At 45.8% G+C, this 70,338-nt stretch overlaps 4 protein-coding genes across 5 annotated transcripts; 2 read left to right on the forward strand and 2 right to left on the reverse strand.

Moving 5' to 3' along the window:
- Positions 1 to 8,917: 8,917 nt before the first annotated feature.
- UBE2S (ubiquitin conjugating enzyme E2 S) lies at positions 8,918 to 25,377 on the forward strand. The gene is made up of 4 exons (XM_084805647.1): positions 8,918 to 9,397; positions 15,210 to 15,357; positions 19,484 to 19,674; positions 23,103 to 25,377. The coding sequence occupies exons 1-4, from the start codon at positions 9,395 to 9,397 to the stop codon at positions 23,391 to 23,393; spliced, it is 633 nt and encodes a 210-aa protein (XP_084661773.1). The 5' UTR covers positions 8,918 to 9,394; the 3' UTR covers positions 23,394 to 25,377.
- A 4,406-nt stretch (positions 25,378 to 29,783) lies between these two features.
- On the reverse strand, positions 29,784 to 47,019 carry RCVRN (recoverin). Its single transcript, XM_084808472.1, has 3 exons — positions 46,639 to 47,019; positions 37,330 to 37,441; positions 29,784 to 31,451 (listed from the first exon to the last, which is right to left on the reverse strand). Exons 1-3 carry the CDS (start codon positions 47,017 to 47,019, stop codon positions 31,363 to 31,365), a joined length of 582 nt encoding a protein of 193 aa, XP_084664598.1. The 3' UTR covers positions 29,784 to 31,362.
- Positions 47,020 to 57,551: 10,532 nt separating this feature from the next.
- Positions 57,552 to 57,911, forward strand: LOC146342104 (transmembrane protein 100-like). Its single transcript, XM_084807769.1, has one exon. It carries the CDS (start codon positions 57,552 to 57,554, stop codon positions 57,909 to 57,911), a length of 360 nt encoding a protein of 119 aa, XP_084663895.1.
- Positions 57,912 to 65,437: 7,526 nt separating this feature from the next.
- On the reverse strand, positions 65,438 to 69,763 carry RPL28 (ribosomal protein L28). Of its 2 annotated transcripts, none has more exons than XM_084805651.1 (5): positions 69,727 to 69,763; positions 68,348 to 68,439; positions 67,988 to 68,111; positions 66,441 to 66,559; positions 65,438 to 65,569 (listed from the first exon to the last, which is right to left on the reverse strand). In XM_084805651.1, the coding sequence occupies exons 2-5, from the start codon at positions 68,426 to 68,428 to the stop codon at positions 65,480 to 65,482; spliced, it is 414 nt and encodes a 137-aa protein (XP_084661777.1). In that variant the 5' UTR covers positions 68,429 to 68,439; positions 69,727 to 69,763; the 3' UTR covers positions 65,438 to 65,479. The 2 variants fall into 2 exon arrangements, with proteins under 2 accessions (XP_084661777.1, XP_084661775.1); XM_084805649.1 differs by having other exon boundaries at positions 69,697 to 69,763.
- Positions 69,764 to 70,338: the final 575 nt, after the last annotated feature.

Raw genomic sequence — 70,338 nt, forward strand, 5'->3', positions numbered from 1 at the left:
CACACCTTACAAGCACAGAACTTCCAGACTTCATCACACATTTTGTTTTGAAGGGGTATACAGGAAAATGTAATGCGTGAAGGCAACAAACATGTTTCAGAATGTACGTATCTCATGGGCTCAAGGAAGCTGGGATAGATTATAGCTCTCCTTTGCACATAGATATGGAGATCAAAAGTGATTGGTTGCCAGCATGGTTCTTCATGGATGGCTGATGACAGAATATATTTTCCCTTCTCCCACCAGCTATCCTTTTAGGAAAAATGTCATGTATGATGAAGCAGCCACCACCAATGTGCTTATCCCCAGCTAAGGTATGCTACTGGTCCTGTCTTAAATATAATTACTATCTCAGATTCTGTATTTTTCTTCAAATATGACTAGTTGAGCTAATATCTGTCTCCACACCACATTAACATTCAAGATTATCTCCCTGAGCAAGCAATTTCCATAGATCATCTCATTAGTATTCCTCAGCAGCTAATCTTGGTTCAGGCTGCACTTCAAATCTCTCCCTCCCCGTTAATTTATTAATATTCAAGCTTACTTAGCAGGGCTGTCAAACATAAGACGCCAGGGGGCTGATTAGTCCCCTTAGGGTCTCCAGTGTATCCTGAGGCACCCTTACCACATTCCACTCAATGCAGCCATTTACAAGGTCACAAGTGGAAGCTCTTAGCTGAGCAAAGGAACTGTTGGCAATGGCAGCTACTTCATCCAGGGCATCAGATCCTCATCCATTCCTTTTAAATAGCACTTATGAATGGCAAGTAGTGAAGAGAGCATAGCACAGAGTTCCGTTTGCTGGAATCCACAGCCAAGGCTGATACCGCACCACAACCAAACTTCTGGCTTCATTCCTTTTTATTTCTTTTCCTCCCAATGCCTTCCTGAGCATTCCAGTGCTGCTCTTTGAGTGTTTGCAATCCATGAACACAAAGGGCTGCACAGGAAAGAGTCATTTGTAAGTGCCCCAGTGTGCTGCGTACTTCCGAGATGGATATGATGCAGGTGACTCTCCAGCCTGTGGCAGTGAACCACTTGTGGTGGGAATCACCATGAAGAAGAGTTGGGGGAAATGAGGTGGAATTGAGGTGGAATGGTGTCAAAGAAAAAGGTAAACTTGTTTGTGGGTACAAGAGACGTTACTCTTGGTTAATTGCAGCAAAGGCTGTTGTGGCTAGTAAGGGCATCTTTACACCAGCCTAAAATCCTACATTTAAAACGGGGCTTTCTGCTTCCGTCAGTTTTAAATGCAGGATCACAACTGACTTCCTTTACATGCGCTCCCCCACCCACCCCAGCTGAATCTTCCATTATCTTTCATTGATCTCGCTCCTCTTCTTGCCTCTTTAGCTCTTTTGATGGAGGGAACTGAAGTGGAACACAACAGGGTAATTTGATAGCTCATTATCTGCTATTTATTTAAAAACAGAACAAAAGGCATTTAGTGCAGGAGATGCCTGGGATGATCACTGCGTCATGTAAAGAGCCCGCAAACTTCCATGAAGGAGCAATCCCAATCACAGGATAAAAGCCTGGTGTGAAGGAGCCCCAAGTGTGCTAATGACCAGGGATAGCTCCAGGTTTGAGGGGGCTCTGGGCAAAGTATCTTCTATTGAGCCCCCTGCTCCATCAGAAGGCCTTGGCTAGCTTATTACCTGGCTGTGGTGGCACATGGTCTAGCAAAAGCTACAAAGGAAGAGTACAGGGAGGTAGCACAGGACTGCAGGGATGGCATCAGGAAGGCTAAAGCTGAGAATAAGCTGAGGTTTGCGAAGGATGCTAAAAGAAACTAAAAGGCTTTCTTTAGATACGTGCATAGTAAAAGACAGAGGAAAGAAATGGTGGTTTAACTATTAAATAAGGATAGCAGAATGATTTGTTGTTGTTCAGTCGTTCAGTCGTGTCCGACTCTTCGTGACCCCATGGACCATAGCACGCCAGGCCTTCCTGTCCTTCGCTCTCTCCCGGAGCGTGCTCAAGTTCATATTCATTGCATCGGTGATGCTATCTAGCCATCTCATCCTCTGCCGTCCCCTTCTCCTTTTGCCTTCAGTCTTTCCCAGCATCAAGGTCTTTTCCAGAGAGTTTTCTCTTCGCATTAGGTGGCCAAAATATTTGAGCTTCAGCTTCAGTATCTGTCCTTCCAATGAGCACTCAGGGTTGATTTCCTTTAGGATGGACTGATTTGACCTCCTTGCAGTCGAGAGGACTCGTCAGAGTCTTCTCCAGCACCACAGTTCGAAAGCATCAATTCTTCGGCGCTCAGCCTTCCTTATAGTCCAGCTCTCACAGCCATACATTACTACTGGGAAAACCATAGCTTTGATTAGATGGACCTTTGTCGACAAGGTGATGTCTCTGCTTCTTACTATGCTGTCTAGGTTTGCCATAGCTTTCCTCCCAAGGAGCAAGCGTCTTTTAATTTCATGGCTACAGTCACTGTCTGCGGTGATCTTGGAGCCCAAGAAAGTAAAATCTGTCACTGCTTCCATTTCTTCCCCTTCTATACGCCAGGAAGTGATGGGGCCAGATGCCATGATCTTAGTTTTTTTACTGTTGAGTTTCAAACCAGCTTTTGCACTCTCCTCTTTCACCCTCAACAAGAGGCTCTTGAGATCCTCTTCACTTTCTGCCATTAGGGTGGTATCGTCTGCATATCGGAGGTTGTTGATAATTCTCCCAGCAATCTTAATTCCGACCTGTGATTCATCCAACCCGGCATTTCTCATGATGTACTCTGCATATAAGTTAAATAAGCAGGGTGACAATATGCAGCCTTGTCGTACTCGTTTCCCAATTTTGAACCACTCGGTTGTTCCATGTCTGGTTCTTACTGTTGCTTCTTGACCCTCGTACAGGTTTCTCAGGAGACAGGTAAGGTGGTCTGGTATTCCCATCACTTTCAGAATTTGCCACAGTTTGTTGTGATCCACATAATCAAAGGCTTTAGCGTAGTCAATGAAGAGGAAATAGACGTTTTTCTGGAATTCTCTTGCTTTCTCCATGATCCAGCGAACGTTGGCGATTTGATCTCTAGTTCCTCTGCCTCTTCGAAACCCCGCTTGTACTTCCGGTAGTTCTCGGTTCACATACTGCTGAAGCCTAGCTTGTAGGATTTTGAGCATCACCTTGCTGGCATGTGAAATGAGCGCAATTGTGCGGTAGTTTGAACACTCTTTGGCATTGCCCTTCTTTGGAATTGGAATGTAAACTGACCTTTTGCAGTCTTGCGGCCACTGTTGAGTGTTCCAAATTTGTTGGCATATTGAGTGCAGCACTTTAACAGCATCATCTTTTAGGATTTTAAATAGCTCAGCTGGAATACTGTCATCTCTGCTAGCTTTGTTGTTAGCAATGCTTCCTAAGGCCCACTTGACTTCACTCTCGAGGATGTCTGGCTCCAGTTCAGTGACCGCACTATCATGGCTATCAGGGACATAAAGATCTTTCCTGTATAGTTCTTCTGTGTATTCTTTCCACCTCTTCTTAATCTCATCTGCTTCTGTTAGGTCCCTGCCTTCTTTGTCCTTTATCATGCCCGTCTTTGCACAAAACGTTCCCTTGAGATCTCCAATTTTCTTGAAGAGATCTCTAGTCTTTCCCATTCTGTTGTTTTCCTCGATTTCTTTGCATTGTCCATTTAAGAAGGCCTTCTTGTCTCTGCTTGCTATTCTCTGGAACTCTGCATTCAGTTGGATATATCTTCCCCTTTCTCCCTTGCTTTTCGCTTCCCTTCTTTCCTCAGCTACTTGTAAAGCCTCATCAGACAGCCACTTGGCTTTCTTGCATTTCTTTTTCTTTGGGATGGATTGAGTTGCTGCCTCCTGAACAATGTTACGGACCTCCGTCCATAGTTCCTCAGGCACTCTGTCTATCAGGTCTAATCCCTGAAATCTATTCCTTACCTCTACTGTATATTCATAAGGGATATGATTTAGGTCATACCTGAATGGTTTAGTGGTTTTCCCTACGTTCTTCAATTTAAGCCGAAATTTTGCAAGAAGAAGCTCATGATCTGAGCCACAGTCAGCTCCAGGTCTTGTTTTTACTGACTGTATAGAGCTTCTCCATCTTTGGCTGCAAAGGACATAATCAATCTGATTTCGATATTGACCATCTGGTGATGTCCATGTGTAGAGTCGTCTCTTGTGCTGTTGGAAAAGAGCGTTTGCTATGATCAGCATGTTCTCTTGGCAAAACTCTATTAGCTTTTGTCCTGCTTCATTTTGTACACCAAGGCCATGCTTGCCTGTTATCCCAGTGATTTCTTGACTTCCTACTTTAGCATTCCAATCCCCTATGATGAAGAGGACATTTTTTTTGGTGTTAGTTCTAGAAGGTGTTGTAGGTCTTCATAGAACCGATCAACCTCAGCTTCTTCGGCATCAGTGGTTGGGGCATAGACTTGAATTACTGTGATGTTGAATTGTTTGCCTTGGATTCGTACTGAGATCATTCAATCGTTTTTAAGATTGTACCCCAGTACTGCTTTTCCCACCCTTTTGTTGACTATGAGTGCTACTCCATTTCTTCTAAGGGATTCTTGCCCACAGTAGTAGATATGATGGTCACCTGAATTAAATTCGCCCATGCCTGTCCATTTGAGTTCACTGATTCCCAAGATGTCGATGTTCAGTCTTGCAATCTCATGTTTGACCACCTCCAGCTTACCTTGATTCATTGATCTGACATTCCAGGTTCCTAAACAATATTGTTCTTTACAGCATCGGATTTTCTTTTCACCACCAGACACATCCAGAGCTGAGTGTCCTTTCGACTTTGGCCCAGCCGCTTCACTCTTTCTGGCGCTACTTGGAAATACCCTCTGCTCTTCCCCAGTAGTATATTGGACACCTTCCGACCTGAGGGGCTCATCTTCCGGTGTCATCTCTTTTAGCCTTGTGATACGTTCCATGGGGTTTTCTTGGCAAGAATACTGGAGTGGGTTGCCATTTCCTTCTCCAGTGGACCACATTTTGTCAGAGCTCTCCGCCATGACCTGTCCGTCTTGGGTGGCCCTGCACGGCATAGCTTATGGCTTCACTGAGTTACGCAATCTATCAAATTACCCCATTGTGTTCCACTTCAGTTTCCTCCATGAAATGAGTAGAAGCTGCAGGAAGAGCGAGATCAATGAAATATAGTGGAAGACTCAGACACAGGGAGAAGGAGGGGGAAAGGAAGCGGGGAGGGGGGGAGTAATTGTGATCCTGCATTTAAAATGGACAGAAGCAGAAAGCCATGTTTGAAATGCAGGATTTTAGGCTGGTGTAGAGATGTCCCAAATCTCCAGGGCCAGATGAACTGCATCCTAGAGTAATAAAGGAACTGGCAGAAGAACTCGCAGAACCACTGTCTATTCTCTTTGAGAAATGATGGAGGACGGGTGAAGTGCCAGATAACTGGAGGAGGGCTAATGTCCCTATCAACAAAAAGGGCAAAAGGAGGAACCTGGGAACTACAGACCAGTCAATCCCTGGGAAAAGTCTGCAGCAGATGATAAAGCAATCCATCTGTAAGCAACCTTGAAAACAATGCAGTGATTACTCAAAGCCAACATGGATTTGTCAAGAACAAATCCTGCTAGACCAATCTGATCTCATTTTTTTTTATCAGGTAACCTCTGGTGTGGACTGTAGGAATGCTGTGGACCTAATATACCTCAACTTCAGCAAAGTTTTCAACAGAGTGCCCCATGATATCCTGATGAGCAAACTAGCTCAAAGTAGGCTAGATGAAACAACGATCTGGTGGATCCACAGTTGGCTACAGAATCGGACTCAAAGAGTGCTTATCAATGGGACCTTCTCAAACTGGGGAGAGGTAACGAGTGGGGTACCGCAGGGCTCAGTCCTGGGCCCAGTGCTCTTCAACATTTTGATTAATGACTTGGAGGAGGAGGTGCAGGGAATGCTGATCACATTTGCAGATGACACAAAATTGGGGGGGATAGCTAATACTTTGGAAGACAGAAACAAAATTCAAAGTGATCTGGATAGACTGGAGCGCTGGGCAGAAAACAACAGAATGACATTTAATAGGGACAAATGCCAACTTCTGCACATAGGAAAAAGAAACCAAATGCACAGTTACAAGATGGGGGATACGTGGCTCAACCACACTACAAGCGAGAAGGATCTTGGAATTGTTGTCGATCACAAGCTGAATATGAGCCAACAATGTGATGTGGCTGCAAAAAAGGCCAATGCTATTTTAGGCTGCATTCATAGAAGCATCGCTTCCAAATCCCGGGAAGTACTAGTTCCCCTCTACTCAGATAGCACTCTTCAAGTACTTGAAAGGTTGTCACAGAGAAGAAGGCCAGGATCTCTTCTTGATCATCCCAGAGTGCAGGACACGGAAGAATGGGCTCAAGTTACAGGAAGCCAGATTCCGGCTGAACATCCGGAAAAACAGCTGGCTACAGAATCGGACTCAAAGGGTGCTTATCAATGAAGGAAACGAGTGGGTGCTGCAGGGCTCAGTCCTGGGCCCAGTGCTCTTCAACATTTTTATTAATGACTTGGAGGAGGAGGAGGTGTAGGGAATGCTGATCAAATTTGCTGATGAAACACAATTGGGCGGGAGAGCTAATACTTTGGAAGACAGAAAAAGAATTCAAAGTGATCTTGACAGGCTGGAGCACTGGGCACTGGGCAGAAAACAACATAATGAAATTGAATAGGGATTAATGCCAAGTTCTGCACCTAGGAAAAAGAAACCAAATGCACAGTTACAAGATGGGGGGGTGGTGTACTTGGCTCAACAAGTTGATACTAGTAGCAACAATACTACAAGCAAGAAGGATCTTGGAATTGTTGTAGATCACAAGCTGAATGAGCCAAAAATGTGATGTGGGCTGCAAAAAAGGCAAATGCTATTTTGGGCTGCATTAATAGAAGTATAGCTTCCAAATCCTGGGAAATACTAGTTCCCCTCTACTCAGCACTGGTTAGGCCTCATCTGGAGTACTGTGTCCAGCTCTGGGCACTGCACTTGAAGAAGGATGAAGACAAGCTGGAGAGGGTTCAAAGGAGGGCAACAAAGATGATCAGGGGACTGGAAACAAAGCCCTACAAAGAGAGACTGAAAGAACTGGGCATGTTTAGTCTTGAGAAGAGAAGACTGATGGGAGATATGATAGCACTTTTCATGTACTTGAAAGGTTGTCACAGAGAGGAAGGCCAGGATCTCTTCTCGATCATCCCAGAATGCAGGACACGGAATAATGGGCTCAAGTTACAGGAAGCCAGATTCTGGCTGAACATCAGAAGAAACTTCCTGTTAGAGCAATACGACAGTGGAACCAGTTACCTGGGGAGGTGGTGGGCTCTCCCACACTGGAGGCATTCAAGACGAGGCTGGACAGCCATCTGTCAGGGATGCTCTGACTTGGATTCCTGCATTGAGCAGGGGGTTGGACTCGATGGCCTTGTAGGCCCCTTTGTTGTTGTTCAGTCGTTCAGTCGTCTCCGACTCTTCGTGACCCCATGGACCACAGCACGCCAGGCCTTCCTGTCCTGCGCTCTCTCCCGGAGCGTGCTCAAGTTCATATTCATTGCATCTGTGATGCTATCTAGCCATCTCATCCTCTGCCGTCCCCTTCTCCTTTTGCCTTCAGTCTTTCCCAGCATCAGGGTCTTTTCCAGGGAGTTTTCTCTTCGCAGTAGGCCCCTTCCAACCCTTCCAACAGTTGATGTATATATCTTATTGCGAGGAATGTTGACTGGATAAATACATTGAAATTCATAGAATCATAGAATAGTAGGGTTGTAGGCCCCTTCCAACCCTACTATTCTATGATTCTATGAATTTCAATTTATTTATCCAGTCAACATTCCTCGCAATAAGATATATACATCAACTGTATGCTCTACACTTGTAGGCCAGGGGTGTACAGATTGTGGCCCTCCAGATCTTGTTGGGCTGCAACTCCCATCAGCCCCAGCCAGCATTGTTAATTATCAGGCATTCTGGGAATTGTAGTCCAAAACATTTGGAGGGCCCCAACTTGGGGGAGGCTGGCATATAGGGTTGCAGGCTTAATTATGGACCTCTTCAGAGGGTAGCTGAAATCTAGCTATGTTTCCTCTGGGTAGAAAAAGCTCATCCAAAGCTGTGGCTATTGACAGATGTTGACAGGATTTTTAAAAAAAACTTGCTAAAACTATAAACAATAAAGAGTTGGGGGGAGGAATTAATATTTTTGATGAAAAATTACTAGTAACACCTGCGGACACCTTCTGGGTGGCGAATGTGGCGTTCCAGCGAATTTGACTTTGACACTCTTGATTTATGGCCTCTCTCAACCAGCAGCGACTGACTGACATTCAGCAGCTCTTGCACACTGCTGAGGGCAGGATGGCCTGGGACATCGCTAATTGGCTGCCTGAGAAGTAATTTTTCCTGTTAAATCCCACCCTCTCCCGGTGTATCCCATTATATGCATATTTATTAGACTGAAGGCATTTCTTTTCACTCTCTCAGCTCTAATTAGCTGCTTCCTCTGTCAGTTGGGCGGGTTTACTTTTCTCATCTGGCCAATTAGGAACGTGCCCGCTTTGTTTGAATAAGAAAGAATAAGTGAAAGAGGTTTTCCCTGTCAGTCACTTTTTCGTTTCCCATTGGCTACATCACGACGACAATTTGTCATTTCCCTAACGAGAGTGTCTCGGGAGTGCTCACATTCTATTGGTAAAACGTCGCGTCAATCGAGCATTTTGAAACTCGCCCCGCCCAGTTCCTTCCCACAACCGTTAGGAGATAAACAAACCACCTTCCCTTTAAACGCCGCTTAGCCGAAACGTTAATATTCAAATCCCTCCAATCAGGCTCCATGGCGCCACCCCTTCACTACGCCTCTTCCCATTGGCTGCCGACCGTCGCGGACATTGGTTGTCAACGGCTCTCCGCGAGGAGAGGGCCCGAGAAGGGAGGGGGGAGGAACGGACCCCCTCCGTTCTAACGGGCTTGATTGGGCGGCCGGGGTTCTAAAGGGGTGTGGCCGGCCTTGGCCGAGGGCCATAAAAGCCTTTGCTGGGCATCGGCTACCTTTATTGAAGTGAGTGTGGTAGAAGCGAGTTCTTAGCACCCTGGAGGGGGCAAAGTAAGGGGCGAAGCGAGAGGAGGGTATCTGATATCCGGTTACCCCCGCCCCCGTAAATACATGAACAAGGAGGAACTTCTTAAACGAGGGGGTTTGGCGTCTTCTCAATAGTGATAGAGACTGTCTGCCCCCCCCTCCCCCCATCTAGAGCCCAGGGTGCTAGGTTAGTGCCAGGTGCATGTTCAGAAGTGATTTAAGTATAGATCAAGGCGCATATGTGATCCCTCTAAAAATCAGGGTTAAATTGTGCTACTTTACAAACCTCTGTGCAGACCCAACACAATGGTGAGTGGTTTCTGGATCTGTATATCCCTGTTCACCTGCTTGAAGTTTGTTGCTTCCTTGTGGGACCCACTAGAACTTGGATGGGGTTGGTGGGTTGTGATAATGTTGCTGGTAGCTTTCCTCCAGTAGTCTGATAAAAGCTGAAGGGATGGATAACTTGGAATTGTGTGTGCCTTAGTACAAGGAATTAGGGGTCTTATATTTGTGTGTATGTGCAAGCACACATGTAAGTAAAATCCAGTGGTGAAATGTTTGGCCGTCTGAGCCTGGATCATTCATTGCCTAGGAGCTCTGTACTGAATTGTGGGAGGATCTGGCACTGGTGTCATCTGTAGTATGTGCTTGGGATATGACCCTAGTGTCTAGCATGGCTGATGTATGTTAGTATTAGTATTTATGGGTTGGTAGGTGAAAGACTATTGAGTTCTCACATTGGGGTAGCGTGGAGTCTTGTGATCCTGTATAAGGTATAGTGTAAGATCTAATGTCAGGCTAAGCTAGGATGCCAATGTACAGTCTTCAATAGAGGATCTAGAGACAGGATGCAAGGTGTAGATGGCTTAAGACAGGCAAGGGAGAAAATGCACCACTCTTATCCCCCACAAAGACTGGCACTTAAAATGTAGTGGAAGAGACCCATATTCTCTGGTGTGGACTTCACACATTGGAGAAGCGTTTAAACTGGAATAGATTTACTTGGTCCTTAATCTGTGGCATGGAGAAAGAGGAGCTGAAAGTATTGGACTTCGAGATGTGTCTGAGCGTTTGTTTAAAACTTCAGATGTCATGAGAGTTCAAGGGAGAATGGAATTTGGTTTGGAAGGTATGGGTCTCCTACAAAGTATGTCACCCTTGAAACAACATCTTAAACTCCCTGCTTGTCACACTGTGCCCCAACATTCCTTTGTTACAACTTTGTTATCCCCCCTCTTACTCCTTGGATGCATGACATGTGGTATACCTTATGGACTGTCCTTATGTAAAACACACTTTCTTGAGACTAAGGCAGGTCTTTTTAAAACCATCAAATACTTATATGGGACAGTAGATTCCTTGTTGCTAAGAGAGTAAGTAGCAGCTTCTTAATTAGTAGCCAGCTTAGATTTTCTGGGATGTAATTCTTGGTTAGATGCCTTTTTGGAATCACATTTGTTGAGGAATGTTTTATATCAACTGCATTTATGAATCCAAAAATGTAATTTCCCCTTTCTATGAGGCATCTGTGCCATGCGCACTCACCTCACATTTTCTTTGATATCTGGGTGCAAGGTATTTTCTTTCGGCCTCTTCCTGATTTTATCCTTCCAGCTTCAAACAAAAAATGTCATCACCTTGCAAAGTAATATTTAGTTCATATAGTGTATTCTTTTAAAGACCAATATGGGAAATATATCTTGGTTAGAGATTTTCAAATTAAGGCTGCAGTCCTCTGCACACTTACTAGGGAGTAAGTCCCATTGAACTCAGTGAAATGTATTTCTTAGTAAACATGGTTAGGATTGCATTGTAAGAGGCATTTAGGATTAGTTTTGTATCTGGTCAGCTTTATACTTTCTTAGGGTTAGGATTTAGGAAGATGTAGTTCTCCTTGAATAGTTTTTTGTTTCTTTTCTCCATATTTGTAAAGTATCCCACTTATCATTGCTATTATTGCTAGAGCCAGTATTATTGTTAAAAAGCTTTCTTTTTTGTGTAGGTTTGGGTTGCAGTGAAGGCCATGAAATTGCCCTGTTTAGGAAGAACAGCTTTATGTTCTATAAACCCAGTTGGCCTTTTGTCCTGATTTGATCCAGTTAGGCCTTTGGCTCCCTTAAGTGTGTTTGTTTTGATATGTGCATTGCTGCATCCATCCTTTTCAGGTCTTTTTCTCCGTATTGAGACCTGCATGATCTTTGACTTTTGCATGGATTCAGATGTGTTTAAACTCTTTCTCAGGGGACACATCCTTGGCAAGCGGTTGTGGGGGTGGGGGGATTTTGTAGCAGATGGTTCTGCATATAGGCAGCTGTTGTGTGTAGGGGGGGAGGTAAAAATGAGCTTCAATAGTAACTTCATTTCCAGATAATTCAGAATCCATTGGACACTTCTTAACTCTTGATGTACTTGGGGAACTGGGTTTGGGAAGAAAAATGGGTGAAGGGAGTTCATAATTTTGATTATAACAAATGCAGGATTGATGGCTTTGAAGACTGACTAAGAATATTCCACACAGAAAGCCAGCTGTACATGTCTGTCTGGAGTTCTCTATGCTGTTTTCCTCCTTGTCAGCTTTTGAGTATTGCTGGTACTTCGTTCTTTACTCCTAAGAGATGCTAGAAGGCATCCTCTGATCGAATGTTTACTAGCCAAGACAATGTGTCTTTAGTATTCTCCTTCCTTGCTAATATTTTACTAGTTGTTTACTATTGGGATGATCTTCAGGCAACTCTACAACTGTTGGTGATTTTGTGTTTTAAGTCTCATTAGAATTAGGATGCTCCCAGACAGATGGATCCTAGTGCTAACTATCAGAAAGCATTGTGGAGCTATTTCTTTTATCTTTCCCTCCTTAACACATTCCTTGTAGTAAGAAAAAAAGATGGATGAAATGGTGGGAAAACACGGGAAGAATATAAAACTGAATCCTTGTAAAATTCAGTGAACGAGGCAGGGCGATTGCACAATAAAAGCTTCATCTGGAAGCATCCTTAGTTGGGGATAGAATCTGAGTTCATTTGAAGGCTCCCAAGGAAACAAGTGATAAAGGGACAGTGTACATTGGTCTGGGATCACAAATCATTGAAGTGCCCTTTCAAAATGCAACATCTTCCATATTTATGAGAGAGGAAGCTATTGATGTGCTACCCAGAGTGAATTCCATTGTGGCCAAGTAGACTGGATTTTTTTTTTCTGAGCTAGTAGCTTTTCTGGAAGTGTTTCCAAGACTGGCTTTAAACCTCAGTGCCCTACAGAAGTGAAGTGGTTAACACTTCCAGTTACTACTGGAGCCAAAGAGAGATATGGAAAGGGAGCCCCTGTGAGGTACTAGGCCAGCTTGCTGCTTTTAAATTGGAGGTGGGCAACCCCTCACCGATCTGAGAGACTTGTGTGTGCAGAAAATCAAGGCTCAGAAGGCTACCGCTTCTTTTGATAGTTCAGTTATTATTATTTTGTGCAGAATGGACCTGAAAATGGAGGTTAAAAATATCCACTCTAGAAAATGTAGTTGAGATTACGGGTTCATGGAAATGACTACTAAGTGGTGAAAGTGAACACCCCCAGATATACATTGTGTCAGAGGGAGATACGAAGGCACACATTGCCCACAGACTTTCCATAGCTGGGTCTGCCAAAGTACAAAAGGTTTCCCTCAGTGACAGTTCTGCTTGTATGTCAGTGTTTGCTGGCAATGCAGGTCACGAAATTCCTTCTGAGAGTGCAGATGAGCATTTGCGGTTGACAGGTGTCCAAGAGCTAGTAAATAGCAAACCACGGGGGCTGTTCAGATGTTGTTTTTCCTCCTCAGGGTGAGTGGTGGGGGAGAGAGAGAAGCAGGCCTCCCGTGCCCCTGTTGCAATGAGAAGGGAGCAACTGGACCAAGAGATCCTGTGAATCTCCCAAGATTAAACCCTCTTTAAAGAGCGGATTCAATCTTGTGGAGTCAAATAAGCATGGTTTTGTCTACTGACAGTAGTGAAGTGTGTATGCCAGGCGGGCGGCAGGGGGGATGACAACTGGAAAAACTCAGCCCCTCCAGAATTGCTTTTCAGTTGGTATGTTTAAAAGCCACACTGCAGTGGCAAACAAATAATAGGCCTTATTTTATTCATTAATTTATTTCCTGCCCTTCTTCCAAGGAGCTCAAGGTGATGTATCTATATGGTCCTCCTCCCACTTTATCCTCACAACCACCCTGTAAGGTAGGTTAGTGTGGGGGCGGGGAGAGAGATTGGCCCAAGGGCACTCAGTGGACTTAGTGGTTTAGTGGGAATTTGAATCTGGATCTCCCTGGTCCTAGTCCAGTGCTCTGTCTGCTACACCACACTAGCCTACACCAGGCAGGATTTGGGTAGGATCTGATGCTGTCCCTCCAAATTTGTACTTCTATATGCTTGACATTTTGGGTCTGATTTGCATCCCTTGGTGCACAAGACTCTGTTGTTGACTCTGACTCCTTGTTGACTCAGACTCCAAATGTGGGCAATTGAGAGAGTTTGTGCACAAGGAAGAGCCATCTCTTTTCCCACCCTCAGAAGGAATTGTCCCCACACTTTTGGGATTTTCAGCTAACTAGGAGGAATGTAACATTGCTTTAAAATATGTCTTCTTGGCCATGTGCACAAATGACTGAATTCACCTTTAGATTCACCTCTCCTCCTTTTATTTGGCTCTTTTAGTCCAATCAGATGCTCTTTTGCTATTTGGAATGGTGTGTAAACCCCTCTCTGTGTCACCCTTCTCGTCTCTGCTTTTATTTCTGTGTAACAAAAAAGACTCTATAGACCGTGTACTTGCCCACAAGCTACATTGTTAATTTTAATAAAATGAGCTTTTCCCATTTACAAAACTTCCCTGGTTTTTGCTTGCCATGGGTGAACAGGTGGGTTGCTATTTAGAAATCTGTTTTAAGTTGCACTCTCTGTCTTCCTGGATGTTTGTGTGTATCCTCTCAGGGAGTATGTGCTGTTGCTGAACCTCTTAAAAGCTAGGGCTGCATTATTTTAAGGGGAAAAGCGTGCTTTCTGATGGACTTTAGGCATTGCAATAAATTACTTTGAAAATAAGGTGTTATCATTCTTGGCTCCTGGATATCAGGCATGGTGGTGGGTGAGCGAGTCTCAGGAAAAAAGTGCATTTTGAAATGCACAGGTTGGAAATGGATGGTTTTGTTCTCCCTGTGGTGCTTGGAACAGACAGTGGGGGAAATGTGCATGTAAGTAAACCTACTCAAGGGGGAGGCTTGCTTGTCGGCTGCTTGAATTGGCAAGCTTGGGTGAGAGATGTGTCAGGTGGGGGGGTTACTGGAAAGCAAGCCCTCTAGCTTCTTGTTTCAGGAGGCAAAGTTGCAGAAAAGACTATGTATTCTCGGTAATATATTTTGGGAAATGAGTAGCTATTTGAGGAGGCTTTAACTTTTCTGTGCAAAACTAGGAAGGGGAACCCGAATGGGTGGTGTGAAGGCTGCTCCAACTGCTGGGTACATGCCTCATACTTACCACAGCACAGCACCCTCTACCTCAGGGGTGGAGAACCTTTTTCTGATGAGGGCATTCTCTTTGGGGTCATCTAATGTCGAGGGCCGCATGCTAGTGAAGGGCAGGACCAGTAGTGGCTGAAGTCACCCCCTTTGCTCACTCACTCGCTGCACCCCTTTCTCTCTTCCCCACCCTTTCTCCCCATTTAGTGGATTGCCAAGGGAGGGACAGATCATGCTTGCCAGAGGACTGACCTGATCACTTGCAGAGGGCTTATGAAAATGAACCGAGAGCTGCATGTTGTCTGCTCCTGCTTTACATGCATCCCGCTTTTCTTCCCCATCCCCAAGTAAATCTGAGCCCCAAACAATCCCAGACTCTGTGCTCACAAATGAGCGTTTTTTTGTGCTTGAAGGGGGTCCCTCCCTCTCATCTGTTGCAGAAGGCTCTTGGGCAGATCTGTTGGTCACAGCTGATGGAGCTCTTCCCTTTTCTGGCGCTCGTCCCTCACTCACACTTGTGTCAGCCCCCTTCCTCTTCTAAAGCACTGGCCGTGGGGTCCTGGCTGGTCTAGGCATCTGTTCTTTCATCAAAGAGCCACAATCTTTTTTTTCTTTTCCTTCTCCAATCTCCTGCAGAATTCCAATGTAGAAAATTTGCCTCCCCATGTGATCCGGCTGGTTTACAAGGAAGTCTCCACTCTGACCTCAGACCCACCTGAGGGCATCAAAGTGTTCCCCAATGAGGAGGACATCACAGATGTACAAGTCACCATTGAGGGACCTGGTAAGGAGGGTGCATGGGGGTTTCCTATTGGGAGGGTCTTATACAACAACAACAACAACAACAACAACAACATCAACACTCTCACACCTGCAGTGGCTGTTCTAGCCAGTATAGGGAAATGCTTGCTTGTGGGTTATTGTAAAAACCTGGAATGGGACCAGGTGGCATTGTGCAAGTAGGAATGGAAAAGGGCCTCTTGGTGACTGGCTGCATCTGTTTGGAGCTCTCTTCCACAGGGAATGTAAACCTAGTTTCCCACCAGGCTGGGGAAATGATCACTCAGGTTACTGCTCTGCCAGCTCCTGTGAGGCAAACCAGATACCTTCTCGTTACAAGCAGCATGAAGGTATTTCTGGCTTCCTTGTGGTTAGGAATAGGTAGTGGCAATGGTGAGGTTGGGGTGGGGAGGACTTGCAGGAGTACTGAAGTTCAAGAATTCAGCCACTGTCATGAGGCCTGGCTGGGTAGCCGAGTTACTAACTTGGTGTGGACATCATGTTAAAAGTCGAATGCAAGGGGCCCAGGGACATTGGCTGCATTTGGCCACCATGATAAACTGTGGTTTGCCATGACTGGAGTGAGTCTAGGCAAGCTCGTGCACTCCCCCCTTCCCTCTCCTCCTCTGGCAAGGCCACGAGGAGGCGATCAGAACTGTTTGCTTCCTGTTTCAGTTAACCACAGTTTAGGGTTCCACTGACATAATAAACTGTGGTTAGCCTTAACTATGGTTTGTTTGAAACAGGGCAGCTTTTTAACCCATAGTATGAAGTTGGCTTGTTTAACCAACCCACACCTAAGCTTAAAGATATCGAGGCTCAGGGTGTGTGGGAGGAATGGAAAAATTAAGGGTAATTATTTTTCCCCTCAAGGGCTTTTCATTTTTTCCAATAGAAAAGAATTGAAAATTCGGGGGAACAATGACCTGACTTTATTTTTAACCCCTGGGTTGTTGAGAACAAAGTGGGAGTGGGTGAGTGTGTTCGTTCCCACCACATGATCACTGCCACTGTAAGCGGTATAAGCAAAACAACCATGATTAAATCTTGGGTTACAGCCCTGGGTTGTCTCTCCCCCAGCAACACAGAAATCCTGGTTTGCATGTCACCCTTAACATTGTGTTTCTCCCCAGCAAAAGTGATTGGCCAGTGGGAACCAACTTCAAAATTGGATTGTTTGTCTTGTCAGGGGGCATAATAGGCCAAGTCAAAGGGTTAGCTGGCAGAGTGGGTCTTCTGAGTAAACATGCATAGGATCCTTTTATGTAAGCTTCCTTCAGATGGGTTTTTACCCTGAAAGGTGTCCTAGAAAAATATTTAGACAAATAAAATTGCTCTGTAAATTTCATAAAACTGCCAAATAGTTCAATTTTACATGCCAACTAAGTTATAATCATGTACTTTATGTTAAAGCAATAAAATACATTTAGGGTTCATGAGAATATATTTCACTTTCACCCCAAGTTTAAATTTTTCCCCGGGGAAAAAACAACCAACAACAAACAGGAAGAAGACTATTTTTCCCTGGGTTCAAATTTTCTGGAAATTTACATGCCTGGAAATTAACTACCGTTTTGACATGCTTTGCCCGACACAACAAGCTGTGGTTAATGAAAAATGGATGTGAGAACTTCCAGCCTCCTCCTCATGACCACACTGGAGAGGGAAGTGCACCAGCCCAAGATGTAGCTTGGTGTGTTCACATCATGATGGACCATGGTATATTATGATGTCCAAACACAGCCATTATGTCTGCACTGAGCCAGTGTCACCGCTTCTTCGGCAACATAAGGGTATCCATGTCTTCTCCAAGCTTGGAATAAATTGCCAGTACACAAATCAGCATCCTAAGAAACTGCAGCTTTCACTTGCACTTTAAAAAAAAAAAAAAATTCTTGTCTCTTTGGCTTCGGAGATGAGAATGTGCATGGAGTTGCAGAATTTCTTTTTAGCAGTAACTGAATAAATTGGAGCAGACTAAACAAATACCTGCAAATGTAAAGTGATTTATACTGGCTACAGAGTTCTGATTTTGGATGTTGAATAGTCACATTGCACTGGCCATAGGAAAAGAGCCAGTTTCCCACCTTTGTAGCTGCTGTAGTATAAGATTGCTTAGCCCCAGTACTTTTTACTCCAGCTGGCAGCAACTCTCCCAGGTCTTGAACAAGAGTCTTTTCCAGCTTTGATACCCGAGGCCCTCTTATTGGTGATAGAGGGAATCGAACTTCAGACTTTCTGCATGCGAAGCGTGTGCTCCATTACGGAGCTAGCTTCTCCGAAGACTAAGCCCCGGGATTTTTTTTATTATTTACAATATTTCAAGGACAAAAAGTGTTCCCGAAGAATATAATTATTAAAATGTTTGTTTAATAAATTATTAAGTGATCATTCCCACTGCAAGCAGGATGAGCAAAAAACCATGATTAAGGGTGCAATCCTATTGAGATAGTTGGCAGACTCCGAAGTCAGAGGCTGCCAAGTACCCAACGCAGGGGAGTTGTAGCATGGAGGGGATCCTCGCTTGTGTGCTCTGGCTGCCCTGCATTTTTGGCTAGATGGCTGATTTCGGCTGTCTGGCTGCAGCTTTGGGGACGGGGGGAAGGAGGCTGTGTGGCACATAGGAAGCTGCATAAAGTAGCTTCTGCAGTCCCCTCCCCAGGACTTCCCCCTTTCCCCGACTCTGCGCTCTGTTTTTGAGCAGGTTCTCTACCCGCTGTGAGGGGGAGGGGGTGGGGAGTGCAGTTTCTGGGAACCACGTTCAGAGCCCTGGCTCCGACCTCTGTTCCCAGAAACTGAAAAAAAACTGTGGCCCTCTAGGCAGTGTCTAGTGGCCATAAGCTTGATCCCTAAGTTGTATAAAACAACACTGCATTCGAAACAATGGTTTAGGACCTCCAATTAATTTCTAAAGGTGTAGCAAAATAAGAACCTCTTCACCTGCCTCCAAACTCAAGAGGCCAGGGAAGAAAATGCACTGACTTCCTGGGGGAGCCTGTTCTATCACTCCAGGGCCGCCACAAAAAAAGCCCTGCTTCTGCCAGATGATGATCTTACCTTTCTAGAGCAGCCCTAGAGCTGTTACCCTCCAGATGTGTTGAACTACAGCTCCTGTCATCTCCAGCCAGCATGGCCATCTGGGGAGTACCAGGATGGGGGAAGGCTGTGCTAGAGCTTAGACTGGTTGGACAGCTATGACCAGTCCTAGACAGGGCTAGCCTGGCCACAGTGATCCACACCTTGGTAACCTCAAGACTGGATGGTTGTAATACGTTTTATGTAGGGCTGCCCTTGGGATTGGTTCAGTAGCTGCAGCTAGTGCTGAAGGCGGCAACTAGACTGCTCAGTGGAGGTTTTTATTGCACATATATGACATCTGTGCTGGCCGCCAGTTAGCTACCAAGCCATGTTCAAGGTGTTGTTTCTGGTTTCTAAGGCCCTAGACAGCTCAGGAACAGGCTATCTGAGAGAATGCCTTCTCCCACATAGGCCACTCTGGGCTGCCTGCTCCCTATGTTCTGAGGTGGAGGGCTTGCTTGACCATATTGCTGAGGTTCATTTGGCCATGATGTGGAGGAGTTGTGGCGCCCACCATGTGAAATGATCTCACCATTGCGATCTTGCAGGGTCCTAGTGTGGAGTGTTTCTGCCAACAAATCAAGACACACTTGTTTGCTCAGGCGTTTCTCTGACCACTAGCATTGTCAACTACACCTGGTTATTTTTATTGTTTTTATCATTGTTTTATTCTTTTAATGATTGGTTTTATTCTATTTTTTCATGATTTTATTTTGTAAACCACTCTGGGATTAGTTTTTTTTTTTTTTTTTTTTTTAAGAAAAGCAGTACAGAGATTTCCTGAAATTTAAAAAAAAAATAGAGGATGGAGCATAGGGAGATATTGGCAGATCTCCCCCAAAACCAAAAACAACATGAAAACAAAACTAAGGGGTATTTCAGAAGAAGGCCACGCTCCTTGGGAATGGGCAGTCTTAAAACCCCCCAAAATTGGAGATCTTAAGTCATGGTTCAAACCCTTGTCCTGCCCATGTTGGGCTGGCTGAGGAAGGGGACATTCTGCGTTGCCCTACTGTTGAGGCTTCTTCCCTCTCCTCTTGTTCCCACTTCAGAGGGTACGCCATACTCAGGTGGCCTCTTCCGCATGAAGCTGATCCTCGGCAAAGACTTCCCAGCCAGCCCACCCAAAGGCTACTTCCTGACCAAAATCTTCCACCCAAACGTGGGCGCCAATGGGGAGATCTGTGTCAACGTCCTCAAGAAGGACTGGAAAGCGGAACTGGGCATCCGGCATGTCCTGCTGGTGAGTGGCGGTTTTAATGAGGAGGGGGCCCAGAACGGCAGCTTTGGGAACCAAATTGGGTTGCTACTCTCCTTAGGAAGAACCTAGGAAGCTGCCTTACATTCCATCAAACCATTTGCCCAATTTGTCTATTCCAGGGGTGGGCAGGAAGTAGATCTCCAGATGTTTTGGACTTCAGCTCTTAACGTTCCTGACCACTGGCCATGCCGGCAGGGACGTCTGGGAGCTGAAGTCCATAACATTTGGAGATCTGCCTTCTGTCCAGCCCTAGTCTACTCCAGCCTTCCCCAACCTGGCGTCCTTCAGATGTTTTGGAATTCAACTCCCATCAGCCTGAGCTAAGATGGCTTGTGATCAGGAATGCTGGGAATTATAGCCCCAAACATCTGGAGGGCACCAGGTTGGAGAAGTATGGTCCACTCCAACTGGTAGTGGCTCTCTAGGGTCTCAGGCAGAGGTGTTTTCCATTGGCTGAGATCCTGTTAATTGGACATGGTGGAGATTGAACCTGAGAACTTCTGTGGTTCCTTTCTGTCCTGAAGGACTCCATAATGGGCTTCTTTGTGGCAGTTGGGGGAAATGTTTAAAGCTACAGCACAATCCACCATGATGATCTAAAGCCATCCAGTGAGTTCATTCATGGTGGCAGAGAATTGAACTAGAAGCTTCTCAGCTCTTGGCTTCATTGCATAAATCTAGAAGTGTGGATTTCTTAATTATTACTCTTTTGGGTGGGGAGGTGTCGTCCTCCGTACCCTTTCTGAACTGACCTGCTGACAAGCGTTACCTGACTTGGCTTATTCCATTCTTCCTGGGCTGCCTTCTTCATTTTCTTGGATGTCAAATACCATTGTTAGCTTTGGTTGTAAATATGGGCTGTGGCAGCAACTTGGAACACGAAGGGGTCTGGTGATTTATGTGTGAGCCTGGCTGTTTTGGGCTAAGCTGCTTCCAAGCAGGCTCTGTGCTTGCCTTTTGTCACACTGCCCGGCCAATTTGGCCTGTTTGATGTAGTTATTTAAAAGATTATTTCCACTGATGCTTCCCAAGCAGCTTACGAAGCAATACATACGTGCATGCACACCCCAACACAACAGATGAACATTCAGTTAAATGCCACATTTAAAATGGCCACTAAAAACAAAAGCAGCCATACATTAGAAATGGCAAACATAAAATTATCTGTTAAAAGCCTGGGAGAATGAAAATTTCTTCACCTAGTGCAGGAAAGAGCACGAAGTTGGCACTATCCAACGTGTCTCCAGGGAAAGCATTCCACGACCAGGGCACCACCACAGAGAAGGCCCTGTTTCCACCCACCCTTTGAAGGCAACATTGTCACTTGGAGCAGGGCTTCTGAGCTGGATTGTATGTGGGTTTGTAGGTTAGTGGGTTAGATGCCTGTGGGCAGGTTTCAAGTTGATAAGCTACTTCTGAGGGAAAGAAATGTCCTATCTTGACGCTGCAGCAAATGTAGCTAGTGCAATCCTCAGGTGTCTGAACAGGGAGCCAGAAACTGATGTGATCCATCATATTGGGAATAAAAAGGTCTGTTCTTTAAGTTGGCATGTGGAGAAACCAGGTATGCATCAAAGACTTGCAAGCTGGGAAACAGGCCTCCGGTATGCCACAGTCTAAAATTCCAGGACCAGAAGAGCTAAATTTTGAATGTCACAGTGAGGGGAACAGAAAGTGTCTGGACACTTTTTTAAACTTTAAACTTTTAAACTTTTAATTCATCAGTTGCATGCTAGTAAATTTTTGAGGTCCTTCTGGTGTGCTCTTGTCATTGACAATGAAAACGAACGCTGAAGATGGCCTTTTCTTCTGGATGCTTAAAACATTTTTTTTGGGTACATCATCTTACAAATACTGATCTAAAAATGGCACCTCTGAGGTTTTGGTAATATATGGAAGTGTTTACATTTTCTTGATCAGTTAAAAGGAGATGAATACTCAATTAGAATTGTGTTGGTCAATGAACTAATTTTGAATTAACCACAGCTAGCTGCTTTCTCAATTTTCCTATGGTCCGTACACAGCTACAGCCCCACCCTTGTCTGTATTTTTCTCCTTTCCAGTCTTCAAGTTACGTAAGTTATGAAACAGAGATAAAACTTAGACACAAGAGCATGGGATGGCACCACCGTATTTATTTATTATTATTACATTTATGTCCTGCCTTTTTTCCTCCTGCAAGGAACCCGAGGTGGCTTACATGGTGGTCCTCTTCTGAGTCCCAGTCCAACACTGTAACCACTACACCACACTGTCTCCATCTCTGTATTTGGTCCATACACAGAGAATGCATACCTTTCCAGCTTTACTAGAAATAAAGTCATATTTTCTAGCATTGAGATGTATTCTCTCTCTGTGGATCTGTGGTACATGCTTTCCAATTTGCCTGTCGTCATTGCTGCTGTATTTGGGGAATTCCATAGTTGCACAGTATAAGCTCTGACCTGGATTTGAATCCTAGCTCATTTGGATTAAGAAACAGCCAATTCAGATGCGCAGACAGCAGTGCACTATAATTCCTGGTGACCGTACCACCTCCAAATGTATTGCAGGTTTTGGTGGGAGTTAATTGGAAAGCATCCACATTTCAAAATCTCCCTGTCTGTAGAAAGTTTGCACACCAGGAAGGTGGCTTGTGGTCTTCTCCCTGCTGCAGTAGCAGTGACCAATGAGCTTTTGCTGCAGAGACACTTTCAAATCAAGATAACACTCCCTCCTCACAAGCACATGTGCATTCTGGGGTGAGAACAGGCCTGTGATGTTACGGTACCTTGTTTCTGGCTGCAGTTCTTAATCTAAATCTGGTGTCATGCTGGGAGCAAAAGACATTTAGAGCCATAATTCTGAATTCTGCTTCTTTTATCTATTCCTTCATTCATTTTTTTTAAGATTTAAACCCCATCTATTTGAATAAATGATTGCCAAAGCAGCTTTCAACATGGGAAACCAATACTCAAGCTTATCCAGCATCCCTTGGTCCTCTGGACAGTGACAGAGGAACAGTGTATCTTTTCCCTCACTTTTAACAGTCCAAGGGAGCTTTTTTGGAGCAGACTCTTTTCTGGGAGGAAGGGAGGAAACAGGATCTCTGTAGCAGGCCAGTGGCTGAAGCCCATTTGGTCTCATTCTTGCCCTTGTTCCCCTGGCTGGCGGCGGAGGCCAGAGTGTTCTTCTCCTTGCATCGAGCAGTGGAGGCTGGTGGCTCCGATGTCAGTGGGGCGGTGAATCCGCTCTGGGTTTCAGTCTGCACCTTGGATAGCTCCTTTAGAGTTCTGACTGAAATTTGGAGAGGATTCACCGCCCCACTGACATCAGAGCCACCAGCCTCCACTGGCCTTGAGTGTCCTGGCTGTTTTCTCCTCCCTCCCCCCAGTTCTAACTCTGCCCCCACCTCCTTGTTTCTGCTCCAGACCATCAAGTGTTTGCTCATCCACCCCAATCCAGAATCAGCCCTGAATGAGGAAGCAGGGCGCCTCCTGCTGGAGAACTATGAGGAGTACGCCTCCCGGGCTCGCCTCCTGACAGAGATCCATGCCCAGCCTTCCTCCGGCCTGCGCACCAAGGACCCCGCCGAGCCTTGCTCCTCTTCGGCCGGTGCCTCTGGGGAGGGCCCCATGGCCAAGAAACACGCAGGCGACAGGGACAAGAAACTGGCCTCCAAGAAGAAGACTGACAAGAAGCGAGCTCTCCGGCGGCTTTAGGGGATTGGGGCGGGGTGGGTTCTGTCACTCAGGGTGGGTGATGGGCAGTGGGGTTCTACAGTACATTCTCAATTTCTCTTCTTTTTTCCTCTCCCACCTTCACTTTGAGACTGCAGTCCAACTCTTGTCTCACCCTTGTCAGATTTTTCTTCTTTTCAGTCTTTAAGTTATTTAAATTATAAAAGCAGAAAAATCTATTAAATGCCTTTTTTTTTCTAAGGAAGGCTCTCAATGTATGGTTGTGCCACCCTATCAATCCGTGGCGGGGCCACCTTGAGAATGCCCTGCCCCTGTCTTTTAAAAAGTATGTTGTCAGAGCCAGAGAAGGTGCAGAATTAAGGTGATCAAAGGGGGTGGGGGGAGACAGCAATCTTCCCTTTTGAAGAAGGATCTGAAGAGGTTGCTGCTTTTTGGTTTACGGGGGATGGGGGAGGGAGATCTCAAAGAAGGCATTTGATAGGGGTTTATAGAACTGTGGAGCAGGCGGGCAGAGATGATTCTTTTAGAATTGGGGTTCTTCTGTGAAATTGGTTTGTACAGGACAAAGAAAATGTTACTTTCCACCTAATTGAGGGAGCTCATTGCCTCAAAATGTGTTGATGGCGACCAGCTTAAATGGTTTTGAAAAGGTGTTTGGCACCCTTGTAGTAGACACGTTCTGTCTGCGTGTCTTCACTGTGAGAAATGGGATCTCCCATATTTTAGAGGCAGGGTACCTGTTGACCAGATACAGGGGCCCATGTGCGTGTGGGGTGGGTGGGGCTGGCCATTAGCTTCACACTTTATTTGCAGCTGTTTCTAGGAATGTCTGCTTGGCTGCATTTGAGCCCTTTGGTCTGGTCCAGCAAGGCTGTTTTTAAAGGCAATTCAGCAGAACAGATCGATCCCAGTCTGCATCCAGATTTAAGATGCTAGCATCTGTCACCACTGCAGTGGGCCAGACAAAATGATTGATCCGTGTCACTTCCCAGTATTGGAGGTGGGACGAGGCAAGGATCTGGTGGGACTTGTGGAGAGATGAGGGGGACAGCAGCAGTTTCACACATTGTAACCACCAGCTTGCAATTACGTCAGTCAGGGTTGTTGAACCTCTTTCAGCCTGAGCCCATTCAATTTTGGAGAAGCTCTTGGGGCCAAATTCCAGTAGTGAATGAGGCTGAAAGCAAAAGGGAATGGGGCCAAAATACTAAAAATCCCAGCATATTTTAGCCTAAAGCTCTTACTTCAAGTAACTAAGCCTTACAAGAGGCGTTTCAACCTTTTAGAATGGGGGAAAAACATGCAAAAGCTAGGAAACAAGCAAGTAATGGGTGGGGGTGGGGACAGAAGAAGGGGTGGGGCTATTTGGGGAACCTGGGGGGCTGGATTTGGCCTGGGGTCTAACACCCTTGGTTTCAATGATGAATGTGATGTGTGAACTTGCTCTCTCTCCCCCTCTGCCCATGTGTGAGTGTATTTCTAGGTCATAAACCTTTAGAGGCATGTTAGAATAGTACTAGCAGACTGATCCAGTTCTGCAGCTTGGCGGAGGCCTTGTGTCCACCCCATGAGCAGGGTGGAACGTACGAGCTGTGTAGTCCACAAGGGGTTTTATTAAGCACCTGGTACCGCATGGCTAGCTGGTGTGTTACATGCAGCCAAGGGGCTGTTCAGCTGACAAGCCTAATATCAAGTGTATCCACGTGCGTGTACCATGGGCAGCGTCATATTTGTGTCTTCTTTTTTGAACACACAGCCAGAACTATAATAACTGCCCTTCCTTCCCCAATTGCTACCACAAGACTCAAGAGCCTCTTGTCCTGAGGGGAAGAGAGATGTGGCTTTTAAAGTATTCTCTCTACTCCCATGGCTTATCTTTCCCAGTTTATTATATACTTTCTATTGATGTTGATTTTATCTATTTTTATGTAAACACTTTGTGAGGTTTGTCTGAAAAGCGGTATATGAATGTTAAATAAATATTTTTGAATATGCCGCTTTTTTGAAAGAAATCGTACAGAGCAGTGTGTAACATTCAAAATAGATCAGTCAATTTGCAATTCAGTTACAGCTCAACAATCTAAAAATGCAACAAACCAAGTACAAGCCTCATGCAGTTTCAAAGTAGGAACTATAAAACCTTTAAAAGCTGCAGCTTAAAAACCACATGCCCAAAGCCCATTGAAACGGAAAAGTCATCGAAAGACGTCTGAAGACCAACAACGACGAGAACCCAGTGGATCTCCCAAGGGAAAGGCATTCCGCTGTATTCACCCCGCCACTGGGAAGGCCCTGTCTTTTGCACTTGTCCTTCTGACTTGGTGTGACAACAGGACAGTGAGCAGGCCTTCAAGCTTCATCTTTGAGTTTCATCATGTTCCGCTTGTGGGTTTCCCAGAGTCATCTGGTTGGCCACTGTGGGGAAACAGGATAGGTTGGTCTGGTCCAGCCATCGCCAAGCGGGTGCTCTCCAAATGTTTTGAATTTCAGCTCCGGCCAGTGGTCAGGAATCCTGGGAGTTGTAGTCCAAAACATCTGGAGTGGAGGGCACCAGGTGGTGGAAAGCTGGATTGGCCCAATGGGCTGCTCTTGCATTCTTAATGCATGTTGGAGTACTTGAGGCCTAGGGACAATGTAGCAATATGCAGGGGCAGCAGGGCCTGTCATTCTTGTCTTGTTCTTGTGTGGTTTTAGCCCAATGCCTTGTGATGGTAACACACAGTTCTGCAGGGCATGGTTGATATCCTAGAAGTGTAGGCCTCTCCAAATGCGTATGAGCAGTAGAAATGGTGTGCTCATCCCCAACAGAGTGCCCTTCATGCGGGGTTCCCCGTTTCCTCATCACACTAGGGGAATGTGGCTTTGAAAAGCACTTGCTTTATGTACAGCTTCTCACGTGGGCCGTACTGGCAGGGGTGGATAAAGGCTGGAGTCTCCACTGTGATGCCCATGGGCACCTCTCTTGGCACCCACTGGGCTCACTGCCTCTCCTGATTTTTATTTTATTTTTTAAGATTTTAAAAATATTTACTTGTTAACTGGGAGGCTGGCTTGCTGGGGTTCAAAAGGTTGCTTTGGCATTTTGGAAGTCAGACCCCACCTCTGCTTTGTACTCAGGTTCTTGGGTAGGTTACTTTTCATCTCACCAGTTTGCCTCTTGGGAAATTAGTGTTTTGTGATTCTCCATGCCCACTGTGACAGCCATTTTATGAATGGGCAAGCCGCTGCCCCCCAGCTGCCATTTTATGAGAGTGTTCACAACACTCCCAAAATTCAAGTGTGCCCACCAGCCCAAAAAGGTTGGGCCCCCCTGGGTAAAGGTGTTCGCTTAGCACCAAGAGATTGGTGACAGAACCAAAGGCAGCGTAAGACGCATTATTTCTGTTTTGCAGATTGAGAGCCGGGGCACAGAGAGCAAGAGCCACTTCAGCAGCTGTTGGGCAAGGAGTTCAGGGGGGATTTGAAAGTGGCTTGCCTGGATCAAAGTCTGACCCTAAGAGTGGGCCCATGACTGTCTCCTGGTAGAGTTGTGAGATTCAAAGCTAGGGAATATCCACACATTTTTAAAAAATGCCCTGATGTAGCAGGAGATAAAACAGCTGAGGCTTCCTGGCCTGTCTCTGGTCCTATCATATGCCCCCACACACACTCTTGCTCCCCCCACTCCTGGAACCGTTCAGGGTTCTTGCTGCGACACAAAAGCAGTGGAGCCAAGAGGACATGATGATGATGGCTGGGGAGGGAGTGGGAAAAGAGGCCACGCTGGGCAATTTCAAGGTATAACTCGGGTTGGGAAACATTTTCTGTCAAGGGCTGTGATCCTCTGGGTGTAATCTGTTGGGGGCTGCATACCAGTCAGTGGTTGGTAGGGCCAGAGCCAAAAGAGGATGAGGCACCCCCTTTCTCTCGCTTTCTGACACACACCCTTTCACTCTCTGACACACACCCCTTTTCTCTCGCGCTCTGACACACGCCTTGTGGGCTGTGGGAGTTGCCCACCCCTAGTGTAAATGTTCTCCAGCTTTGAAGCTGGCAACACTAACCTCACATCTCCATTATCCCACTAATTTGCCTGCCATAGCAAAGAACCCCCAAGGCTTATGTTCTGGCTCTCAGCCTCTCTCAGCTGCACCCTATCCATTTTCCCTTAAATTTCTCTCCTAGATAAATGAGGACATCTGAACCTCATTGCTTTTATCTCCCTCTTAACATTTCTTCCCTTCTAGAGGAACCAAGAACTTGAGGCTTGCTGCAGTCATTTTCTCATCCCCCTTTCAGTAACTGAATCAGGGTTTACTGTGTTTTCAGTAGCAGATGGTGCCAGTCTCTGAGCATGTGCAGCATGTGCCCTTTACCGCTGAGTAACACCCCCCCCCCCGCCCAACTCCCATATCTTGGATCAGGAGAAAAGGATTTTAGGGTAAATAGGTGTGAGTTACTGCTAAATTTGACCCTTGCCTGCCTGTCATGTTTTAGAAATTCAGCTGTGTGCCATGGCCGCTCCACCCTAGGGGATGTACGGACTGTGTAAAATCCGCTCTGTCTTTGTTTTGCGGATTGTCAGGTGCCTTTTGTTCCGTCGTCCGCCCACAGATGGATGCGATTTTTTTTATCATGTGGGAAAATATACAAATAGTTACGTAAATATTTACGTTAAGTAGTTACATAATTTATCTTAGTGGGTAACATTTAGTGTATTGTCCCCCATTTCATTCAACGTTTCCTCAGCAGAAACTTGTGTATTTTCCTACAAATTTGTATGCGTAAATTTTGGGAAAGTAAAAAAAATCATCTGAAAGCCCACGGACTCCACACAGCCTGTGGGGGTCGCCCCGCAGCGGATTCCGCAGGTCGGATTTTTAGACAACCAAGCTCATTTCAGTCTGTCTCAATTCCTCCAGCATCCCTACTCCTCCCTCCACGATATAGTGCTTGTGGATATAACCTCCCACTCTTTCCACCAGGTGGCGCTTGCTTACCACATTCAAAGCAAGAAGTGAAGGGGGCGCATTGCATATTACCAATTTTTGTGTTTGGCTTCTTTTTAAAATTATTTTTAGCGATGGCTTTGCTGCCATTTGGGTCATTTTTACGGGCTATATGAGGTGGGAGAACTGGCTGGAGTGCCTGTGAGGTAACATTTCTGAGCTGGAGGGGAGCTGTGTGCCCTCCCCCCTTGTTCTACTCTCCTAGCTGATTATCATAAGCTCCTTCCAACCTTATTTACAGCATCCTTTCCACAGGGGGATTAGCGATCAACTCTAACTGGCTTGTGCTTAAAACTCCACAGAGCACGAGGGAAGGAGACCGATTATATAACCTCCCTCCTGCTCCCCCACCCCACATCCTCCTCCTAGTCATATGTCAAAGTAAAGCTTTGGAGGGACCAAAATTGGGTTAGAAGACTGGACTGCTGCTTTGTTTACAGACAGAATCTGTGCCTTTAATGCAGGGGTGGGGGCTGTGTGGTCCTCTAGATGTTGGCAGATTGTGACTCCTATCAGCATAGCCAGTGGTGAGGACTGGGGAGGGAATGGGAAAAGAGGCCATGCTGGGCAATTTCAAGGTATAACTCAGGTTGGGAAACATTTTCTGTCAAGGGCTGTGGTCCTCCGGGTGTAATCTGTTGGGGGCTGCATACCAGTCAGTGAGGAATTGCAGTCCAACATCTGGAGGGCCACATGTTCCCCATTCCTGCTTTAATGGATGCATAAGACCGGAATTCAACAGGGGAAGCATTCCCTGGAATATGGAGTTTCATGCAACTCTTCAAGCTGTAAGAGCTAAAACTGGAGAATCTAAGTTGCTTTTTTTTTTTTAACTGCCCCTGTTCCTGTTTATATAACTGCAGGGTGATGAGAAAGAATTAAGCAGCTGAAACTCCCTCCATCGCTTTGCTGCTAGGAAAAGCTTCCTCTGCTAAACTTCTGTCTTGATATGCTTCTGTCAAGTGTGCGTGTGAGAGAAAAGACATTGGGAACACAACACAAACCCAGAATTGGCAAGCTGACTCCAGAAATAAAATTAAAATAAGTTAAAGCAGGGAAAGCTGGGCGTCAGGACTCCTGGGTTCCCTGAAAATGAGGGAAGGGAGCTAGAGAGCTGGGAGCTACTTAGGAGAACCTTGTCTTGCTGCACTGCTGTGTTTAAAGGTGGGGGAGTTTCCTTGATCACAAATTGTATTTTGTTCGGAGGAATAGTTTCATGTGAACTTTTGCAGTGTATAGCGATTGCTTATGAACTTGCCATTGGTGTAGGGAGCTGTGGTGCTCACTTCAGTGCCTGGCCCTCTGCTGCAGCAAATCAGATCTCTGCATAGTTGGGGACACTCGGAACTGAATTTCTAAGATCTTGTGAAATTATTCTGTGGTAGAATGATCTGCACTGCCCTCTCGGGGCGAGTTTGGCATAGCACTTTATTAAATATGTTCCTCCTGCATTCTGGAATCTTCCCTCCCCAGCAGGTGGTCCCATGGGGGGGGGGGGAATACCAAATTTCCCCCAATATCCACCACCTTGATAAAATATGTACATTTTGAACATATTCCACAGTGCAAAGTCCGTTACACACAATGCCCTTTGTTGAAAAACTGACATGGTACATAAATGTAAACATGCCCCCCTGCCGTTAGTAAATTAACCACCTGCCACCCCTTCCCTAAAAAGTAACTCCCCCTTTATTTTAAACAAATACGCTAGTGAGACAGAGGAAGGAAAGCAACAGAAGTGCATAAAAATCCGCATCTAGAAATAATGATGTCAGCTCCCATGTTTCTGTTAGCCCACTCACCCTCTCCAAAACAAGCAAAAGGGGAGGGTGCATTTGCAAGGGGCATTTTAAATACCCCCTCAGGGAGTGTGGGGGTAAGAACAGAGAAAGAAAGAGAAATGAGCCTTAACAGAGAAGTACAATGACAAAACCGTGATGCATGTGCTGGTAAAATGTGCTAAGCTTTCACACGAAAATGCAGGCTAAGCGGCCCTGATGTAGAGAAATGTGTTAGGCTGCAATTCCAAGCCTGTTTACCAGGAAGTAAGCCCCACAGATTTGAGTATGCTTACGTGCTTAGCCCTAGGGCTGCAAGTCACCCCCCTAAGTAATGTTAAAATCCAATGTGGGACTGGTTAGCAGCTTTATGCCAGGGGTAGTGATGGGGAGTTGGTGGCTAAGGGGCTGCTATATGATGGGAGAGAAACGGTCAGTAAAGAATGGGGCAACAATGTGTGATGACCCAGGACACCAGAGTTCTCCAAGAGGGGTGCTCAGGTTATTTCCGGCATTAAGAGGTCTTTCCTGTTGATTCCTTCATCTTTTTGTTTCTCCTCCTTCCAAGGAATTTACGGTGAGCTACCTGTGTTTCCCCCATGATTTTATCTTCACAATTATCCTGATAGGCTCAACATCATCCAGCAAGCTTCATGGCAAAGTGGAGATCTGAATCCAGGTCCCCCTGGACAAAGTCCACCAACTCTATCCACCTTATTTTCCCAAATGTTTTTCCCTTGTTTCTTTCTGTTCCTCATCCTCTACTCTTTCCTTGTTTTACTTCCTCTTTTTTTCCCTTACAAATATTGCCAGCTCAGGTGAGTGTTCTACGGTCGTCAGGACTACATCCTGTACCCCCCCCCCAAAAAAAAAAATCCTGGAAAAGTCAAAGGATAGGAATGGATGCGGGACTACCGCTAACAGAGCACGCAGGGGGTTAGTTGAGAAAAGGGTACACATGTGTTTATAGTTGCACTCTTTTTCCTTTTTTGTATGTGTTCAGGCAAATGCTTGCGCTCTCACATACAGGCACACACACACGCACACGCACACACAGTAGAGTTGAGGAATGTTACAATATTCCTCCTGCCTTTCCCTCTCCCTCTCCCTCTCTCTCTCCCTCTCTCTCTCCCACACACACACACGCGCGCGCGCGCACACACACACACACACTTTTTACATCTCTGTGCTTTTGCCTCCTCCTGTCCATCAACACTGAAGCTCCTATTTTTTCTTGGGCTCATACTGGATGAGCTTCATTATTGCATCATTCTTCATCACCCCATCAATAAACTCCTTTTCAGCAATTTTATCTGCAATAAAATAAAATACACATATAGAAAAATGAGTAGCGTGTAGTATATATACCAAACAAGGTAACTGCTGAGATGGAGCCACAAGGATTAGGTTAACTGGTGATAAGTGACAGCATTTAGTCAAGTTGGAGTATTTGATTCTTGGGGAAGACGGCACAATTTCTGTGGGGGTGGGATTCGCTAGCAGCAATTTCAAGCCTGGCTAAACAAAAGTTTGCCTATATTTTGGCTGGCTGTGCAAAGTCAGTCCTTGGAAGTTGTTATAGTGATGCTTTGGATTTGTCTGGTGCTTTGGGCTGCAATCCTGTGAGTAAAGCCCATTTAACTCAATTGGACTGATATCTGAGTAGACATGCATAGGATTTTATTGAATTTAAAGCACTCCATATATATCCTTGTGTTATAAACCTTTCAATAGTCCTGTAAGGTGGGCCAATATTATCTCTGTATTGCTGATGGTGGATTTTTTTGTAGGAAGAAAAAAGACTGAAGAATCAGGATGATATCTGGATCCCCATAAGTTTCTGTGAATGAGGCAAGGTGTTGCACAAAAGCCTCATCCGGAAACACCCCCAGTTTCATAACTCATGCTTTTAGTCACCATGCCACACCAGCTGTCACTCAGTTAAATAAAGGTTTCGTTAGAGAACCACAGTGCTGGAAAGAATCCCAGAGGCATTTAGTCCAACCTTATGCCCATAGAGGAATCTGCAACTACAGCCTCCCTGAAGGTGTAATAATCTGGACACTGCTTTAAACCTTAAACAAAACCACACTCTATTGTGTGAATTTTAATTGATTTAATTAAAGCAGTTAAAGGTGCAATCCTATCCATGTTTAGACAAGTGTGGTGTAGTGGCAAGAGTACTGGACTAGGAGCTGGGAGATCCGGGTTCTAGTCCCCACTCGGCCATGGAAGCTCACTGGGTGACTTTGGGCCAGTCACAGACTCTCAGCCCAACCCACCTCACAGGGTTGTTGTTGTGAGGATAAAATGGAGAGGAGGAGGATAATGTAAGCCGCCTTGGGTTCCTTGCAAGAGGAAAAAAGGCGGGGTAGAAATGCAATAAATAAATAAATAAGTGGCTGGGGAATGCTGGGAGTTGTAGGACTTTTTTCTGTCTAAACACGCATAGGATCACACCCTAAATAGGAAAAAGTACACCTATGAATAAATTGCTACTGCTGAAGAGGTGGGAAAGCATACTTTGCTTTGAGGTGATGCATTAGAAGGCGCATCCCCTCCCTTGTGAGGGATGGCGGGAATGCCTCTTCCGACAAGGCGTTTGCTGATGGCAGCTTTTGTAAGAATTTATATTACAAATAATTAACTTTTTTAAAAGCATTGATTAAATTTTAAATAGTTAATTTATTTAATCAGGGACTTCCTTGCTGAAAAGGCTTGGAATCAAATCATCTATCCAGTTTATCGGCTTAGTGTTGCTGCTTTTATTAGAAACCCGCATATATATTTTTTTTCTGGACATCTTGATTTCACACAAGCTAGTTATTTGTAGGCATAACCAAGGCTTGAGAGCAGTGCTAGTTCTAGGTTTTTAAGGGCCCTTGGCCAATCACCCTCATTGGGCCCCCTCTGTCAGACACATTCACACCGCCACTGTCGCCGGCTGCCCTTGCTCCTCATCCTGTTTCCCCATCACTGCTACCGCTTGCTAGGCAGACAGGCAGTGAGCAAGCTGGCCATCTACTGCTCCCCCTCAACATCGCTGTTGTCTAGCCAGAGCAAGAGACAGGCGGTGAACAAGCAGGTGAAAAGGTGCAAGTCCAGGGGGCTCTTGTCAGTGGGTCCTCGGCAAGGGCCCAGCCATGCCTACCCTTGACGCCAGACCTGGTTGAAAGGAAATAACTCTCTTCCAGTTTCCAGTTTCCCTGTCTAATCCACCTGAGGATGATTCTTTCACATCAGAGGCCATTAGACAAGCGGTATTTACAACCCTGGTGCCTCTTTTGTCTCCCCAGGGTGCTCTGTACTGTGCGGAAGGACCTGTGAATGATACAGAATAGTGTGTTTGGGTTTAAACCTGTATGCTTCTGTTTGCAGCACCAACAAAAGCAACGAAGAGTCTTGCAGCCCCTTCAAGGTTAACAAATGGATTATGGCATAAGCTTTTTTGGACTGCAGCCCACTTCATCAGATGCATGAAAGCTTATGCCTTAATAAATAAGTTAGTTTTTAAGGTGCTACAAGTCTCTTCGTTGTATTTGCTGCAACAGACTAACACAGCCACCCCTCTGGAAATTAGTACCAACAAAATAGGTACAATTGTCTTGTGTATAGGCCAACTTAAAATCTACATGCAGCTTTTTATGGCTACCCTTCCATGGAAGGTGGGGAAACACTTTATATTAGAATTTGTTTTGAGGATACTGGAAAGCCCCCACCCCTGGTCAAAAATCACCAGTGTTTTGATATGGGAAGAAAACAAAGAATTCAGGCATCCAAACATGGGCTGGTCCATAACCTAGGAAAATACGTTTGTTTGATCAAAAGGACAGGATAACACATGCATTTCACTTGAGTTGACTTTTGGTGGGGAGTTAATTTGGGTTGGGGTGGGGGAGGAAGTTTCGGTGTAAAGTATCTTATGAATCAATTCTTGATTTCATCAGGAGAGAAAGAATGCTTTCCCCCTCTCACCGCTCCTGATTTTGAGAGGCCCGCAACAGCAGCGTTTGGGAATCCTGATACAGTAACTAATTTATGTTGTATAGACAATAGGTTAAATGACAAAAAGAGAACTGCACATTATACAAAATCCCCAGAGTGAGAGATAAAAACCAAATATAAACCTTATAAATTAAATATTTCTGTAGCAAACATTAACAACTGCTTATCAGTCACTGTACAAGTGAAGCTGACAGTCAATTTAGCTATGATGAATGTAAAATCAACTACTGTTGAAGGCCAAGCTTTCATATAGACAGCCTAAACACCGACTGTCCCTGTTCTGCAATACCTGTCAGTGATAAATCACTGCCTGTATTTTGTACCATTTTTTTGTCCTTCTGAGGATGCCTTGTTAAAAACACTTTGCTTCATGTAAATGGATAGATTTGCTCTTCTTCAGGTTTCAGCCCCAGCCACTTTCAGAAGTTAAATGTCCACATGTGCAATCCTATCGATGTCTGCCCAGAAGTAAGTCCCCATTGATTTCAATGAGGCATGCTCCCAGGTACGTGTATAGCAGTGCTGGAAAACGTGGCCCTCCAGTTATTGTTGAACTGCAACTTTCATTATCCTTAGCCAGAATAGCCAATGGTAAGGAATGATGGGAGTTGCAGTCCAACAACATTTGGAGGGCTACGCATCCCCCAGGCCTGGTGGATAGGATAGCCTGGGAGTAGGCCTACTTGAAATCAAAGGGGACTTACCTCCGAGTAGACATGCATAGATCACACTGCAAGTTAGGTGTGTCGGTGGAGGCATCTTCTCTCTGATGCAGGAGTGGGGACCATGTGGTCCTCTAGAGGTTGTTGGACAACAACTCCCACCATCCCTGCCACTGGTCATGTTCACTGTGATTGATAGGAATTGAGGTCCAACAACAACAGTGTCTCTCCCCCATTTGTCTAATGCATGTTGATTGACACACATGTGATCACGAAGTTGGCTACCATTTTACCTGCTGGTGAAGCCCTTTTTGATAACAGTGCCATTTCTACATTAGGCTTTTATCCTGCACCATTATCAGGGCTTCTGCTTCCAGATTTTTTGCAGGATTAAAATTGGTTCCTTTACATGTATTTTTTCCTGGGGTTTTTCCTTTCTCTGCTTATCCATATGTTTCATTATGCAACCACTAGATGGCGCTGTCATATAGCAGAATTGTGCAATTACACAGAGCTTTATAATGCCTTTTCTAAATAATAGCAGACTTTCATCATTAGGGAAAAAAACATGATAATGGTTGCAAAGGGTGGGAGAAGGCTTGGAGGATGACTACATCATGCAAAGGACCTGCAACTACCGTGAGTGAGCAGTCACAAGCACAAAATAGAAGCCTCATGTAGAAAGGCTTCAGATCATAGGACAAGGCTATTTTTTTCTAGCATATATTTAACAAGGGTCAAACACAACCTTGGCTTTTAAATCAATGCAGGACAAGTGATTGCAGAGTACGAGAGTAAAGTCTTCAGCATTGCATGCTGGGAAGGGGGTGGAACTTGCAAGCCTCGGGCAGTGAGACAGAGGTGTTATGAGCATATAGGGCTGGGTCAAAGGTAGGCATGGTCAGGCACCTGCTGAGGGTCCACACCCCAGCAGGGGCCCACTGACTTGCTCCTCCTCCATTGCAACCTGGATGAGGCTCAATAGTAGGGATGGCGGAGAATTCCGCCACGGACTCCAGTGAGGCCAGATTCTTTAGAATACAGCGCCTCGGAGTCCGTGGCAGAGCAGAGCAATCCCCCCTGCCACCCCGTGAAATCCCCGCAGACCAGATCCTACCTGCCTCTGGCGGTCCGGATCCAGCCGCTGCTCCGATGTGTGGCCGCGAATGGCGTCCTGCATAGGAGATGCCATTTGCGTCGCTGCTGTAGCTGTGATAGGCTACGTAAATATTTACGTAGCCTATCACAGCTAAAGCACAGACGCAAATGGCATCGCCTACGCAGGATGCCATTTGCTTCTGCAGCAGCCCGGCTGCGGATCAGCCCAGCTGGCGAATCCGCAGACACGCCGTGGAGCAGAGCCAGCTGGGGAGGATTCCGGGGGGGAGGAACGGATCGCCTCCCCCCCGTCAAGGATTCTGGGTGAGGACCAGATCACCACCACCCCGCGGACCCCAGCAGAGAAAGGTAAGGGGGTTTCGTAGCAGCGGGTGGCAATGGCAGAAGGTAGACTCATTGAGGGGCAGAGACCATTTGGGGTATCTTGCCCAAGGACCCTCAAAAACCTGGAGCCAGCACTGATACTATCTAACTTAATCCGTAAAGTGTTGAAGGTTATTTTGAAACCATTATTGTTGCTATGTTGGACCAAAGGCCCATATATGTAAACATTCCAAAATCATATACTGTAATATCTTTATTAGACAAACTCAAAGATCACAAAAAATATTATACATAAAATGACTGTGTGTGAGCGCATGTGTGCATGAGCACGAATTAGGCCTGTAAGTGTAAAAATAGGTAAGATTTCAAGCCAGACACAACTCTTCACTTTTCCATTCCATGTAGTGGCAGAGTTCCGTATAACTCATCAACTGAGGCTGGGCAAATAAATAGCAAAATGAGTCAGGCAGGTCAGTATCAGTGCTTTGGATCCAGGTTAAGTTAGTTGTACTGCAGTCATATTGACTAACTTGTCCCGTTGATTTCAGTGGGACCTAAGTGCAATTAACTGGGCGTGTTTCCAGACAAGGTTGTTGTCATACAGTTGCTTTGTCTCATTCATGTTGTCTTCAAATTGTAACCCTCCTGTGTTTTCCCACCACTTCTTCCATCTTTTTTCTTACCACAGAAAAATCCGTTAGGGAGGAAAAGCTGGAACAGCTGCACAATGGGTGCTTCTAGGCATGGCTTTTATCTGGCAATTACCCTGCCTCAAACACAGAATTTTAGAAGCGTTCTGAACGATGACAGCTTCCATTTGTAAACCACCACCACCCTTGTGTTTTCCTGCCACTTCTTTCATGCTTTTTCTCAGCAGAAAAAAAATCCCTTGAGGAGGAAAAGGCAAAGTAGGAAAAGACAATTCAATGCCTTTGAATTAGTAGCCCTGTGTCTGGTTGTAACCTGCTGTGTTGATATAGCGGCCAAATACCATCCCCACCCACCTGTCCTCGTGGCAAAGAGGAGAAAGGCTTGGCCTGTGAGGGAAGGAGGGGGTGGAGGGGAGAGGAATAGCACTTACCCATATCTCCCTTGTCAAAATATGCCCACAGCTTGTCAGCCCTTTTCTGGGGGGTGTTTTCATCATCAGGCAAGGTCTTCTGCTCTTCTGGAGGGATCATCTTAAATATTGCCTGGCAGAAGGAAAAGAGGAAATGTAAACAACTGCTCAGAACGCAGTGTTAGATAATATGTTAATATTAGTAGATTTCAGTTTGCAGAGCTACCTGAGGCATCTGTCTCCCCTCTTCCCCAGTGGATTATATCCCATCCCCATTCCAGAAAACCCAGGAGTCCTGGCTCCCAGCTCCTCTGTTCTAATACACAATACCTCATTCCCTTCCCAGAGAGACCCTGCTCACGTTCTTCTTAAATACACACGATCCCCATGGATGGAGGGTGTGAACATAAACACAATGTAGCTGGTTTTAAGATACCACTGTTGGTAGGATCAAGGAGAGCAGAAACTTATGAACACCCCTAAAGGGGCAGGGAGATAGAAGGGGCATGTTAGAGGGTAAAAAGATAAGAAGAGCCATGCTGGATCAGGCCAAAGGCCCATCGCACACAGTGACTAACCAGGTGCCTGTGGGAGGCCCACAAGCAACTGGCATACAGAGCCCTACTGCCCCTGACACTGGAGGTAATATATAGCCATTGTGACGAGTAACTATTGGTAGTCTTTACCTCCATGCATTTGTCTAAGCCCCTTTTAAAGCCATCCAAGTTGACAGCCATCATTACCTGTTGTGGGAGCGAATTCCATAGTTTAATTGTGTAAAAAAGGCCCTCCTTTTATCGGTCCTGCATCTCCTACCACTCAGCCCCATTGAATGACCCCAGGTTCTAGTATTATGAGAGGGAGAGAGAGAGGGAGAGAGGTCCCTCTGTCCATTTTCACCATGTCCCACATAATTTTATGAACCTGTGTCATGTCCCCTGCTTACTTGTCTCTTGTTCCTAAGCTAAAAAGCCACAACCAACCAAGGGGAGTTGCTCCAGCCCCTTGATCATTTTGGCTGCTCTTTTCTGCAGGGTAGAGTAGGTGAATGTGTAAGTACAGAGATAGAAAGTAGGAAAGGATACTGGAGGCTGATAGCTAGAATAAAAGAAAATGGAGAGAAATGCAAAAAAGGGTTTCAGCTGGCTGGTTATCACATTTATATCCCACCCTTCCTCCATTGACCTTCAGGGTACAGCAGCCATAGGTGAGCCCCATCTTCTCTTCCAACCATTCCTATGTAGGCAGCAGTCACACTGAATTTGTATGTCAGCAGGTCAAGATCCTCCCATGCGCTTCATGCAAGTCCAACACTCTTAATCACTATGTCACACTGTCTAGATAGAGAGATTAGCCTGGCATGAGCTCAGATGGAGAGTTAGCTTAAAGCAGGGGTGACCAGTCCCAACCAGCAGGGCTAGTGGTCAGTGGAAGATAGGAGCTGTAGTCCAACAACATCTGGAGGGCCACATATTTCTCACCTTTGGGGCATCTCTACACCAGCCTACAAGCTTGCAGCTCAAACAGGCCTTTCTGCTTCCGTTTTAAATGCAGGATCACAACGACGCCCTTCTTCACAAATGCAGGATCACAACGACACCCTTCTTCGCCCACACCCTTCTTCACCCACTCCCCTTTCCCCCTCCTTCTCCCCTGTCTGAGTCTTCCATTATCTTTCATTGATCTCCTTCCTGCCTTTACTCTTTTCATGGAGGAAACTGAAGTGGAACACAATGGGGTAATTTGATAGCTCATTATCTGCAATCTATTTAAAAATGGAACAAAGGGCATTTAGTGCAGGAGGGTCATGGGGTCATGTAAAGAGCCCTCAAACTTCCCTGAAGGAGCAATCCCAATCGCAGGATAAAAGCTCAGTGTGAAGGGAGCCCTGCTGTACACCTTGCATATATGGATGGGAGGAGGAGAACTATACAGTGGGCAGATGTAGGAACTGTGGGAAAGGAACGTTACATAGTGAGCTGGCTCATCAGTGCTCCTTTCTTTTAATTCATCTGCTTCCCATGAAGCCGCCATCTTGCTCTTCCCTGTTCTGAGGCACATTTTCATTCCCAGTTGTCTTGTTTTGCTCCAGACTCTGCCCCCTGGCCCTGGTGAGACCTGGTTCACCAGAGTAGATCCACGCTTCCCTTCCACCTGGAGCCAAAGTTAATATGTCTGGTTTCTGGTGCCTAAAAGATACACTAGGGTGACCAGGTGTTGTACTTTACAGGGGACAGTCCTCTACTTTGGAGAGCTGGCAGAGGACAGTTTGCTCTTTGATGGGGTCCTCTATTTGATGGGCTATCCAGGCCGAGGTAGGTTTAAAGATTTAAAAAAAAAAACAACCGAGGGAGGGAGAGCGGGGGCCTTGAAGTTGCCCGTCAGCAGCATCCAGACAGCAGACTGAGCAAGCACACAGATCACCTTGTCAGTCCTCTCCACTATGGTGAGGACTGATTTTTGCATTTCTATTTAAATGTCCACATTTCCATCTATCTCTATATATTTGTATATGCAGCTTTTATGTCAATTGGTGTCCTCTTTTGTCCACTTTTTGGGTGATGCATGTCCTCTTCTTTGATGATGTGAAAGTGGCCACCCTATAAACCCTGCTTCTCTGGAGGCTATTTCAGGGGGAGAAAGTGGAACGTATATATTTATACCGCTGAGTTAATCCTTGACCTACAGGAGATTATGTGACGCTCCAGGTGGCTTGAGGGCAGGGCAGAGTGGTGGTTTGGGGTCTGTCTACATGACAGGTGCCAGGGGAAACTGCTTAAGTGGCTTGAGAGGAGGCTGTGCCTGTGAGCTGTTATACAAAAGAGCCAGTTGCCCCTGTTGTTCTTCCTTCCCCTTGTTATCAGGACCAAGTCCAATGGGCTACCTACTCCAGACTTGGGCCTCATTCACTGTTACTTACAGATCAAAACTATAGGGCCACCTCATCTTGTACTGAAACTTATTTCCTTTCATCTCAGGTTGAACCTGAACCTGTAGACCCTTCCTTCAATTCTTCCTGTTCTGGTACAGGCCTAAGAACCATATAGCTAAATCTAGCTGAAAATGCTGCATTTCAGCAGCTTCTTTTGGTTTGGAATTATCATGACAGAATCTTGCTGGATTGCCATCTTTCTTTCACTGGTCCTATTACTGTGACTTTAAAGAAGCAGCCCTCACACAGACAAGTTAAACAGGCTAAGTTTTTCCCCATCTCCACTCTAGGAAAAGCTTCTCATACTAAATTTTTGCAATTCTGGTAGGAATGGCAATGTGTGTTTTTTTCTCCCATTCCTAGGCTTTAGTTTTTGCCACCACTTATCTCTGTGCCATTAAGGGCTTCATTTTTGCATGTTAGTCTGCTGCTAAAAGCACAGAAGCAGGGTCAATAAACAATATGGCAACCTAGCTCGCTGGTGTAAGGAACACGAGTACTATGTTCACACCTGTGATACTGTTTAGGCTGTCTTCACTACATACATCACTGTATACATAGAACCAGAGATCCTGTATGCTGCCATGCAAGACACTCCTAGGTCTTACTAACCTCTCTGAAATGTTAATAAGCGGTAGCCTCTATGGAACCTAGACATTCCCTTTCACATAATGGAGACAGATAAAATGGCTTCTAATGTGGAATCTGGACACATCTGTGGAGTGCTGAGAATCTCAGCTTCAATTTCACTTTTCAAAACCCAGTTTCTTGTTGTTATGGTTGTTAAGAGAGCAATCTGAAGATGTGCTGACAATTTCCACTGAAGGGAAAGTCCAGAACCAGATCCAAAATTTATAACTTTCAGCAGGTATGTGTGATCTGTAAAAATATAAATACCGCCCCCCCCAAATGCTGATTTTAAAATGTGGGCTTTGTGGTTAGCTAATTTTGGATTTTTAAAGTACCACATTTAGGGGGGGGGACCATCATACACACACAGCTTCAATGTGCAGAGATGATAACATCTAGGACCCAGGGCAGTACAATGGATAATATGCTGGGCTTAAATCTAAGATACCAAGGTTCAAGGAGCTGTTAATTCGGTGTGCACCCTTCGACACCACAGACTCATTTTCCCATCTGTAAAATTGGAATATTTCTGACCTGCCTCAGGGGTTTGTTGTGCTAACTAACATAAGGATTATAAATAATTTTCTGCCTTAAAAGACTGAACAAGAAGTGCTATTTAATTCATTTTAAACTGTGAGCTGTCTTGAGGCCTTCTGGGCTGAAATGCGGGATATAAGTGTAGTAAGTAAGTAACCTACTGTGGAATTAGGCATGCTTGCCCCCTTATTTAATAAAAACAAGCTTCTGGTCCTCCTGCAGCAAGAAACTACTTCGAAATGTTTTATCTGTGCCTGGTGAAGGCTCAGAAGCCAGGAGGGCTGGGCAGTGCTGCTTCCAGGGGTCAGACGCTGAGATAGGGTGCAATCTTACACATGTTTAGACAGAAAAAAAGGCCTACAACTCCCAGCATGCTGGGAGTTGTAGGCCTTTTTTTCTGTCTAAACATGCATAGGATTGGGCTTTTCATAGAATGATAGGGTTGGAAGGGGCCTACAAGACCATTGAGTTCAACCCTCTGTTGCCTTTTACAACTCCCTGTAGCTTCCATGGCTGCCGTAACTTATAAGAGCCTTCCTTGAGCTAGAGCCCTCCAGATGTGTTGGACTACAGCTTCCATCATCCCAGGCCAGCATGACAAACGGCCATGTGGCACGGGTTGATGGGATTTGTCCGACACATCTGGAGGGCACTAGGCTGAGGAAGGCTGCTGCCTAAGCTCCCCTACAGCCAACCTACTGCCCATCTCCCTGTTCTTCTCCCGTTCTGTGCTACTCGCCATGCTAATTCCCCGTCCCAAATGCTTTGATCAATGTGGGGAGGGGGCAACATGATTTCCAGAGGGGTGGCTCCATTAGCTTGTGTTCACAGCAAAAACAAGGGGGCTTGTAGCACCTTAAAGACAAATTATTATGGCATAAATTTCCTGGACATTGAAGTTGGAATAGATGATGCAAAATAAGCTAATATACCTCGTTCAGTTTTATTTGGATGAGGCAACTGCCCCCATTCTCAAGGTGGCCAGTTCCAAGCAGTTAGTTTATTTCTTTAAATTCCCTTACTTCATTTTTCTTCAGAACAGCCCTGGGGCAGTAGTCACTGCTGTTGCTGCGGTATATACAGAGGAGTAAAGGTCTAAGGACAGTGACTTGCTTAGGGTCACCCAGTGAGTCCGGAGCTAAACCTGGAATATTGACCCTGGTCCAACTTTCAAAGCTGTAACCGTTGGTTCTGTATACCCATACTGTGGCCTTTTCTTAAGGGCCGAGGGGAAATTGGTGATGTGTGTAAAGGAATGTGACATTGTAAATAGGTAATCCAGAACCTGGTGAAGTGCAACAATTTGTTATCTCAAGTTGTCAAAATGTAGAGGATGATCCCCAAAATCAGTTTTATGTACTAAGGTTACAACACATTGATGTTTGAACATGTTTCCCATGTATGTTGAGACTGTGAGCATCTCTACACCAGCCTAAAATCCTACATTTAAAACAGGGCTTTCTGCTTCCATTTTAAATGCAGGATCATGACAGACTCCCTTCCCCCACTTCCCCTCTCCTTTTCCCCCCTATCAGAGTCTTCCATATGTTTCATTGTACAGCCGCTATATGGCGCTGTGGTCTAGCTCCTCTTATTGTGGGTCTTCCTCTTTTCACAGGGAACTCAAGCAGAACTTCCAACCCTACTATTCTATGATTCTATGAACTCAAATGCTGAAATTTGATAGCTCATTACCTCCGATCTTTTAAGAAATGAAATAACGGTAATGTAGTATGGGAGATGCCCTGGAGGTTGACAACGTCATCTAAAGGGCTCGCAAACTTCCATGAGTAACCAATCTCAATAGCAGGATAAAAGCTCCATGTGAAGAAGCTCTGTCTCTCATTACCTCAATACTCAGTGCTCTGAAGACCTTTTAAGAGGTGCTTATCCATCATTTTGAAACACATCACGTGACTACACTGCAGTGTACAAATCTCTTTGGATGTGGAGAATGAGCCAAGGGATGACAGACTGAGAACTTCAATTAGGAAGAGAGGGCTGGACCCAGACTTAGCCATACTTAGAGCAGACCCATTGAAATAAATGGGATTGAAGATGGGTCTACTCTAAGTATAACCATGTCTTGATCCAAGCCAAAGGATCTGTTTTCTGTTTACAGTAGCAAAATGGAGGTATGGGACTGCATTTTGGTACAACAAGCAGGCACAAACAGGAATAAGTGGCCAGAAATGTCTGCCAAATGGATTGTAATGGTCATAAGTAGGGAATCCAGGCTCAAGCTGAGGGAGAAAAAATATGTACATCTGTATACCCTCTATTTTGCCTTTAACCTTCAATTACTTTGATGATGAGCCAAGGATATTCCCCACTGTACAGGGAAATCTCACTACAAATTTCTACAAAGAGCAAAAAGGGCAATTTCCTAGAAACGAAGCAAAAATTACAGGGGAATCTGAACCAGTCTTTACCCAGAGGCCTTATTTATTGCACTAATTTAAAGAAAACAAGCAGTTGTAGAATCCCCTTGATAACTCACAGGCTTTGTGCTGCTGAAGCAATCAATCAATCAATAGCTGGCCTGGCTATAGCTTGCCAGCAAAGATTTTCGGGTAAGAAATTATATTTGCTGCAGTCTCTGGGAGCCCATTGTTCCAAGATCTCTTCCAAGTCAGGATGGATCTACACATGTAGCAAAATTTGGTGACAGACTGGCCTGAACCACTTCAGAAAAAAGGTGGGCAGGTGTCACACTTTTAAATACTCCCCAACTGAAAGAAAAACTGCCTGTAAGTTAGAGAAGTAGCACAGCAGGGAGGGAGGGGGAAAGAGCGAGAGCAAACACACTGAGAAATAATCTTTCTCCATTATGTGCTTATTTTTCTATTTGAAAGGGGAGCATTTTTTTGAGAAAGAATATTCTAGAATGGCATTCCCACACCTGCAATCTGAAGTGGTACAGTCCACTGTACTACTTCAGGACTCTACCACCTTGTTCTTCTGCACGTTTAGGGCAGCTTCAGGAAGGTATCAGACATTTCCTGACATTTCCAGACATGAGTTCATTTCCTCCCATTTCAGAGTGTGTTTATTAACTGCTCCCTCCAATGAACATTGAATAGGAAGGTTTGGGCCTGGGAACTAGTTAAAATCCTAGCTTGGCTCATGGTTTCATGGAGTGACTTTGATCACAAAACTCTCCCCCCCCCACCGCCTCATTTTACCCTGGTTATACGATGGAAATTGAGCTGTTCTACATGAGGCATTTATTGTGTGCTTGTGATTCCTCGCTCATGGTAGTTTACAGGTGCTTTGAACAATGTTCAAGGGTCTCCAGGGTCTCTCCTGTGCTTTCGTACCATTCTTTCTGGGGGTGGGGTGGGGGCGGGGTATTGGGGAAAATTCAGCATTTTGGGGAATGGGAGAATGAAACGCTAGTGTAGTTGTGTAATTCTGCTACACCACAGTGCCACCAAAGGTTATGTAGTGAAACATATAGAAAGGCAGAGAAAGAAAAACCGTGGGAAATAATCCTGCAAAGTCTTAATCCCACAAAGAATCGGAAGCAGAAGCCACAGTAAAGTGGTGGGCTAAATGCCTCTTGTTTTTTAGGGAAACATGTTGTTTACGAAAACATAGTTACCCTTCTTTTTTAAATAATTAGCAGTTCAGGACAGGAGCCCATGGTGCATTTTTTGGATGTCTTTCACGGTAGACCTGTTTGCTTACATCTGCTTACAACGGGCCCCATATTTGCTCTCTGTTGCGTTCCCCTCCTTCTTCTTCCCTATCAAACATTGAAAAATTGTTCAGTCTTTGCCTTTGTCCCTAAACCTACAGCCAGGTACATTTTCTCCTTCTCATCACGCCTTCCCAAGGTCAAAGGAAGCTGTTTCTCTGGACAGCACAGTTGAAACAAGGCAAATGCAGCCCTGAGAGGGTCAGGGCCTTAACCCCTTTAATCCAACTTTAATCTCAGATTGCTCTATCCTTCCACGGCTTGCAGCAGACACATTGGGAGGGGAGTCTAGAAACCAGAAAAGTAGAGGAAGCCGACAGCAAAAAGGAATAACAGAGCTCTGTCAAATCCAGAGGGATGCAAGTCAGGCCAAATGTATATGGTCACCATGACAACTTTCAACTCAGCATTGTCACACAAGAGTCAGTCCACGAGAGCTTAATGTTTCACTCTGCAGTTTTGCCAGTCTTCCTGAGAAGAAGTGTCCCCATTTTGGGGATACCAAGGCCAAAGCCTTGCCTATACTCCAGATTTAAACTAGCTGCAAGCCTGTTTAACTGTCATGGATCCACAGAATCATGGAAACTGTAATTCCCTGTGAATCTCTTAAGTACTGTTAACGCAAAATTAGAATTACCAGACACTGTTGGGGCTTCAAACCAGTTTAGATTAGTAGTATAGAAGAGTCCACATTTGATTCTTTACTTAAGGATTCAACTCTGGGCCTTAAGTGTGTGTGTGTGTGTGTGTGTGTGTGTGTATGTGTATGAAAATGGCTTACCTTCGTCCTTAAAAAATGAAAATTTGCTCCCTATAGGGATAGTTGAAGCAAATTAGATAAAATTAGAAGGGGATTTAGAACTGTTTATTGCTCTGCCAATCCAGCTCATCCCATTAAACAAGTGTAACAGGATTTCCCCCACTGGGCAAGGCTAATTCCATTTGGGCACAAGACAAAGTCCTCTGCCAAGGTAATCTGTTGTCATCCAATCACCTCGAGGTGGGTCAAGACAGTGACATGTCCAACTGTTCCCTCCACCCTTCCTTCCTTTTAAATAGTACCACCTTGAATCATGACATGTGACTCTGCCTCCCATGGGAGCAGAGAATGGTTTCTACGGCTAACTCTGATCCAGGAATAAGGTGGTCTAAAACCCACCTTAGATGGATGGGCCCATGTACCTGAACATTGTTCTGACCGCAAGGAGGCCTGAGGCAATGGCCCAAATAATCCAAACCATTTCAGGGAATAAGAACAAAAACAACCCAACAACGACTGGAGAGGCTTCTTCAGGGAGGCCTCAGACAATAACATGTAAAAGGTCCGGTGTTGTTATGGCACTATCATGTGGGAAGATCCCCCTGTAATCCCACCAATGTAAAGAAGCCCACTTCCAACCCATGTGGTATCTCGGGGGGGGAGGTTCTCAGGCTGTGTCTTGCATGTACACTCCTCCTGCCCAAAAGTCCCTGCCAGAAAGCCGCACCTCCCACCCACCCACCCCACTTCCCACACGTCCTCCCCACTCACTGTGATGATCTCCAGGACCTCATTCTTGCTGATCTCTCCATTGCGGTCTACATCAAAGAGGGAGAAAGCCCACTCGAGTTTCAGGTCAGTCTTGCCGGTCGAAGTGAGGTGGAGTGCAATTATATACTCCCGGAAGTCAAGGGTCCCGTCATCATTGCTGTCGAAGCTTCGGAAGACGTGCCGTGCATACACCTTGGGGTCAGAGTTGGGGAAGAAGTTGGCGTAGATCTTCTCGAACTCAGACCGGCTGATGCGCCCGTCGGGGCATTGTTTCTGGAAACTCTCATACCATTTGCACAGCTCGTCCTCTGAGTACTTGGTGTTCAGCTTCAGGTCTTCAAGAATCTCTTTGGACAGGGCCCCACTCTTACTATTGCCCATTGTTTGGCTGTATGCTCACCCCACACCACTTTACCAATGTCCCTAGCTTGTCCGTCCCGTCCTGTTTCGACCTACCAGTGGATTGGCTGGTGCCCGGGGAACCTTCTTATATAGACTTCTCAGGATGGGTGGGGACCATGGAGCCCTCTCTCCTTGGCTTGCCACACTTGATGGCCATGAGTATATATGCACGAACACACATACTACACACACGAAGAGAGGGAGAGAGGCTATTTTGGTTGTGCTGATCACATTTGCTCCAAGCTCTTTAGTGCAAGGGAAATCGGATTTGAGCATTGTGGACCTTTCTTTCCCCCTCCCTCTCCGTTGCCCTTCTGGCCTGTCTTCCCTCAACACCATAGCTCTGCTGAGTTTCCAACCATGTGCCAGCCCAGAGGCCGACTGAGGAGATGAGAGAGACAGTGGGGGGTGGGGTGTATCGGAAAGAATGGAGGTATAGATGAGACAGCATATGTGGGGACTGATGGATGGACAGTTATTGCTGTGGTGACCCCAGAAATGTTTATTTTCTTAAGCTGTAAAGCACTATGCAAATTCATAGTATTAATGTCAATAAACCGTCAAACAGCTGATAGGCTGACACATAACGTCATGATGACCCAGCCAAAGTTAACTGCTTTTAAGACCCACCAATTGTAAAGAGAGAGATTTCAGCTGCAATCCTCTGAACGCTTGCTTTACTTAGGGGTGAGCCCACTGAACACAGTAAGCCTTACTTCTGAGTGAACATGCATAGGATTGTGCTGTTAAACACATACCTCACTCTCCTATTATAATCACTGAGGAGAGAGAGAGACAGACAGACAGACAGACAGACAGCTAGCTCAGGGGCTAATTGCAAACCCAAGTTAAACCATCCCATCCTGGTGGGAAAAGGGAGTGTGTGTGTTTCTCTCTCTCAATTACTTGTTTGAATAATTCACTTTCAACCAAATGGAGAGAAAACGTAAGGTGCCAGTTCCCTCAAGGCAAAGTTGCACAGTGAATTGACCAAAGGCAAACAGATGTTTCCACAGACACACTCAAGCAGAAAGCTCATGACTACACAAACAAATAAGGAAAAGCTTTATTAGTTTTATGATGAGTGTGTATGTTTTATGAAGTAAATTTCCCCAAAAAGTATCTGAGAGGCAGGCAAGCAGGCAGGCTATAACCTGATAATGGAGGTGGGTCCAAGTATCTCCTCCTGCCCCACCCCAACCTTTACTTACCCCAAGCCAGTGAGACCCTGTTCTAGATACCATCATTCAGATTGTCCTCCACTAGGAGCACGGCCTTTTCTGCAATGGCCTCTGGGTTATGGAATGGAATTCCCTTACTTGAGAAGATCAGATGGCACGATATTTTGTCTCCTTGTAAGAACAAGTGAAAACGTTTCCTCTGGCATTTGGAAATTGATTTCCTGGTCCTTGACTTGAAGCATGTCTATCGCTCAATTAAAAAACAATTCAAAATATCTTAAGAAATAAAATTAAGATCAGAAAACCAAAGAGCCTGGTGAGTTCCCAGAAAGGAGTCTGTGGGCACATTGGTGCCCATGGGCACTATGTTGGAAACCCAGATTTAGAGTGGCAAGTCCTTCCTGAAATGGGAAGGCAAAGTAATGATGTATTTATTTATTTAAAATATTTAAATGACAGTAAAATATTCCTTGGAAGGGACTTGGATAAAAACGGAAAAAGTCTAGTTAAGTTAGCTGGATCTGTTTATCTCTGGTTGTTTTATGACCCTATTGGTCATATGGGTGTTGTTGTTTTTTGTAGTGTGTTTATGTGTCAGACTTTAATTCAGATTTTAAAACTTTTTTCTGTTACCATCTTTCTTCAGTAAAATGTGAAACTTTATTTAAAACTTTGTGATCTCTTTTCATTTGGGGTTACCCACCCCATGTCTAATAGCTAACACCCCCACCCCTAAAGTAGGTACCTGAGACTCAGAGAGTTTAGGGCTGGTTTGATGGAGGCAGCCATGCGGGGGTGGATCCACCTAATGGCAGCGGAAAAGGTTGCAGGAAGGGAAGGGTAAATAATGTGAGCATACTGTTGTGCCTGTTTCCCTTTCCACTCATGGAACAGGACATTGCGGGTCCATTACAAGATGTAATAAATAAACATCTGTTGACTGGTCCAAGACGAGCCAGAGCTTTCTCTGGCCAAGCAGAATACTGATCCACATCCCTGCTCAATATAGTTTGTTCGCTGCATGGCTGGCTGGGGCATGCTGGGAGGTGTAGGCCTTTTTTCTGTCTGAACATGCGCTGTTAATGATTATATGTGTTTTATTGCTGCACGTTGCCTTGGGAGGTCTTCTGCTTGAAAGGCAGCCAAGAAATATTTTTAACTGAAATTCTTCCCAAATGTTTGGGTCAGAATATCCGCATGTTCAAGTCCTGAAAACCAGTTTTTGATGTTATTCACACATACTCTATTACATATGCAAAGCTGAATACAGCGAACATACAGCAATGCCTTGAGATTCAAATGGTAGACTATCGAACTGAGGGAATTTCAAAGGCCCATGCTGGGATCTATGACTCCTGGGTTCCACTCAAGCCATCTCTTCCTATGACTCCCAGAATCCCTCAGTGGAAAGACTTGGGAATTTTGGCCCTGAGCAGTCACTGCCTGTTACTGCTGTCCCCTCTTCTACAAGAATCGTGATGCACATATGAGTTAATGAATTTCTCCAATTCTTCAGGGCCAATTCTCCTCTCAGAGAAGCCAGAGTTCTAGTTCCCAGACTCCCTCCCTCCTTCTCTAACCAGTAGGAAACACTCCCTTCCTGATGCTGTTATGTAGGCTCATAACACCCCCCCCCCCATACACACACATACACACACTGGCGGCAAATTGCTAATTTGGCTGTCCTTTGCTGCCCTCAGCCATATGTTCAATCCGCTTTGCCCATCCAGATCTGTCAGTAATGCAGTATTAGTGTCAAAAGTAATCCATCAGGATTCTGTTGGGTGTGTGTATGTGTTTATGTAGAGGAGAGATCACCCCCAAACCTCTACCCCCTGTAGCTGGAAAGTGGGTAACAGTATGCAGCATAGAAGGCTCCAGCCCCCTTAACAACTCCCATCAGCAGCAACCAGTAGGGGATGATTGGAGTTGTAGTCTGACCCATCTGGAGGGCACGAGGTTGTGGGAGGTTGGTGTCAGGGGTGCCTCTGAGCATAGGCAGTGGCAGAGTAGCTCAGAGTCCGAAGAGGAACCACAAAACGTGGGGGAGAAACTTTCCCAGACTCTTCCAAACAGGAAGGGACAGACTCCTCAGGTTTCAATAGTCCAGCTGGACGGAGAGAGCCTCTCTTCACACACCCCCATGAGAGATAGTGAACAGGGAGACGTGGGGCTTCTTAGACGCCAGGTGCAGATGCAGGGCCAAGAGAGAGATAGCAGGGGCGGAGCGTGGCGATCTGCCCAATTGGCCCGGCAGGAACAGCTACGTGTAGATACTTCACGAGACAGAGGGAGATCCCCCCCGCCCCTTAAGTCAGGGAAGCCTGCCCGCCTTTTCTCAAAGGGTAGGCAACTTCCAATCTTCCTGGTTACCCTTTGAACTCCCTGAAGGCTTTTCCTTTGTAGACTGTGAGATACTGACAATTAGTATCTGTATGACCCATTGAAGTAAAAGGCTTAAAGAGTCGTGGATAGAAGCCTCTTGTCTGTGTTTTGATTTTGCTACTGGAGTTCAGTGGGGACAAAAGGGAAACCTGACAGTTGGATTAGACAGCTCCCTTGCAAACTCCACCCTCTGTTCTACCTCACCTGTTCTAATGCAATCAAGAGACAGAATTCTTCTGCAAAGCATCTGGAAATGAACTGAAAGCCTCTTGGCCTGGTTGTGACTTGAAAGATGAAGGCTGAACTCAGGAACTCTGATGCTAGAATACGATGTTTTCATCCTCTCCATCTTCTGGGAGCCTCTTTCCACATCAGCCTGTTCAACAGCGGAGGCTGGTGGCTCTGATGTCAGTGTGGCAGTAAGCCAGCTCTGAGTTTCAGTCAGAACCGATCAGAATGCTAAAGAAGCTATCCAAGGTGCTGAACCCATTATGGGGATTGGGTGGTCTGCACCTTGGACACCTCCCTTAGAGATCTGACTGAAACCTGGAGCGGATGCCTCATGGACATCGGAGCCACCCGCCTCCACTGCTGTCTGCTGAGGAACCCCTGCATAGTCTGGAGTCCTTTTCCTCTTACGTTCTTGTCATCAGCCCAACCACTGTGTTGCCTGAACCTCCCCAGAATACCAGGGAGCTGGCCAACATGGTTTGATAGCCCAGATCGTTTCCTTGTCCCAGGCTGAGACCAGGGACCGTATCTTTAGTTCGCATAACTTATCCTGCTACTCAGGGAGGCAGGCCAAGACCTGAGTTGGACAGCCGTCCCCCACCCTGGCATCTCCAGGCATGTTGAGCTGCAGCCAGTGGGAGTTGTAGTCCCACATGTCTGGAGGACACCAGGTTGGGGAAGGCTTGTGCAGGACACCGACGTCCCAGATGCAAAGTCCCAAACTCCAGTTCTGATCTCTGGCAGGACCATCCATGCACACACAGAGAGGTTTGGAATGTAGGAAGCGGCCTCATGCGCTGTCAGGTTATTTGTCTGTCTACCTCAGTTGCCAGACAGGGTCTCAGGCTGAGAGAGTTCTCCCCCCCCCTCCCCCGCTGCCTGATCCTTTTAACTGGAGATAGCCGAGGAGTTAAACCTGGGAACCTCCTGCAGGAACCCACATGCTCTGCTACCACAGGTCTCTGGCTGAGTCCTGGTGACAGAGTGAGGGTGGCCGCTTCTGAACTGCTAGGAAAGAAGCAACACATCACACAAAAAGGAAGACAAAAGAGGACACTAGTTTGCACAAGCTAATTTAGATGTATATATACAAACACCGATTTGCATAAAAAATTGTATATGCTAATGCATAGGTCTAGATGCAATTTAGAAATAATGCTTATGATTTAAATGGAAATACAGTACATCTCACCATTGTGTGGAAGAGTGTGACCAGGTAACCTGTGTTCCTTGCTCAGTCTGCTGCCCAGGTGCTGTTGATGGTCACCTCCAAGACCCAGCTCTTCCTCCTGATGGTTCCTTATCTGGATACCAAATGTGGACTGGACAGCCCTTCAGACAGAAGACACCTTCAAAATAGGGGACAGTCCTCTGTAAAGGAAGACACATGGCCCCTCAAGAGAGAACCCCAATGCAGATTAAATCTAGCAGATTACATTAAAAGGATGCTGTGAACCAAAGGTTGGAATCCATTGAAATCAGTAGGATTTAAGCCTGACTAATTCAAGTCCCCTTGCTAAGTCTGGATCCAATCCAAGGAGTGTATTCTAGGATGGTGGCTTTCCTACACTGTTCTGGAAAATTAATGGAAACTTATAAGGGTGCTTTCAGGAGAATGTCAATATAAACATTTATAGTGCATATGACAGGTTCTTGAGGGGGGTGGGTGCTGCCCATTTATTTACAGCACTTTCTGTTTGGCTGGGTGTGTACCTGAGGCACACAATGCCCTGTGTTCATGCTGCTCCGTGTATTGTGTTCAAGTTTCTCCGGTGCCTACTAATTCACAGGAACTCCCTAATTGCCTCCTTATCGTTCCATCATCCGCATCCCAGCAGTGATTGACACAAAAATGAGGGGAGGCGTGGAATGAAATTCAAAGCTCCCCAGCAGCTAGACTGGCCATAGATGAGACAAGCTGGCCTCACGTAGTAAGAGGACAGAAAATCGGATCGGGACCACACTTGGGGGTCTGGAGGAGTGGGAAAATACTACTACTACTACTAATTTAGAAACAAGGAATACCATCCTGAAAACTCCAACTGAGGTAAGAAAGGGACAGGGGACCGAGCATCACAAGGGAGATGGAAGGGATGCTCCAGTCAGGTCCCTTTGGAAGGAAGGATATTTTTTCCTTTGGAGAACCATAAGGTGGATTAGCGCAGTCAGCTTTTGAACTGCCCTCTGTGGCGGTTTGGTGTGCGGTAAGGCGATCGTGTTTATTCTCCATGCTGTGAGAAATCGCACCAGTGGTTTCTGCAGAGATGGGAGCAGGCCCGGCTGCATTCTGAAGTGAACTGTTAGCAGAGTTGAAGAGTAAGCCAGATCGTGCATGGGTGTGTGTGTGTGTGTGTGTGTGTATGAAGGGGTGGGGGATATCTACTTCCAGTTGCTGGAACTCATTAGTTAAGGCATTCTGCCTAAGGTTGCCAACTTTTTAATCAGCCATCGTACCTGTGCTCTCAACAGCTGATTCATGTGCGGCGGTGATATTGTTTATCTCCATGCTGTGAAACATCATGAGAATTCATACCATGCTTAGACATTGGATTGCTGGTTGCCAGCTTTTGAACTGGCCTGTGTCTCTTGCCTTTAGCAGCAGCCTGATTTGCAGCAATTCTAGCAGATACTTGTACTTTATCTCCAAGGTTTGGAGAGCTTTGCTCACTGATTTCTGCATATCATGGGGCTGTTAAAAAATGCAGGAGCAGGCCCAGTGAAGAGGTGTCCTTAAAATGTGTGATATTTTTGGTCAGCTGACAACACTAAGTCAACCTGTGCCTAAATAAGATGGTATTTAGACAGTCATGCAAGGTCGTTTAATCTCAACGCTTCAATTACCTTTGATGGTATACTTATTTTTATATTGTATTTTAATGTGTTAACTTCTGTAAACTGCCCAGAGAGCTTTGGCGGTATAGAAATGTAATAAATTATTATTATTATTATTATTATTAGGGGGCTGTGCTACTCTCTTTGTGTTTTATTTCCTTATGTTTGGTGAGTTTGTATTTAGCGAGTTGTAATAGATTTTAATGTTATGGCTGGGGGGAGGGGGGCAGTGGTTTGATGGATTTTATGGTATGATTTTTAAGGTATTTCCATCGATTGCCAAAGAACTCAAAACAGTTTCCATTGAAGTTAAAGTTGTCCTGAGTTCTTTGGCAATAGGTGGGGATATAAAATAAAATAAATCTATACAGATTGGAGAAAGACCTGTAGATTGTATGTATGTATGTATGTATGTATGTGTTTAACAATCCTACCCTGCCCTTCTAATGCATACACATCACTTAGAGTGGCTTACAAGAGATAGACCAGTTACCATCCTGTTATTTTATCTGTCTATCATTCTTGGGGTGCTCCCAGATGGAGGGATTGTAGCGCTAACAACCAGAAGAGATTGTGAAGCTATCGACCAGGTCTCCACATTCAGCAGCCGGCTATTCTTGGGTTCTAGGGTGGCTTGTTTACCACAGTAACAAACCATGCTGCTCGGGTTCCCACAACATGATAAGTTGCGGCGACTGCTGCAAACTGGCCCATTCTCTCTTTTCTTCCTTAATGGATTTTCCACAGTAAGAAAAAGGACTGAAGAAGCAGTAGGAAAACAAGGGGGATTACAAGTAGAGGATGTTGACCTGGTTCATACATAACAACAACCCAGAGCATAGGTTGAGTATGGGTTGTTGCTGAATTGTGGGTTGTCGCTACGTGCAAACTCTGCATGATGGTTAAACTGTGGGTTGTTAACCACGAACAGTTTGGACGTTACAGCAGTGATTGGCAGCAATTCATTGGTTAACCCACGAACAACCCCAAGTGCCCAGGTATGGATGGCATGGAAACAACCTATGAATGCAGCATTTTTAGTTTGTTTCTGGAAACTGTCAGTGGCATGTGTCCCCTAATTTGTGGGTTAATAAACATCCGAACAAAGTCCCAGAGTTCACAACCTAACAACAAACCATGAATTCTATTTATTTATTTATTCATTTAGTACACTTCTAATACGCGCAATAACTAATGTTCTCTGGGTGGATTACAACCAGTTAAAAAACTAAAATGCCATTTTAAAACACAGTTAAAAATCTAAAACACAATACAAATATTTAAAATATTAAAATACAGTATAATGCAAAATAATAAACAGCACAGAAATTGATAAAACAGCCATAACTTAGAACTAGGTCTCTAAAAAATGCCTTGGAGAAAAGAAAGATCTTTGCCTGGTGCCAAAAAGATAACAACATTGGTGCCAGGCAAACCTCTCTGGGGATTGTATTCCATATGTGGGGTACCACCACTGAGAAGGCCCTCTCTCTTGTAGCCAACTGCCTAGCTTCCTTTGGCGGAGGCACCAACTCTTTTTTATTTTTGTGGTTAACAAATGATAATTAACCCATAGTTCCAGGTTTGTATGTGTATGCAATGGCATAGTATGGGTTGGCATTACATGCAAACCAGGTTATATTCAACCCATACTCTGGACTGTCATTATGTGCAAACCAAGCCTTTATCTTCTGCCCCTCTCCCTAGTAAAATTTTGCAAATGAAGCAGGGCGATGGTGGAATAAAAGCCTCATCTGGAAGCACCTTTGTTAATGGCAGCAACAGATTATATATAGAAATGTATTATATTCCCTATTCAGGTTAGACAAATGTATATATGCTTATTTATATTTATATTACATCTTATATGCAGCTTTTCAGCAAAAAAAAAGAAAAAGAAAAAAGCCCTCGAAGCAGCTTACAAAACAATAAAAGGCCAAAAAAGACCCCTAAAACATATATAAACAATAATATATCTAATATACATGAGCAGCAATAAAGAGGAGAAAGAAGAGATGGTGATGATGAAACAATCCAAACAAAGAAACAGTTATTCAAAGCTTGCATGAGTGAGGCAGTCTTCAGAGTCTGATAATAGAGCCAAGCAAAAGAGGAACTCACTGGTTATATTTTTTAATGTTGTTTGGGTTGCAAATCACAGACTTGGGTACAATCAAAACAGATTAAGGGCTCAATCCTATGCCTGTTAAGAAAGAAAAAAATCCTCCAGCTCCCAGCATTTCCCAGCCAGTTGCCAACTAACTAGGAGGAGAGCAACCATCCAGGCCTGCCCAGATGTCTTTAACAACAGTTCAGTAGGCAGAACTTGCAGCAATCATCAGGGGAGGCTTTCCAAGGTACAGAGGGAGGTGATCATCTGCTAATATCTGCACACCGAGCCGCTGCTAAAGGCTGTTACAGCAGTGGGTTCAAAAGTTGGCAACCAATAATATAGTGTCTGAGCATGTTAAGAATCCTCAAGCATCTGGCCATGCCTCCTCTCGCCCAGGGTTGCCAGCTTTTCAATGGGCCCCGTGGCTTTGCCTTCAAATCAGCAGGTTGATCTGCAGCAGTTCATGCGTGATCATGTTTAGCAGGCCGGTGTCAAGGGTGGACATGATCAGGCACCTGGCAAGGCTGCACACCAGCAGTGGCCACTGACAAGAGACCCTGGAGCTGCTCCGTCTCTTCACAGTGGCAATCGGTTTGTTCACCTGCCTCGCTCACTCTCCGGCCCATGGACTAAGGCTGGTGGGAAGAAGGAGGAGCAGGAGATACCACTTCCTGCTTGCTTACTGGCTCTCTGCCTGTCCAACAAGCAAGCCGCACCAATGGTGACACAGAGGGCGAGCGACAATAGCAGCTGGTGACAATGGTGATGAGAAGGTTGACTCACTGTGGGAGGGGGCCCACGGAGGGTGCCTTGCCCCTGCCCCGGGGCCTTCCAAGACCCGGAGCCGACACCGATGTTTAGATTTTCTTTTTTTAAAGACTGACTTGCCCATTTCTATGTATCAAACCTAGTGGAGGCTGGTGGCTCCGATGTCACTGGAGCAGTGAATCTGCTCCAGGTTTCAGTCAAAACTCTGAAGGAGCTATCCAAGGTGTGGAAGCATGCCTGGTTCTGACTGAAGCTCAGAGCGGATTCTCCGCCCCACTGACATCGGAGCCACCAGCTGATCAAACGTATGTTAAAGGGAGAGGAGTAGGCCAGGCTGGCTGTTCTGTCTTTGGGGTTTTTTGGCCTGTTGGCAACTCTACTTTCCTCATAAGTACACCTAAAGCACCCCTTTCTTGTTTCCCAGAAGTAGATAGAAGAGCCCCCACTTACCATTGGTCCATCTAGTTCAGTATTGTCTACACCGATCAGCAGCGGCTCACCGGGCTTTTAGACAGGTGTCTTTCCCAGTCCTATGTGGCGATGCCAGGGATTGAACCCGTGACCTTTTGCATGCAAAGCAGGTGCTCTGTTACTGAGCTATGGTCCCGCACCAGTGCTGGGCTAGATGGCCCCACCAACTCCTGCTTGCCCTGGCCACCGCTGCCATTCCTCCTCACCACCATTATTCACTCACTTTGCCTCCTCCGGGCCAGAGAGAAAGGGTGGGTGACCAAGCTGATGACAACAGTGAGGCCAGGAGTGGCCAGAGAGCCCTTGGCCATGGGCCCCCCTGCAAAGGTGTGGGCCTTGGCAAGTGGGCCTTGGCCCAACAATGCCGGCCCGCAACACCAGCCTTGCTTTCAAGCCCCATTGTTCTCTTCTCTTGGGTCTCTAGGCTGGGCTGTTCAGAGTAAAGGCCCCGCCCCCTTTGCACTTGGCTGCCCCTTCTTCTGTCTTGTTTTCTCCTCAGATTGGAAACTGGCCTTGCCCCCCAGACCACCATGCCGTACGACCGTGTGACCGTGAACATGGAAAGGGAAGAGGTTTCCCTGGAGCGCACCAGGCCGCCCCTTGACCCCCGCCTCATAAGCACCACCACGGGAGGCGTGGAAGGCTCGTGTCGAGAGTGCCTGCTTCCCTTCGGGCTGGTGGTGACCGTCATTGGGTTGGCAACTACCAGTGTGGGCTGTGCCCATGACCGCCCCGGCTCGGTGTTGTCTGTCCTAGGGTGGATCTTGCTGGGGACCGGGGTTCTTGGGGTGGCCATCAGCTGCTTGTGGCAGCAGTACAGGAAGAAGAAGCGCTGCAGCAGTTGGACGATCCTGATGGAAGAGACAGCAGAAAAGAAAGCTGTCGTGTGAAGAGCTGGGCCCCGGCTCTCAGGTGGAATATATTTCCTGTCAGGCAGAATGCATTTCAGTATGGAGTGCCAGAATCCAATCCAAAAGTGCTGATTTGAACTCATGACAGATCCCAAATTGTGTTCCCAGATTTCAGTCCAAAGCAGTGTTCATCCAGGTTTTATGACAGAGTGGCCACTTACACATCACCAAAAAAGAGGACACCAATGTGCATAACATTTGCATATGTAAACTTATACGTATAGCCACACGTTTAGAAATAATAACTGTTATTTGAATAGAAATACAAGACCTCCCACCATAGTGGAGAAGACTGAGCAGGTAATCTGTGTGCCAGCGCAGCCTGCTGTATAGATGCTAACTGTTGATGGACAATTTCAAGGCCCTTCCTGCTTTTCCTTCTTGGTTCTTTTACTTTAAAGCAGAAACGAGCTCAGCAGAAGGCACATCAAGCAAATCCTCATTGTGATCACCTTCCACCTGGAAACCTATGTCCTCACTGTGGGAGGCTGCGTGGATGCAGAATTGGCCTTCACAGCCACCTACAGACCCACCGCTAAGACTCTACCCCTAGAAGACAATCTTACTCGGTCACGAGTGATCGCCATGATGATGACTTTAAAGCAGACTTGGACTGGACACCTCTTCAAACAGAGAACACCTTCAAAGAGAACGCTGTCCTCTGCCAGCACTCTGGAATAGAGGACTGTCCTCTGTAAAGAAGGACACTTGACCACCCTACTTTATGGCCAGCTGGTTAACTTCAAACAAAGGAGACCACAGTGTGTGTGTGTGTGTGTGTGTAGGGGAGGGGTAATGTCCATCTAAAGTGAAAGCCACGCTGAGCCATTTCTCACCCAGGTTTCCTTTCTAGTCAGGACAGAATCCATATCACTCCAGCCATTTTGTTAGGAATATCTGTCAGATTCTGGAACGATCAGACTACAACAGGTGACAGGGTTATGGAAAGACTTTGGCATAATGTCTTTCCATGTAGGCCGTACCAGAGGTTGATAACAGAAGTCTCAAATTACTAAGCCTTAAAATGAGCACAGACACCTTCCTAATCCTTAAGTCATTAAGGACACAATCGTATGCATGTTTAGACAGAGAAAAGGCCTACAACTCCCAGCATGGCTTGGCTTGGGAATGCTGGGAGTTGTAGGCCTTTTCCTCTGTCTAAACATGCATAGGATTGTGCCCTAAGAAAATTCACTGCCCTCCACTAAAACCAGAGCCAGCCCTACCATTAGGCGGAAGTGAGGCAGTTGCCTCAGGGGGCAGATGCTGAGAAACAGCAAGAGGATGTCAGAGGAGAGCAGCTATCCTGCTGCCTTCAGGTATGGTGGAAAAAGATATTGCCCTATTGCCAGTGTTGAAGAAAGATTCAGCTGCCAGTCTTTCTTTTATAAATCTCAACTTAGAGAGAGAGAGAGAGAGAGAGAGAGGGGCTTCTAGTCCCTAAGGTTGCAAGGACAGTCTGAGCAGGATTTGTATGGGTAAGAGATGGTAGGGTATGATTTGTACCATGTGTAGATGCCTGCCACTCTCCTCCTTACCAGAAGCAGAATGTATTGTACAACGTCAAATGCCTGGTGCAGAATGTAAGTTAAGTTGATGCAAGTTTTACACAGCCCTGCTTGTGCCGTGGAATGAAAAGACATAAAATACCAGTGCCTCCATACTTTGTTGAGACTCCTTGACTGCTCTGTGATGTGAAAGAGAGCAGTTCCTTCTTCCATCCCAAGGCAACATGCATATGTATGAGTGCACACACAATCCTGCAACTCTGGGGAGATGACTAAGTTCCCATTCCGCAGAAACAACAGATGAGGTGGTAACCTTGTGCCTTGGCTGTACAACTTTAGACGGCAGGTGAGGGTTCAGGTGTTGGAATACCTCCACATAGAAATTTAGTATGACAGGGAGAAGGCTAGGTTGACACACTAGATTTCTATGTACAGGGACTTTTTTTAATGTAGGAGCATTCAATCATGTGAAAACCCACTTGCATTCTGAAGTAGTACAGTCTGTTTACCATCTTATCTGTTGTTTCTGAAAACTATGGCTCACCCTTGCACAAAAAGTTTGGTCCAAACCCATACAGCAAAGGCAAGGTCCAAGAGGAAAGGAGGGCTCCCACTGCCTGGACTACGAGCATAACCGCACACAATCCTCTCTGTGCTTGGCCCAATCTCTGCCATCTTGGTGCCCGTGTATAAACAGAGCGAGCTTATCGCTCCAGCCCACGGTGCCACTCCTAGGTCAAGGCATTGTTCCGAAAGCAAGACCCGGTTTCCTGGTAATGACACTCCCCAGCCACAGTTGGGGCTCTGTCTAGGAGCTGGCAGCCTTCAAATTGCAGATGGAAAGTCAGACACACACACACATCCTTCCTTGCTACCCCGATCCTGACATGCAGGTCTGAGGGCTCATTGAGTGACAAGACTGTATTACACAGTTTCATCCCCGACTAATGTACACAGCCTGAATGAAAGATTCTCCACATGTCAGTCAATGCTGATGGCTGCGGTCCCATCCAGTGCTTAACTTCCGCGGAGTCATGCAGTATGTATTGCTTATCCAAGGCACAACCACTCTCCTAACGGGAGTGCCCTTTGTCCATGTACAGATGCTATCTTTCCAGCAATTCAGAGGCCTTATTACAACATCTTCATTTCATGCGTCCCACAGATGGGTAGTGATGGAGGCTGTTTGGGGGGCACATATCTCACTGCCTTCCCCAACCAGCACCTTCCAAATGTGGTAGACTACAATCCTTATCATCCCCACCCAGCATGTCCAATGGTCAGGGATAATGCGAGTTGTGGTCCAGCACATCTGCAGGGCACCAGGTTGTAGAAGGCTGCTTTAGAAAGTCGTGTCTCCACTAGAGGAGTTTCTTTCTCAAGCCAAGTCCTAAGCAATCAGTAATTGAGCTGATGCCAATGAAGAGAACACCTGATTTGGAAGCCAAACCCTTATGATACCCCATTAATGCAACAACAGGGTGCATAGGCATTGCAATATCTAATACATATTCAATAATATCCAAGATCTTTTTTCAGAATTCCTTTATATTAGGGCACTCCCAACATACATACTGTATATATATATATATATATATAGAGAGAGAGAGAGAGGGGTGGGGTGGGGTGGGGGGAGAGATCCCCTTTATAATGTCCAGCAATTTCCCATGAAATATTAGATTGTCAAGATAAGAATATACATATAACTCCCAATCAGGAGTTGTTTGATTTAGATTGCCTGTGTTGGACACTTGTGGCACACTATCACACACAGCTGATTAATATGGATTAATATGGCTTTCTTTTATGGTGTGACTTTGGGTTTGTTTTGTACTGTTTTGCAGTTTCTATAACCTGCAATGCTGTTATTAAAATAGTTGCTGTATCCTTTGGCTTTTACAGTTTAATAAAACTACACAAAGGGGGTGGGGTGAGGCAGCGGAACAACTGCTAAATTATTCTATGAATCTGCTACAGGGTTTAAAAATGGAAATGAACTTCTATTACTGAGAGAGAAATCTGCATGTTCATAGCTCAAACTTGCATATTTCATCAAGGCAGCATCCCAATCTAACCAAAAGACATTTCCAAAATTTAAAACAAGCCTTTCACTTGCCCAGTCGCCTGTGGAGAGCATGAATTATTTTCAAGAGATCAATAAGAGAAGAAGCTTATGTAGGGTTGGATACAGACTTATTTATTTCATTTCTATACCGCCCAATAGCCGAAGCTCTTGGCATACTTAGAGTAGACCCATTGAAATACATGGAACTTATGTTAGTCATGACTTACTTGTCACATTGATTTCGGCGAGTCTGCTCTAAGCATGGCTGAATTGGGAGCCAACCTGTAAACTGGAAGCAAGTACATCTATCTTTGCTTTCAAGGCATCAGTGTGCCACAAGTGACTTAACACAGACCTCCAGAGATAGGGCAGATAATTGTAAAAATTGTTGTGGACTAGCAACTTGTGGGGGGTTATTGGCAATGAGCCAGTGTGATTGTAGTGGCTAAGTGTTGTACTTGGATGTCCCAGGTTAAAATCCCATGAAGCTCATGGGGGTGACTCTGGACCAGTCACATTCTCTTAGCCTAACCCACCTTACAGGATTGTTGTGAGGATAAAAGGAGAGAATATGCTGCCCTGAGCTGGTTGAACGAAAGGTGGAAGAAAAAAATGAAGTAACTGGGAATATACTATTTCTAAAGATTCAAGCATGCAAATGAATATACTGCTAAGTGTTCCATTTTATTTTAGTTACTCCATGTGAACAGGGTTTGGGAGTGGTGAGCGACCACCCCCCATGTACTTGTCTTTTGCCATTCTTGGCTGATTAAATTGGTCAATATGGGAATGCTGCCATGGCTAAGGCAGTAATGCCTCTTTGCCAGAAGGGGCTGTTCCCTCTTGCTTAAAAGCAGCTGTAATAAGACCTTTCCGTTCTGTTGGGTCAAGAGGTGGTGCTGGGTAACTATGATTATTTATTTATTTATTTATTGCATTTATACCCCGCCTTTCTCCCTCTTGCAAGGAACTCAAGGCGGCTTACATTATCCTCCTCCTCACCATTGTATCCTCACAACAACAACCCTGTGAGGTAGGTTGGGCTGAGAGTCTGTGACTGGCCCAAAGTCACCCAGTGAGCTTCCATGGCCGAGTGGGGACTAGAACCCAGATCTCCCGGCTCCCAGTCCGTCACTCTCACCACTACACTACACTGGATTAGACTCCACGGCTTTTGGCAGGGGTGCAGAACCCTTTTCTGGTGGTGGGGGAGAAGGGACCCACAACGGGAGGGAGAGTAGCATGCAGGAGAATCTTCGTTGTTATCTCCTATCTCAGATAGGAGATAACAGTGGCAGTGTAGGCTGGTGGCTCCAGTGTCAGTGGGATGGTGAATCTGGTCCAGGTTTCAGTCAGAACTCTAAAGGAACTATCCAAGGTGCAGACCCCATCCCCAAAATGGGCTCAGCACCTTGGATAGCTCCTTTACAGTTCTGACTGAAACCCAGAGTGGATTTATAGCCCCACTGAAATCAAGAGCCACCAGCCTATACTGCCCTGGAATTTTAGGCTGCTGCAGCAAGGAGTACATTTGCACAATTACACTTAGTGTGCCAGCTGCCACTCTTCCTGAGCTGGTCTGACTTGACAACAACAATCCATGCTTCGGCTACATCACGTTTAGACTTCTCCAATGCCGTCTGCATGGGGCTACCCTTGAGGCTACAATTGGTGCAAAATGCAGCACCTAGGCAGTTCAGCAGTGCACAGTATCAGGACAATAAACCTGTCTTGAAAGACCTGCACTGGTTGCCAATTGTTTTCCAGGCTCAATCAAGGTGTTGGTTGTAACCTTTAAAGCCCTAAGTGACTCAGGATCTAGCCAACTCCCTGTCTCATTATGAGCCTGCCTGGTGATTAAACTCTGCAGAACACCTTTCGACAGCAGCTTCTCGAGCACACCTGAAAGGGCCATCTCCCATATTGCTCCCAAACTGGAATGAGCTCCCTCAAGAATTACAGCTGGCCCCCATTCTTGGCTCTTAAAAAGGGTGTGAAGACACATCTTAATTATGTAGCATTAAAGTTGTTTCACTGTTTTTAATGTTATTTTGATTGTTCTCAGTTGCCATGCACCTTAATATTTATCCTACCATTTCTCCAAAAGAAATGGCCAGTGGCTTGACCAGGAATGACGATCTCCATTTCTACCACCAAATTTTGCAGGCAGAAGCAACCTGCCCCCTTCCCAGGGCTTGAGTGAGGATTCATAAACCTGCTTTTGGATGCCTGGAACAAAGTTAATAGGCGTGCCTCTTGAGCATGGGCAAAGTGCCTTCTCTCACATAGGCACAAAGGGTATTTATTTGGGGTTCATAACCCTCACATCTGTAAGCAGGAGGAAGGACATGAATGTCAAGATGTGGCTTTTAGGCTCCACATCTTTTTAGAATAAACACATATGTGCACCTCTATTCTTTGGCAGCACAGAAAGGAAATGAGTGTGCACAGGGCTGGAAGGACTTTCAGAAGACAGAAGAAGGCTGCAATGTCTTCTGCGGCTAAATCAGTGCTGAAGGTATTTGGCCTGTTCTTCCTCTGAATTCAGCCTAAGAGGTCAAGAGGGAGGACTTAGATTCTGGGCAGGCTCGCCTCCCTTCATCGAAAGTAAGGCTGCTGAAAGTAGTAGTGGTGGTGGTGATGACAGGCTGTGTGAAGCCAATTGTTTGAGAGGCAGGGATAAAACTGAAGTTACTCGATCATATCTGAGTTTTCACAACTCTTAACTGCCACCTATTGGTTGATGAGGCAAGAAAACAAGCATCTGTGAGCTGCCATTTCCCTCCTCCTCCCCGTCCCAGAAGTGGAGACTGAATTATTCTGAATCTACTTTTGTTTGCCAACCCCTTGCCATTTTGTTTGCTATTGGGATCCTGAGGGGCAGCTGTTTCAATTTGCTGTGGCTACCAGATTTATCATAGTATAAACTTTCATGGAGGCCCCCTTCATCAGATGCATGAAGTGCTATCCTCAGCAGGAATTACAAACAGAAAGAAAAGCTTGCAAAGAGTGGGGACAAGAGACCACGAAAGGCAAAGGGTAATGATGTGTGTGTAAAACCCAAACTCATGCCAGCAAGAACAGGCAGGGAGGGAGGGCATGGCCACTGAAGGTTTTACTGGGCTAGTTGCATTGACCACTTCCTGCAAGCACATCTCTGTAGGGGAAGGAGTGATACATTTGCCTCCCTCCCCATGGAAGAGCCCTTCCTAACAACCCCAACTAGCTGTTCAAAGCTTTCAGAAGAACAGAGGGGGTTGTCTTACCTATGTGCCTTCATGGTTTCATATTTACAAAGAGGCTTGTGAGCAGAGGTATGGCTAGATCCTGCTTGGGAGCAGTATCTGGGGCTGCAAAACCAAGAGAATCATACTCCTCTTCCCCAGAATCAGCTGCCAGGGTCACAGTCAAGTTGCAGCTTCTTCCAGGGTTCATCCCTTCAACTCTTGTCCTCTTCCACCCACACACTGCCAACATAGACCCTAGTCCTGAATCCTGGGGAGGTGCATGTACTCCCTGACCTGCACAGCTGGAAAATGAATGTCTAATTTCCCCAAGGAAGGGAACCACCTCAGCATTTTAGGATCAAAAGGGGCTCAAAGCTAATGCTCTACAGCAGCCTTCTCCAACCTGGTGCCCTCCAGATATTTAGGACTTCAACTCCCACCATCACCAGCCAGCTTAGGCAATGGTCAGATATACAGGGAATTATAGGCCAAAACATCTGGAGAGCACCAGGCCAGGGAAGGCTGCTCTAAACACACAATTTTGTGAATCTAGTTATAGGAATTTGCCTTTTGGTGGTGGTGATGGGAGGGTGTATTTGTTCTATCATCAAACAAAATGACAACTGCAAGCCGGAGCTTATGTTCTTCAGAGAAGTAGCAATTCCACTCTCAGTGACCTATTACCATCACTCAGCCATCCTGTGCTTTGATTCTAATCCTTTATTGGATAATCTAGCAACTCTGATTTTATGCAGCCTTGGTAGCCCGGGTCCGCTTCTTCTTCACCACTACTGGCTTCTGGCTGCGCAGAATTGCACTAGCACGACGCAGGGCAGCCTGGGAGAGAGAGAAGAGGAAATGTTAGCTTCAGAATGGTTTCTCAGCCTCGTTTTATTTGTTTGTTTGCTTGCTTGCTTGCTTGCTTTATTAATCGCCCATCTGACTGGTCACCCAGCCACTCTGGGCGATGTACAACCCACCATAAAACAATTTAAAACAATAAAATTTTACCATAAACATTTTTTTAAATACCCTAACCCACCCCAAATGCCTGCCTGAACAACCACGTTTTTAATGCATGACGGAAGCTCATTAAAGAGGGGGCATGACGGAGTTCCCTAGGGAGGGAGTTCCACAGAGTGGGGGCCACTACAGAAAAGGCCCTATCGTTTCCTTAGCTACAGATGCGTTATCTCCAGGTCAACATCCTATAGCAGTTTCTGGCCTTGCAGAGATGGTGCAAGACCCAGATTCTGAGGCATACCATCTCACGCTGCCTATTGATAGGGCTGGCCTCCAAACCTGAACTACCCTTCCTTCCCTCTGAAATCCAGATTTACCCATTCAAGATGCACAGCCTTCCCCTTTGCCAAAGCAGAGCAGCCAGTGAAATGGAAGTCCTTTTGCCATTTCTCAATGCCTTTTGCCATTTTGAACACATTGCCAGAACCCCAGCTCTCACAGAACAGTGCCCTTTGGAGACTGTGTCACACTTTGAATGCTTTTAATAAGCTTACATAGCACCCTTTACAGCTTATTCTTCACTCCAAAATGGACGTGTTCAGTGTTCCTCTGGAGACAGTTCCCTGCTCTTCGGTAGTCAAGGAGCAAGAAGCCTGGAAGCCATTTTGCCCCTCGACTACTGGAGACTATAAAGATAGCAAAGGGCAAACCTACAGAACAGGAAAACACGAGGGCCCTGTCTTACCATGCGCAGATCCTTGCGGTAATTGTTCTTGCGGATGATGTGACGGAGGCTGCTGAGAGTGGCACGTGCATTTTTGTTGATGGTGATCTTCTCATAGGAGGTGGCTGGCTTTCGCTGGCCTGCAACAGGAAAAGAGGTTAGACTGTGGAGGCAGAAGAATCTAGAAGGTGGCACCTCTGATTACAAGATGGCAATGAGCTTTGGGGAAACTGTGCATATAGCAAATGTGCATATTTAAGGTGGAATACCAAACTGTGCCCTTGCAAGACGGAAGTCTCCAAAGTTGGAAGCTTCCATGTATCCAGTGCCCTGCCTGGTTGAAGCCAGCAGGGGGTGGGGGGAAGAGCCAGCGTGGTGTAGTGGTGAGAGTGACGGACTGGGAGCTGGGAGATCCAGGTTCTAATCCCCACTCGGCCATGGAAGCTCACTGGGTGACTTTGGGCCAGTCACACACTCTAGCCCAACCCACCTCACAGGGTTGTTGTTGTGAGGATAAAAAAAAAATGGAGAGGAGGAGGATAATGTAAGCCGCCCTGGGTTCCTTGCAAGAGGAAAAAAGGCGGGATATAAATGCAATAAATAAATAAATGCAATCATTGTGTTGTTTGCTAGACGGGCTGTTTTGCCCGCCTAGCAATGGCACTTCAGATGGCGAGGAAGGTTGGAAGAGGTTCGGGATAGCTTGTATCCTGCCCTGCCTACTGGAACACCCCCTTTCCCTTCTCTTTGGGGTCCATTTTCTGACCTCAGAGGCCAGCTGCCACACTGGCTGCAAGAGGGTGGGGGGCCAGATCTGACTCTCACTTCCGAGGTCAGGACGCTGTCTCCAACCTTGGAGGACGGAATCCCAAATATCCTATCACCCCTCAGACAATGTCTAGGGGCCATAGGATTACTCCCTTAATGGGAAAACATTTAAGTGCTTCAAATACATTAGCTAAGTTGTCGTTACAAACACATGTAAGCTAGGCCTATACTATTGCCCCCATATTACACAATGGAAGCTGAAGCGAAGAAACAATGGCCTGCCTAAGCCCCCCCGGTAAGTTCTGCTGAAGTTTTCATCTTGAGACTTGTGGCCCAAAACCCATGTTCTAAACAGCTTTCCTACATCAGCAATACTATGACCCCACTAAAAGAAATCCACAGTTCTTATTTTTGGTAATGTATTCTGTTCCCAGAAATTTGGAATTTATTTTTCTTTAGCAATGGCTGGAAAGAACATGGACATTTGGAACAGGTGGACTGTGTGGGGAGCAGGAAGCTGGTCAGGGCAGTAAAAAATACGGCCAAAAATCAGCTGCCTCTGACTTTTAACATTCACCCAGATGCTATGGCTATATAACTTTTATATGCTTCTATAAGAACTTGAAACACATTTTTTTTACACAGCTATATGTCGTTTATTTGCCACATATTCTGGTGGGGCTGCTTCCACCATCCCTTTGCAGTACCTATGGGCCATCATTCATTTAAAATTATTTGTTTGATATTTTTCTGTCCCTTCTCCATTCAGCAGGTTTTTGCTTTAATCTGGTCTAACTCACCTGCACGCTTCTTGAGGACTACAACAATGCCCTTCCCATCAGCAGCTGGCTCCACCCCGACAGTCTTGCGATGGATCAGCCCATTGTAACGGAATGAGTTGCGGGCTTTAAGGTTGTTGGGTTCCTTTGAGGAAAGAAAAATGCTGTTACCAGGACTCATACATTTCTGGGAGCTTAAGAGGGTTGGAACCAGAGTATAAGAGCTGGGGCTCTTTTGCTTCAAAAAGAAATGTGTTGGGAAATGGGGTCTTAAAAATCCAGGAGAGTGGAGCCCTTTAGGAAAGAAATAAGGCCTAGCATTTTCAGTGAGTACTAGAAGTCAAAGCTCCTGTCTGGGGGGAGAAGGGGGCCATGTCTCACCGTGCTGTATGTTTGCTTGTTCCTTTTTATAAGGAAACTTGAGCAGTTGCGCACGATCATCCATTGCAGATGGGCAGACATTGTGCAGAGTCCTAGAGATGGGAAAACAAAGCAATTATTAATATTTCTGTTTCTCAAATCCACCCTATCTCAAAAGCTCAGGGCTAGTAATTGGAAAAACCAACAAGGGTCTCTTTACTCCACCCCATTTTAAACTTTTCAACACCAGCTGCACATGCTTAATGTCCTGCTGCCTTACTGTGATTTCACCCAAGGTCACTCTCATTGTATGTTCCTGTACGCTGGGTGCTACTCTACTCTTGACATCCTAGTATCACTAAATGAGACAGTTGGCTCTCAACATGCTTACTGGATCCCTGGAGAGCTCTGAGATACAGCAGAATGTGTAGGGTCAAGTTGAGGCAGCCTGACTGACAAGTTACTATTTGTTTACTTACCATATCCTCTGCCAATAAGTGGCAAGAGAAGAATGCTATTGCTTACCCTCTGCCTCCACAGCTATGAAACAGCAAACAGAAACACACAACCAACAGAGGAAAGGAAAATATACACTTATTTAAGGGCACCCCTTCCTCTTAAATGTGGATGAAAATCCAGGCTATCAGGAGAGACATAATGCAATTTGGAACATTTTCCCAAACCAGGAGCAGCATAAACGACTCTATATAAGGAACAAGTAACAGACATCAGCTTACCACCATACATCATCCATCTTTACAATATGTGGCTAACATTAATGTCATCATTCAAATTCGAAATTTGGGAAAGGGACCCATGTTATGTATCAGATTTAAGCATGCTCAGCACAGGAGGGGCTTGGTGTCCCTGAAGCCCACCCTAGCTCCACCCCTCCTCGTCAACCAAAGGGGCTTACATTGCAATGCTAGGCACACTTAACTTACAAGTAAAGCCCCTGGAAGGCAGCAGGGCTTATTTTTTAGTACCCATTATTAAGACTATGCTGTTAAATTGTTTAAGGTCAAATGCCAGGACCTCCCAAGGCAGGATTGCTCAGCTCCACTCCTTGAATAAAGTAAGAATTAGGGTGACATCCCCACCCCATACACACAACGTTTTGCTCCTAAACAGTCGAAACCTAAAAAATGCGGGGGGGGGGTTGACCATGTGAGGTCTACTCGCTTTCCCCCTCTCCAGGAGTCTCAGCCCCATACATTGGCGGGGGGGGGGGGAGAGAGAGAGAAGGTGAAGAAATGGCTCCGAACCTGTCTGCTTGGTCCCCAACTCCCCCCAGCCCCCCGGCTCTCCGCCACAAGTATCTCCCACCCCCTCAACTGAACGGCCTCACTTCGCCTCGCTTCCTTCCTCACCCCAGAAATAGCACGCGGCCTCCGGCTCACCTCCTTGTCGCTACGGCGGCCGGAAACGGAAAAGGAGGGACCCACCCGGAGCAAGAGGGTTTTATATGTCCTTTCCCACCCCTCTACCCCACAAACCCCGCCCAGCCGTCCTCCTCTTCCGGTATGCGGCGAAGACTCACGCGCAATCTGTATTGGCACTTCCTGCCTGCCTGCCGTTTAACAGCTGTTCCGCTCTGACTTCCAATGTAAAGTTATAGGGGTGGTTCACCACAGAGTCGTCAAAGGATAGAGCGACGACACACTGCGCCCGGAGAAAATAATGGCGGCCAATTTTTGACAGCTTCGGTGACGTTCGTGAGGCTTTCGGAAACGATCGGCCCGGCTCGGCTCGGCTCGGCTCGCCGGGGGGCTTCGGAAGAGTTCGGCTGCACTTCGGGAACGGTCGAGCAAGTCTGGTCCTCCGAAAGGCACTTTCAGGCGTTCTTCGGGAGACAGGTTCTCACTTCGGGACCGCTCGGGTCTCACTTCGAGCAATTCCGCAGGATGCCGATAAGCTTTCGAAGAAGGCGGCCGCCGCCTTTCGGAGACTCTTGGATACTTTCGAGCCGCTCGGCTTCTGCGGAAAGCGCCTTTTCATTGGCTTCGTCGGAC

Source organism: Heloderma suspectum, chromosome 6 (assembly GCF_057233095.1).
Source record: "Heloderma suspectum isolate Gila_16-S chromosome 6, 16-S_ref, whole genome shotgun sequence".
In the NCBI taxonomy this organism is placed as follows: domain Eukaryota; kingdom Metazoa; phylum Chordata; class Lepidosauria; order Squamata; family Helodermatidae; genus Heloderma; species Heloderma suspectum.

Bases quoted from the DNA above. Each gene is read 5' to 3' on its own strand.
- LOC146342104 (XM_084807769.1), top strand. From the start codon at position 57,552: ATGCCGTACGACCGTGTGACCGTGAACATGGAAAGGGAAGAGGTTTCC.
- RPL28 (XM_084805651.1), bottom strand. From the start codon at position 68,428: ATGTCTGCCCATCTGCAATGGATGATCGTGCGCAACTGCTCAAGTTTC. The intron at 68,112-68,347 runs GTGAGACATGGC...CTTTCCTCAAAG, and splicing joins ACAAGCAAACATACAGCACG to GAACCCAACAACCTTAAAGC. The intron at 65,570-66,440 runs GTAAGACAGGGC...TCTCTCTCCCAG, and splicing joins ACCGCAAGGATCTGCGCATG to GCTGCCCTGCGTCGTGCTAG.
- RCVRN (XM_084808472.1), bottom strand. From the start codon at position 47,019: ATGGGCAATAGTAAGAGTGGGGCCCTGTCCAAAGAGATTCTTGAAGAC. The intron at 37,442-46,638 runs GTGAGTGGGGAG...TCCTTCTGCCAG, and splicing joins AGGTCCTGGAGATCATCACA to GCAATATTTAAGATGATCCC. The intron at 31,452-37,329 runs GTAAGTGCTATT...ATTTTATTGCAG, and splicing joins TTTTGACAAGGGAGATATGG to ATAAAATTGCTGAAAAGGAG.
- UBE2S (XM_084805647.1), top strand. The intron at 15,358-19,483 runs GTAAGGAGGGTG...TTCCCACTTCAG, and splicing joins AGTCACCATTGAGGGACCTG to AGGGTACGCCATACTCAGGT. The intron at 19,675-23,102 runs GTGAGTGGCGGT...TTTCTGCTCCAG, and splicing joins GCATCCGGCATGTCCTGCTG to ACCATCAAGTGTTTGCTCAT.